This window comes from Dryobates pubescens, chromosome 6, assembly GCF_014839835.1.
Source record: "Dryobates pubescens isolate bDryPub1 chromosome 6, bDryPub1.pri, whole genome shotgun sequence".
NCBI classification, from domain to species: domain Eukaryota; kingdom Metazoa; phylum Chordata; class Aves; order Piciformes; family Picidae; genus Dryobates; species Dryobates pubescens.
Genome location: NC_071617.1, coordinates 19,247,155 through 19,319,243, shown reverse-complemented (window position 1 = coordinate 19,319,243; position 72,089 = coordinate 19,247,155). Strand labels below are relative to the sequence as shown.

The following is a 72,089-nucleotide window of genomic DNA, read 5'->3' as shown; positions in this document are numbered from 1 at the left end:
CAGTAATAGCCAGATGTCATACTGCCAGCCATGAATTTCCCATAATCTGAAAAACTATGTAGATAATTTTTATTATCTGTTTTCCTCATGTACTTCCTATAAGTGTAAATTACTGAGATGAAGACAGAGTTATTATGGCTATGTCAACAGCAAATGCTGCTTCTCACTGCTGCAGAGTACAAGAAGACAGTGTACAATTAGTACCATGTGGTATTGAATTAATTTACACAGTAATCTATAGTCTTTTCCAGCTTCTCATCAACTCAGTGGGATATTAGTCACACATTCGAACAGGAAGAAGAATATGCCCTGTGATTAAAGAAACATGCTGGAAGCTGTAATAGATCATAGATGAGAATCTTTTTTGCTTCGGTGGTATAGAAGAGAAGAGTAACTCTCTGAGGTCCTAGACCACCGTGATGCCAAGTACCCTGAGAGAACTGTAATTCCACCCACAGCTGCTTAAGTGACTTAAGTCAAGAGTGATTCCTTAATTGCTTTGCTATTAATTTTGACACATAGCATAAACAAAGGGGACTCAGGTTCTCCATGAGCCTTCACAGGAGGAAGGAAATGTCCTATTTCATTAGAGTAAATTATTACCCTTCTTAAAAAAAAATTAAAGCCAGGAAATAAGTTCTCTGTGAAACAAAGAGATTTCTGTCTTTCTCAAAATAGCCTCTTAATTGTGTTTTGAAAGAAAAGAAAAAGCTGTGGCTGAAGCGTCTGCTTAGGAAACACTGTATACAGTACTGAAAGCTCTGCTTACTTCAGCTCAGCTCAGTTGTACGTCAGGAAAATTCTTCTGGTAAGTAGAATGGAATTTGGGGTGAAATTGAATGGAATTTGGGGTAAAATTTCAATTGTAGAAAGAATTGATACCACCAAAAGAATAAATACTCTCCCACTTGTGCACAGAAAAGGGAAAGTGGAGGCTTTGGAAAGAGGTCATAACATATGAAGCAGAGAGAGTCTGTTTAGAGAAATGAACAGAAAATTATCATGTGCTTGGAACTGGCAGAAGAGAAGCAAGTTTTTATATAAAACAGTTTATTTTTTGTACGGGGACATGGAGCTATGAATGCAATGTGAAAGAAGGCCTACAGCATTTCTTGAAGAAGCATAGGCCAGGGAACTTAGAAACCAAGAAATACATAAAATTAATTCTTTTGTTTCCTGTCCACAGCTGTGTGAAATTCTCTGCATTTGGATGGCACTGTATGTGTGAATATGTTCCACCTCGTTGATAAGAGCTATAACTAAGGCCACAGTAGCCTTAAACAGTCATGTTGATTCTGAGTTTATATTACTCACCAGCACAAGTCAGTGAATATCGGGGGACAGAACTGAGGGAGAGAGGTTGGGCAGGAAGAGAACAGAAGCTGAATTGCTTGAGCAGCATAATGAGGGGGTCACCCTCAGCACCTGCATTACGGAAAGGCAGGTGTCCCTGTTTTCATACTGTTTCTGATAGAAATTTACCAGCCTCCACTAGTGGGTAAATGACTAGCAAACAGCACCCCTTCTTCCCCCATGATCAAGGAAATAGATAGAACATTATGTCTATCTTTATGTTATCTTTTTAAAAAACAATTAAATTGATATGAATGTGGTCAAAATTTGACCAAAAATAATTTAGCCTGAAATCCAGGGGCAAATCCTATCTCCTTGAGGAAGCAGAGGTGGCCGTAAAGGAGGGCAGACATCTCTGCTCTGCTAGAAGCTACCACTTGGCACTTCTGCACAGAAAACATCCCCTCACACTTTATTTCTCTTGAAAAAGCTGGTTTGATCCCACTGTATTTTTCCTGGAATTTTATTTTGGTAATGGCTTCCATGAAAAATAATGTTAAACACTTCCTGATTTATTTTTTACTATTTCCTTATAAAAATAAGTTAAATTATACCAACTTTTTGTGGCTTTAGTAGAAAGAAATTAGAAAATGTTGTAAGCACTATTGTTTATGTTATGTAATTGTTAGCAAGCTAATGACTCATGAGCTAATAAGCTAACAGTCATGAAATACTGCTCTGTTTCATTTTTATTTACAGTAATTTTTCAAATCATCAGAGCTTTTTATTCAACACTGTTGATAACCATTTATAAATTGTCTAGATCAAAAGGTGGCTTATTTACAAAAATCTCAAACAGCATGATGTAAGGCCATCATAGTCTAGCTTACTATCCTTGTTTCCAGCCATAGCCAGCAGCCAGTGTTAAGTAAAAGAGTGGAAATAATAGTGGCATCACTGTGTGAGAGTCCTTCTAAGAGTCTGCTAGCCAGCAGAGAGACTTTCTAAGCTGCAGTTTGCATCACCATTTATTCAGTGGTTTCTTGTGGACATTTGTACTGTGCAGTGGTCCCAAAAAAATCAGAATCAAAAATAAGGTTGGAAATAAAACATCACAAATATTACCACTTCTAAACAAAGCTAAGGAAACAAATGTTCCCTACAGCAGCATTTCCAGAATTCTGAAACAATTCTAAAGATTCTAAGCTGCTTACTTTTAAGCTTAGGTGTTCCAAGATGGAAGTTACAGAGATACTGATTTACAGGCATATTTTTTAAATTGTTTATTATGATTCCAAGTAAAAAGACATTTTGTCAGTCCTTGATGATCCTCTTCAAAATACAAATATACTCACGTGTTTTGAAAATGCAAACCCAGCTGTTTTTGGAGTGACTGTGGTTAGGCTGATCTCAACCTTCAATCTATAACCTTCTATGTCTTGTTTGATTTATAGCATGAAGTTTGGGTTTATGGTATTATAAGTGGGAGTGCAATCATTATCTTTCAAAGCCCCTGCTCTGTTCTGGAAGTTGGCCATTAATGTTGTTCAGTAGCAAGGTGTTCTACAGCTTAGCCCAGCTGTGTAGAGAAGCATTCTTTTCATCCATTTAATGTTAAACACTTCTAAAATTTGTTTATGTTGCCCTTTTAATTTGCATGATAAAAAAAAGGTAGAGATGACAGACGATAGCTAATCAAATAACTGCGAACATGAAATAGCATATTTTTTGCACCTTTTTCTTGAGAAGTGTTCAATTATCAGCTATAAGATCTTCTGTCTCAGATCAGGAGTAAAACTTCAAAACAAAAAAATGTGTAAAATGGAGCATCTCCTCCTTGTGTTGTATGGAGCAATCCCAGCTGAGAGATGTGTTTCCCCTAAGGGGAAACAGGGAGCAGAAGTTAATTTCCTCTTGTACAGTGCTAACCTCCAGCCCTGACATGTGCTGCCTCTATAGAAAAACCATCCAAGAAACAATTACCTAAATCCTTCTCATAAGATGATCATCTCAGTACCTCCCTCAGAGCTCCCATTTTGGACACAACCCTTGTCATGTGGAGTATACATACTACTGGCTTAATTTCATTTGTGGTGTGGAAGAGAGTAAAGTGAAAAAAGAACTCTGCAGTAGGAAAACAAAGTATTGGGGGAAAGAGATAGCAGCTGAAGCAGCTACAGTCCAGTAGTTATCTGGTCCATATTCAGCACATACATTCAAACTCTTAGAATATGGACATCCCCATGCCAGTGTGTGAGAAGGGAGGAGAAGGCTGCTTCAGCATAATGTATATGAAGGCCTTCCTGTGCTCCTGACAAAGGATGTCAAGTAACTATACCTAGTGCTTTCAGATCTAGTACATTCTCTTATTATGTCATGTGTAGACACCTGAAGTAATGCTGACATTTGTATGATTTTTCATCTCTCTAATTAAACCACTATCAATGGTCACAGTGTTGACTAGGTAGAGCCATGCTGGGAGTCAGAAGGCTTTAACAGGAGGAAACAACCACTGCCTCTGCCTTTCTTAATTGCACTGAAAACTTTCTTCCTTCACTTTTTGTTCATCTTTTACCTCCAAAGTCAGGATCAGCACAGGAAATGAATGTGCTGCAAATTGCACAATCTCATTTTAGCTAAGTGTGAACATTTTCTGCTGCAGTGTTGCGCCTGCTGGAGAGGATTTTTCAATTTGTTGTTTGTTGTTTTCCCTGAGGGCTTATTCTTTTTAAGTAGCATGCTTGTATATGATCTCTTCACAAGAACATAAATCAAAATGATGAGTAGATTGTTAACCACAGTATGGCACCTCCAATCTTAGTGGTCTGACTGCCTAATAACATGTAAGAGTTCTGCACAAATTTATTGGGCTTGTAGTCAGAGCTTGAATTTAATGGCTTAAGGCATAAGCATTCTGAAGTACTCACAAATAGACAAATCAAAGACTACATCTTCAAGCTGATTAAGTCATATGCTTCCCAGACAGGTAGGTTAGGCTCATCCAGACTATATATGACCTCAAAACTTTAATAGGTTTTGTGTCTGCCATAGCACATCACAACTGGGGCTAAGGTACAATACAGGTCTTTCACTCTATGGAGACCCACTCACACAAAGAAGAAAAAAAAGAGTATGATAGGTTGTCTGTAAGTTGTCTGTTATTTCAGACCCTTTAGCTCAGAGGTACTTTCCAGAACATGGCTAGCTGAGAGACTTCATTTTTGTGTCAAACATACTAATTGGATTGGCAGACAGAAGACATTTTTGAGGGTTTTACCAGACAGTTCTGAATATGACATGACCTTTAGTCAAAGTTTTAAGGGCTCAGTGAAAATTGAAAGTACCTAACAACTCAGGACAGCACACAAAAAACACCCTCTTCCGTACTGTTGTTGAGTTGCATATGCATGATGCACTGGAAGAGCCATGGAAATAAATGTTCATTTAAATTGGCTCACTAGGCATACTTCATGGTTTAATCTTTCCACCCAATGGAGACCTCTACTAATCCAACATATGCATATAATGATTCTTCATTTGTTTAACAAGTCATTTGTGCAAGAAGAACATGAATTCAAAATACTAACTTAATCTCCAGCCTCAACAAGAGTTAAGTCAGATTGTCTGTATGCCAGACCTAATTGCTGGCTGTTGTTTCTTTCAGCAGCCAAACCATTTGCATGAATGACTTCTTTCTGCAGTGAATCTCCTGTAATTATTTTTTTTCCATATATTTTTCATTGAACTTAAACATAAATCAATTGAAACAGTCTTTGTCTCCAAATCAGCATTCTGCAGACAAAAGCTTGCATGTCTTTTTATGCTGAAAGTTGTTATTACCAATCATTGTCCAGCCCATTTCCTAAGTGCAAAAGACTGTTTTGCTTTTCTCCTCATTGTTGTTACTCAGGTAGGAGCAGTTTTCAAATTCACTTGTAATGGTATGTATTACTATATACTCCTTGGTCTAAATGTGGCTTGCCTCTGTGGTTTCTTTGCACTGGCCTAGTGGTACAAAGGTGCTATAAAAGTCATCTGGTACAGAAAGTCTGAAGGTTCTGGAGGAGGTTATATTTGAACAATCCTCATGGATGTAAAACAGCTTGTCCAAGAAGCAACAGGAACAAGATCAGCTGCATAGCAGCTGTGTCTATTCAGCTTAGATCAAGTGCGATGCAAACAAAAAAATGGGGTTGTTTTGGTGTTTTTTAAAGAAAATATATAGTCTTAATATTATTTGTTCTTTACTTTTGAGCCATAGAGACTTAAAAGAATCTTAAATTTTTGTTGTCTTGCCCACCTCTCTCTTGTTGCATGGCTGAAGTAAAAGGCAAGATGATCATGACTCTTGCTCAATATGCTGTTATGCTTTGTGCAGTAAAGCTGAGGGTCTCTATAGGTTAGTTTGGTCAACTTTTTATTTGATTTGCAAACAAGTAGCCCATGGGCTGCTAGTTGAAGAGACATTTCAAGGCTTTCTATTTATTCTTGAATGCTAGGAAATTGGTGGCTATGAGAGTAGGATTCTTGTGGTTTTCTGTATTATTTTTCTCATTCTAAGTTTCTCAGTCCTAGTTGAGTGGATGTACAACTTGGATCTTGAAACTCAAGTATATTTTAAATCTTTGCCAGATAGAAGACAAGGCAAGGCTGAGTTTTATCTACAGGATTAGACAGACACTAGTGTTGTAATTCTAATCTATCATCTACTACTACCAACTTAAAAAATGCTTCATAAATATTAGATTAATATTTTATATCTGTGTTTATAGTGGAGGAGATAGAAAGGGCATAGGTAGTGAGGTATCAAGGCTATCAGGAAGGGTATTGAGATAAATATCAACACATTGGATCATGTAGCTCTAAATAATCTTTCATTGCAGAGATGTAAATATAATGTTGCTTGAAGCCAGCTTCTGTCTTCACTCTCAACCATGCACAGTCATGCAAAATTTGATAGTTAATGGTTTAGATGCTAAAATTTCAATGCAATATATCAGCATTCAGGTTTTCAAGAGATGCATGTACAGTTCTTTCTTTATGTGTCTGTTCATGTTTAGATTCTTTAGTGGCCTTGAATGAAAGTGTGAAAATGGTATTTGTTGAAAGATAATATTACTTTTGGTACTAGAAGTCATACAGTTATCCTATGATTTAATTACATATAAAAGCCTGTCCCTCTAAAGGTACAGAAATCTCATCACCTACACATCTGTCTGGATGGTGGAAATACTTGTGCTGCTTGTTGATACAGGCAGGCTGATACCTTAGCAAAAGATTCAATAACAGCTAAGATCAAGGCTTTGAAGAGCTCCATTTTGAGGGACTGTTATTTTTCATGTTGTTCAAATTGCTGCTAATCAATTGCTTCAGTATTTATTTCTTTGTACCAAAAAAAATACAATTCTGGAGACAGTGATAATCTACTTATTTAGAAAAATACATGTTTAGCAAAATGTACCTTTTGGAAATAAGCCCTTTGTAAAACCTTGACATAATACAGAGAAACATCCAAATCCCATGTAATTTTCTGAAAAGAATATTGTGAATTTCAGTAGGCTTTTGTTGATTGGGCAATTGTGGGGGTAAATACATTCTATCACCACAAAAGCTCTGCTTCCCTTCATTGTAAAACCAGCATGATTAGAAATGTAAGGATTACAGAGCACACCAAGCAAAATCCTTCATCAATAGCCTACAAGAGTCCATTAAACTATAAGTCCAAGAACTTTTAAGCTTAAACTGGAAACAAAATCAAGACAGAAAAACTGAAAAAAGTGTGCCATTTAAGTGGGATAAAGCCCATGCTGGTTCCAGTGGAGAAACTTTATTCCATTAATTCAGAGCTTTTCCTTACCCATGCGCTAGCATGCTAACCTGACAGTCAGTCACTTACTGGCTGGTGTATTTATAACCTATGATGGCAGCAGCACACCTAAACATGCTTTCTTGTCTGTCCGTAAGGATAGGGCAGTCACCTCAGGGCTGACTAGGCATCAGCAGCCTGGGGTGAAGCATACAGGATTCTCATCACCTTTTCTTGTCTGTGCAGAATTGAGAGCCACTTCCACTTTAGAATAGAATAGCATAGCACAGAATAGCAGCATAGCATAGCATAGCACAGCATAGAGTAGAATAGAATAGAATAGAATAGAGTAGAATAGAATAGAATAGACCAGCTTGGAAGAGACCTTCAAGATCACCGTGTCCAAGCTATTTACTGCTGTTGCTGCCTGAGTGGATCAGAGTGGAGAGTTGAGTGAAGGGGAAACTAATGTAGTTCAAGGGCCACTGTAACTCTATGCACCAGTACAGGTTAGGGGTTAACCTGCTGGAAAGCAGCTCTGTGGAGAAGAATCTGGGAGTCCCAATGAGCAAAAAATGAGCCAGCAGTGTGCTCTGGCCGAGAAGGTCAATGGTATCCTGGAGTGATTAGGAAGACTTTGAACAGCAGGTTGAGGGAGATTCACCTCTCATTCTGCCCTAGTGAGGCCCCATCTGGAGTATCATCTCCAGTTATGGACTCCCCAGTTCAAGACAGACAGACTGGATATTGTCCAATGAAGGACTACAAAGAAGATTTAGGGGACTGGAGCATCTGTCTTATGAGGAGAGGCTGAAAGACTTGGTGCTCTTCAGGCTAGAAAAAAACTGAGAGGAGATCTTACAAATGCTTATAAATATCTAGATGGTAGATGTCAAGAGGATGAGCCCAAGCTCTTGTCAGTGGTGCCCAGAGATAGGACAACAGGCAATGGGCACAGACTAGAACACAGGAGGTGTAAGGGTGATGAAGCACTGGAGCAGGCCTTCCAGTCAGGTTGTGTAGCCTCTTCCTGAAGACTTTCAAAACTCATTTGGACATGTTCCTGGGCAGCCTGCTCTAAGTGAACCCTCATTAGCGGGAAGGTTGGACTAGATCTCCAGAGGTCCCTTCCAACCCCTACCATTATGTGATTCTGTGACTGGAGCAAAATGTTTATGTCTACTCACAACATGTTCAAACCTCCACGTTAGCTCTCCAGGCATAACCTTAGCCAGGCCTTGGCTACACCTATGGAATAGACATTTATTTTTGATAAACAACGGGGGACATGGCAAAAAGAGGGCTTGGTATAACATTTTCGTTCTGCGTAATAGTAAGGTCAATATAAAAATATTGCTGTTTTCATTCTCTGCAAGATTCTCCAGTAAATTGCCCAGAAAACATTTTCTCCTGTTTTTACAGTTGGAGCTTATTGTGCATCTCTCCCACACTGCAAATGGGTACATTTTTTTCTAAATAATGGATGCTTGCTGCTTCTACCCCTTTCTAGCTGTTACAGTCTTGCTGGATAAATAGAGTGTTTCTGTAAGAAAAGTTTTTAGAGTACCTTCAGTATGTAGGTTTTACTTAAAACTTGGAAGTGTCATACTCAGGTCATACTTTCTTAAGACAGAAGTCAATGGATCTATTTGAAAATCTTTTTTAAATTACCTTTAGTTGAAATTTGAATTTTAATGGCTCCTTGGTGCTAGAAAATGAGAGAACAAAGCGCTAGATAGTTCTTCAGATGTTCGTTATAAAAGTTATCTAGATTCATTCAGCACTTTCTCAGACCCTAGGAAAAAAGTTCCATATGTATTTTTCCTACATAGCTCTGTTATCAGGTTGTTGGTATTTTTGCACTTGACTCATGGTCTAAAAAAATAAGTCAGAGAGAAAAAAAAATTCATGTATTTTACACTTTGTTGTCCCCAGCAGGTTTCCAGACAGATCTTTTCAAGTGAGCTATTCCTCTTGCAAATCACTTACTAAATTATAAAATGTTTAATCAAACACTGTTCTTGTTACTTTGCAGAAAGAGAAGGAGGTTTTATCAAAAGAACAAGCCACCAAAAGGCAGGCAGCCACAGTGCGCAGCAACCTCAGCAGCCATCAGGACAGCAAGATCAGGAATATTACATGGATTGAAACATCCGTTGTAGCATTGCAAAAGTATAGCATCCTCATAAAAATTGGATCTTAAGTGCTACTCAGCTGACACAGTAGACTTGAAACAGTGAAGAGCTCTTCAGAAGTTTGATGAAACCAAGGAGGATTTTCTAATCTTCCTTTAGCAATGCAAATACAAATTAAAATATAAAAAGCTCCCCCTGCTCAGCTGTGATTAAAGTGTGACATATTCAAAATTCAAGAAGTGTTAGCAGCACAAAGTTAGTAAGAAGAGGGTATAATGGAGGTTGAAGACTGCTCTGCCAAAATGAGCACAGTTGATCAGAGCAACCATTCCTACCTCAAGAAACAGGGCTGCAGCATCCACCTGAAGTGCCGGTTCGATTTATGCATTCCATGTGTATGGCTGATAGCATCTCTCTTCTCATTTAATTGAAAGAACATCTGTCCAGCTTATATTGGACACTAAGATTAGTGGTACAATGTAGTAACCATTGTTACAAATTCAATTTAGAGTTCCTGTAATTACAAACAAATAAGAAAGTCTAAAAGCCTGAATTTTTTAGACAATGGATTTGATAATTATATTCCTTTAGGTACTTAATCCCTGGGGAATTATGTCATTACTACTCCACAACCTGCAAATGAGTTCTCTGTTTCTAGAAACCATGTATCTGATACTTGACAGGAGCAGATACAGAAAATCTGTCCATTTGGTAGAATGTCTGATATGTACAAAATGTGATTATTTTTTTTCAGCTTCTCAATTCTTTAGCATCTATAATATTTCTTCTACATATATCCTTCTCTCTGCACAATTAATCTTTTGTATACCCTTTAGCTAATGTAAAAACTGTAGATAAACCATAGCAAAGTCATATGATTAAAAGCAGAAAATAGGATCTTTGGCAGTATCTAGCATATTGTTTCACAGAAGTTTCTTATAGATGGTGCACTAGCCTCAATTTTGTTTGACGTTGCCAGCTGTGGTCATTCACATGCTTTCCTGATTTTTTTCCTAGGTACACGAAAATGAAGACTGCCACCAATATCTATATTTTCAATCTTGCATTGGCAGATGCCCTAGCAACAAGTACTCTGCCATTCCAGAGTGTGAATTACTTGATGGGAACATGGCCATTTGGTACCATCCTGTGTAAGATTGTTATATCCATAGACTACTACAATATGTTCACCAGTATCTTTACGCTCTGCACCATGAGTGTGGATCGCTATGTAGCTGTGTGCCACCCAGTTAAAGCCCTTGATTTCCGTACCCCCAGAAATGCCAAAATTGTCAATGTCTGCAACTGGATTCTTTCTTCTGCCATTGGCCTGCCAGTTATGTTCATGGCAACTACTAAATACAGGCATGGTAAGTCTGTCTTCCATTGCTAAATCAACTATTTCAATGTTTAAACTGCTTTCTGCATTGTTTCACTTTATTGTAGAGGCATTAAATTATCATCTGACCTCCTGTCTGTATGAATAAGGTATCAGTGCAAATGGACCACTCCAACAATTTTGCATCTGGCTGTACTTGACTGGACACAGCACTGCACATAATCTGTCTTTTACAACAGGCAGCTTCAGCTACTTCAGTGCATTTGTGCAAGTCTCACTGCTCCACGCAGCTACTGTAGTGTTTGGAAAACTATCTGTGTGGCTGACTGTCTTCTGCTGTGAGGTGTTTATGCTCTGTCATACAGCACAGAAAGCTGTGCTTTACCCAGAATATTCCAAGTGAAGTTGGCAGTCACAGATAGTCTACACCTAGTCTGACAAGATGTGGTACAGAGCAGAAAGCATATTCTGGATCACTGGTGCTCAAAGACCTTCCATAAAGTGACAGCATCTCAATATAAATCCAAACCCTCCACTGCAGTTACCGAGTGTCATGTCACTGTCTTTCTCACTACAATGAAATGCTCAGACTCTCAGCAGGTACATCAGTTAAGCTGTCCTTCTTTTCACCATATTTTATGAGGAAAGTGAAAGTGAGTCAAAGTTTAAGCACTTACGACAATTCAGCTCTATTTGTCACCCAATGTATATGCAAATCCAAGCAATAAGAAGCAGAAAAGAACACCCTACTTCGTTCTTATTTTTCTAACTCATGCTTCATCCATGTTTTGCAGAACTGTGTACTATCAGTGTTTGTGCTGATGACAGGTTGCAGATGGCTTCCTTTTACCTGTTTACTTTGTAAATCTTCATATATTTTCCTATGATATTTAGCAAAAAAGAAAGGTTTAGAGAAAATCAAATTAAAAACTGACCTGCTTGCTCTTCTTTGCTTTTTTCCTTTTTCTCCAGGCTCTATTGACTGCACACTTACATTCTCCCACCCTGCATGGTACTGGGAGAACCTCCTGAAAATCTGTGTGTTCATCTTTGCCTTCATCATGCCAGTCCTGATCATTACTGTGTGCTATGGGCTGATGATTTTACGCCTGAAGAGTGTTCGCATGTTATCTGGCTCCAAAGAGAAGGACAGGAACCTGCGGAGAATCACTAGGATGGTTCTTGTAGTGGTGGCAGTGTTTATTGTCTGCTGGACTCCCATCCACATTTATGTGATTGTTAAAGCCCTGGTCAACATCCCTGAAACTACTTTCCAGACCGTCTCATGGCACTTCTGTATTGCTCTAGGGTACACAAATAGCTGTCTTAATCCAGTCCTTTATGCGTTTCTAGATGAGAATTTCAAAAGGTGTTTCAGAGAGTTCTGCATCCCCACTTCCTCAACCATTGAGCAGCAAAACTCCACTCGAGTCCGACAAAACACTCGTGACCATGCTTCCACTGCCAACACTGTGGACAGGACTAACCACCAGGTATGACTAGCAGTGGAGATGTCATCTCTGGATCCAGGCCTCCCGCTTGGAGATGACATGTATTCTGAAGTTACAGTGTATACTGATTTGTAGCGATTCGAAGGTCTAAACATGTTCAGGGTTATATTTGAAACTGGTATGTGCATACACAGAGCCCCCAGTCCTGCATGGTGCTAGTTCTCTCCTTGATGCTCAGAAGCTGAGGGCTTTGAAGGGTACTTTGCATGACTGGGTCCAACATGTATGCATTTACAAAGCATACAAAACTGTTTCATTAGCAGCATGTTTATAATAGGTGACTGCTTTAGAACTAGTTGGAGGTTAATCACAAATTTCTCTACTCATACTCTTTGTCCACTGATGGGAACATGAGTGGGACAGAATATAGATGTCTCCTTCTCTCATTGCAACAGTTAATAAAAAAAGAGAAGAAACTGCTCATACACTTCTGATTGATGTACAAAGATGGGATACCTAGCGTTGTTTGTCTTCAAAGATAGGCAAGAAGTAGACAAAGGCTTGTCTACGTGCAGTTCTTGTATCAAATAATTATCTGTGTTGGCTAAGGTGGGTCTTGAGATGTATATATTTCTATATATATAAAAATATATATATACATACATGTTAAGGATCACTGTGCCATTTTGCCATTTAAGGTATACCTTGCCCATACAGAAAAAAGCCTTTGATAAGTAGGGATTTTATGGCACAGCAAATACCAAGAGAATCAGATCTTTTTTTTTTTTAATGCGGTCTATTTTTGCTTAGTTTGTGCAAAAAAAGCTCTTTTTTTTCATGTTCAGCATCAGTGCTTCTGTGATTCCCTAGAATTCCCTATCTTCTTCTCTCAGTGATCAAGCAAAACAAGAAAGCAACTCGTAACATTCATGACAGTAACTCAACACTTCACAAGCACTAGAAAAAGCTTAAGTCATCTCTGCAATTCATTAAAAAGAGGAATATACGAATCTAGTTCATTCTTTACCGTATCACATTTTAGCAGTGTACTTAGGTTGCTTCTGCATCAGTTTCTCGCTGCTGCCACTCGAGCCACAAGCTAGCTGCCTCCTTCCTTGAGGCGCAGAAGTCAGTGACTTCTTGTGAAAGCAGTTGTACATATGCCACTCAGATGCTGCCAGAAATCCCAAATCTGAACATTACAATCCCCAAACAGGCAAAATAGAAACTGCACCAGAAAAGAGAGAGCAGGCTAAATGAAGAAGGGCTAAAGGGAGAGGCATTATTAAGCATCTGCAGTTAGTGGTGTCATTCACCGGCATCAGATTCACAGATGCCAAACTTGGACTGCAAAATCAGTTAGCACCTGCTCAGTCCTGTGCACACTTTGGTGGTGAAGTAGAACTGCCAAACCTGGCATAGGCATGCACCTATACATACATATGAATGTATATACATGTAGTATCTACTAGATGTAGTGAAAATTTATTAGACAGATTCAGCTGTTAATAATATATTTGTAAGCCTTGGTGGAGTCAGTTTTGTGCATGTGTCTGACAACAGCATTGTATCCGTATCTAGTACAATTCCCACTGTTTACAATGCGGTGTGCATGCACATATTTTCTACATTTCATTATGAATCTTTGTATTATTTTTAAGGAGACCTATAGCTTTTTTAACTTCTATCCTTTGCAAAGATTCAAGTCAAACTGCCCAGAGTCTGTGTGAAATTGAGTCTATTTCCCTGAGCATGGAGCAAACACAGAGCAGAATATGATCCTTCCCTAAAAGATCTTTCAACTTACACTGACAAGGGAGAGAGCCAGCTGAGGCAGGAATGAATCAAGCAAGTGAGCATTTTAATGGCAGTAAGGAGGATGCTAGTCTCATGGCTATGTTCATTCATGTTGGTGGTTGGTTGTTGGGGTTTTTTCTGGTTGGTTTGTTGGTTGGTTGATTTGGTTTGGTTTTTTTCCCATTTAGGGAATAGTGATGAAATTATTAGTTAAGAAGAAAGAAAGCACATGTAAAGAAGTGGAAGGAAAGAGATGTGAGGGGAAGACTCTAGAGGTGTAAGGTGAACATCAGGAATGAGGTCCAAGTGAGGCAGTAAGGAAGGACACCAAAGCAAAGAGGCAATATGCATGGAACAAAAAAGGTCCATGTAGATCTATAAGTCGTTTGACTACCCAGCTTTGACTACTTTGGTATTTTTTTTCTAGGAACTAGCCATTGGTTCTCCTCTTCATAGATGTGTGGATAGTTCCTTTTTCATGGTCTGGAAAGAACTTGGAAGTGGCTGTAAATGGGCTACATTTCACTTACCTCACCATCATCCCTACGGTCCTTGCTTTGGCAGCTGCTGCCACTGGTTCATTCCTGCCATCTGTTCTTGCTGGATGCAGATCTGAGCCTTCTCACTGCTGCAGTCCCTGGAGTACAGCACATCAGCTATTGGGTGCTGTATTTCTCACTTTCCACATTCACAACAAGCCATGTTCAAACCTCAATATTAAACTTGATTGATTTTTTTTTTCTTCCAGCAAACGTTTCTGTAAGAAACAATATTTTTGTTGTCTGCTACTATCAGAATGACAGACAAGGTTGTGGGATTAATCTATACTAAAAAGATTCTCTGGAACAATACTTGCAAGTGTAACATCTAATCATTTTTTTTAATTACTACTATTATATTTTACATAGAGAAAACCTTAGGGTAAATCTAGCTTTTGTCCTGAGAGAAAAAAATGTATATATTATCCCTCAAACCAACCACTGTTTGCTTACAGTAAGATCTTGTGAATTCTGTTGGCAGGGCATTCTTTTCACAGGCAAGTGTGTTCTGTACAAGAAAGTTGAGCTGGTGTTGATATAAGTATACTAACAAGCCCTTGTTTAGACAAAGCCTTGGAGAGCATTTGATACAAATCCTAATTGCAAGGCTGTGTAGTCCTCATGCACACGCCACATCATTTGCAAAGTTGCTTTTTTGCCAAGTGAGAATTCTTCAATCCTGCTAAAGTTTATGAGAAATGCAAGCGCTCGATCCCTCAACATCTTAGGGTCGCACACACTTAAGGCACTTGAAAATAAGCATTTAGTGGTAGAAGGAACAGCTGTGTTTTCTATCACTGCAAAAGCAGTAACAGGAAGCAGCATAAATATTTGTATTGTTCTGCATTGATACTGGACATTGGCCTACTCTAAAAGGCTTTTTGACATTACTAAAAAGATCTAGATTAAGAGTTTGATTTTTTGTTTTATTTGCGTGGGTTATGTTTGTTCTAAAGTGAGTTTAAAGGATTTTCTCACTTTAATTTTCAGAGTTGTATGCAATCTTTTAAATGTGTACTACTCTGTCCCATTGAGGCCACATCTGGAATATTGTGTGCATTTCTGGGCCCCTCAGTTCCAGGACAGGGAACTGCTTGGAAGAGTTCAGCACAGATGATTAAGGGAATGGAACATCTTCCTTAAGAGGAGAGACTGAGGGAGCTGGGGCTCTTTAGTTTGGAGAAAAGGAGACTAAGGGGTGAACACTTCAATGTTTATAAATGTGTAAAGGGTGAGTGCCAAGAGAATGGAAGCAGGCTCTTCTCGGTGATGCCCAATGACAGGACAAGGGGCAATAGGTAAAAGTTGAGGCATAGGAAATTCCATGTAAACATGAAAAAAAAAATTTAATGTGAGGGTGATGGAACACTGGAACAGGCTGCCCAGGAGATTTGTGGAGTCTCCCTCTCTGGAGATACTCAAACCCCACCTAGATGCATTCCTGTGTGATCTAGTGTAGGTGATCCTGCTCTGGCAGGGGAGTTGGACTAGATGGACTTTCAAGGTGCCTTCCAGCCCCTAACATTCTGTGACTCTGATTCTGTGATTTGCCTGAAGAGTTTAAAGGAGAGTAGGAGTGATGGAATCCTGGGGAAATTGCTTGCAAAGCAAAACTGCTTCAAAGTTGCTTTGAACTTTTTTCTGTATGACCCTGTATTGGTAGACAACAGTAATGACCAAATACCAGCAGAGGGGTTTTTTTCAATACATTTGAGAAATTTAGTTTGATTCAGTCAGTTTCTTAGTGACCCAGTTCATTTTTTATAGTAGCCTCACCTAACTGTACCCAAGCAACTAAGCAAATTATATATAGACATATTTTCAGGACTATTTAGCCATTCTATGTAAATGTTTTCCAAATTTTTAGCTTTTGGTGTTTTCTCCTTAACCACTGAAGTGCATAAATGCCATAACAGAAGCTGCAAATCCTCCTTGTATGTTGAAAATGAGGTCTCAGATATTTTCAGGAACCACAAGCTCTGGTATTTGTGCTCAGCCCTGAAAGCTTTGCCCTTCTTTCCTGGTCTGGCCACCACATACAGAAATAAAAAGGATATTAGATTAAAGAAGAACTTTTTTAAGTTGAAACATGGAAAAATTGAAAGCCAGTTTCACTTCAATTAAATAAATTAAGATAGTATTTTCTTATATTTTAATTTTCCCATTCCTGTATGACAGATTGCAAACATGGGGAATGGTGGCGAGTCCTATGCAGAAACATGACAAAGGCTGGGCAGATTCCAAACCTTGGAAGATTCACATCTACCTGTACTGAGAATGGCCTTTCCATGTAATATTAGAAAATGGGCATATCTTCTCTGTAAATAATAGCATATTTCAGTAATAAAGTTTTGATTTCAGGAAAAGTTCATTAGTAAAAAAAAAAAATAACAAATGCTTCTCTTTTATCTAATTCATAAAGGTAAGTGAATATGGACTTCCAAATTAATTTCTGAATCTAGACTTCTCCAAAGGACAGGGATTTTTCACATTTAGGATCAGGTCAGTTTCTGGCTGAAAGGAGATGAGAAATATTCCCGATACAGAACAAAGGTGGTCCCTAAGTACATCGTGTTTAATTAGAGAAACATTTGAGTTGTTTTCTGGCCTTGGAAAAATTTGTCTCCAAATCAGAAGTCCTGACAGCCTCCACTCTTGCTGTACATACTTGGAAATCAAGCCAGTTAGAAAATACACTTGTCTTCTCCCTGCCCCAAAATCCTCATCTATTTGTTACTGCTTTGAGAAGAGCAAGTTCCCTCTCTTGTCTTGATCAGGTTTCATCTGATCAGGCATTCTATTTTCCATATGGTAAATCCTTTATTTGCGGTGTCACCTACCCTGTTTACAACAGGTTCTAACACTGCAGGACAGTATTTGCAGGGCAGTAAAAAGGGCTGCAAGACTTTCAGGACACACTGGAGTAAGCAGATTTTCTTTGAAAGTCAGACGTGAAGCTTTCCTATGATCATTTCCTCTGCCTTTGTGGCTTCATGTGAAAGGTGCAGCCTTACCTTGCTCTGGGCTGCACATTTAATTCTATCCTATCCTGTTCTGGTCTGTATGGAGGACAGTAGCTGCAAATGAGAAGTGAAGTCCCCATTTAAAAAAAATAACCACCACATATGCAAACATATATACAAATTTGTGGGTGGGAAGAAATCAAATAATTGTTCATTGTGTTTGCAATTTCTTTCCTTTCAGTTGGAACTTCAGGAAGCTGAAACCACTCCACTGCCGTGACAGGGTCTCCTGCTGCATAGCTCTCAAAGCAACTGTGCACCAGTGCCACAGTGCGTCTGGGCAGTGTGCTATGGGAATGTGTAGGATACATTTTCCCTCCAAAATACACAGAGGAAAGTGCCTACTTTTCCAGTCCGTAAAAATTGCTTCTGCAGCACTTCTCCATTGCATACAACAGAAGCATGAAACTTAACAGCAAGCAGAGCCAAAAGATATGGGCACTTACTAAGCTCCAGTGTTCAAAACAGTCATGTTTCAGTAAGGAATATGTGCACTAATCTTAAACATAGCTGCTGTTCCTGTAACAATCTGACATGATCTTGACAAGTTACAGTGGTGTTGAAACAGGTTGAAACAAAAATTGAAAGACTAGACAACTATAGTTTGAAAAATAGAGGTGAGCTTTTAATGATGGGAAATCAAGTTGTAATACTGTTGAGTACTCTTAAAATTTATTTGTAGATGTTTTCTGTGCAGGCTGGTGTTGTGTTAAGTTTCACAAGATGATCTGGAGCAAGACCCTTGCAGTTCAAGAGGTCTTCTCTTACAAGAACTGTCTGTTCCACAGTTTCAAAGGGAAAACTTAACAGAGAAAACCCTCCAACCTTCACTTTCTGCTATTGTTTCTTAACATTAAAAAGAGACTTTAAAAGCAAAACAATGAGATCACTTCTTCTAAAAGAGGTGAGTATATGAAAGTGTTCCATGTGGTTACTGGTTATCAAATGATTCCCCAGAACAGTACAGACTGTATTCAACGTAAATTCCCATGTATGTAAACATGTAGCTATAAGCCCGTCAAAGCTGGCGTGGGCTGATGATGGCTTCTCTTTCAAGTAGTTTCTTAAGTTTCATCTGCCCTGTCAGCAAAATTTTGAATTTGTAAGTCACAGACAATCCCTGTGCGAAGTTCTTGGAGTAGTTAATCCAGTAGACCGTTAAAAAAAAAAAGTCACCTTTTGCTAGACATTTTTTCTAATTTCTTTCACCCAATAAGGTTAACAGGAACCTAGAACATGTTTGTTTTTCTAACTAATACAATACTGTCTTCATCTCCCTTTTTGTATTAACTGCTAAAACACATGAAGGGTTCTGAAAGAACCATTGTACTGAAGTAAATGCCATCTTAGCTGTTTTCTAGTGTGGAAAGATAGAAATACCTGTGTAGATAATCTGTGGTGCAATTGTATTTTCTAGCCCTTATTTGTTACTTGCTTTGTAAATAAATCATCGATAGTTAACCAGGAGAAAATGTACTTTGATGAATTTAAGTGTATTCTATAATAGAACTATATAGAGAAGGTTTGTTTGGGGTTTTCTTCTTTTTATTTCTGCAGGCAAAATACATTTTTATTTTCAGTGTTTGAATCGATGTAACAATGTGCTTTTAATGTGAAATTGTTTGTCTCTGCCATGGACTGCATAATAAAGACTGAAGGCCAAATATTTGCAAGTTGTAAATTAAAGTAATATTTGAGTTTCATCGCTTATGTTGCAGCTTAATATATGTTTATGTATGTATTTTTTTATATACATATTTTATATATATTTCTATAGTAAAATATATATATATTATTTTTTTCCATTTTCTGTTGAAAATTCCATTTTTCTGTCATAAGGATTTCACATTTAATTTTGGTTTAGTTAGCAGGATCTCCTCATGGGTTGGACGCGATGATCTTGAAGGTCTCTTCCAACCTGGTTTATTCTATGTATGTATTCTATGTATAAGTCATCACCATTCTAAGAGGTTTTACATCTCACTTTTAAGTGGCATAAGATAGGCACTCAGGAAAATCTGGCACATTATTTTGCACTACACAGGTGTGTTATTTGGAGAACCAGAAGAATATAGAACACACCAGAAAGGCACATGAATAATCATGCAACATTATTAAGATGCAGTAGTCTGCCATGCTCACATACAGCAACCTCACAAAACTGAAGTACATGGAGTGGCTATTTGAAAAGTCTTAACTGAAGAAATATTTCATTAAAGTCATAGTTTCATGATTAGTCAGAAGTTGATCAGCTTAAACAGAAATTACAAAATTAATGCAAACCTTCGTTTCTTTTGTATTTAGAATGGAATGAAGCTCACAGCCAAAATTACTATGATTTATCAACAGTCTAATAATGTTAGAGATTTTTTGGTTTCTACAGTCCAATAATTAATTGAGTGACATAACAGTAAATCTTTTAAACAGTACTAATGTCGTTAAAGTCTTGATGGCCTAAGGATATGAGCAACCAAATTTTATTACCAGAACATTAGTAAAAATAAGTCAAGTTCCTTGTTTTCCCAGAAGGCTTGAATGTTCATTGATAGTGCTTTGCAGCAAGTGGCATGTTATTACACAACTCCTCTATCTGCATTGTAAGCCTTTAATAAAAATGTTTGTTTCTTGTATATTTGCCACATACTGTTGATCAACATGCTATGCCATAAATTAATAGCTTAGCTTTGAAAAGTGCCATGCAGTCCACTGATGCCAACACAACCGGCTCAAAGGCTCTCGGATTAATTACCTGACTGCTTTATAGACTGTTTTATATCTTTTGTTTTTAAAAAATGGAAAAATACCAATAGTTCTTTATTTTTAAAAGTTAATTGATTTTGATTCAAACCACACACATCTCTCCTGTGCTGAGAGCTCTCTGTAGGGGAGCCTACAGTGAGCTACAGCCTAGAGTCTGGTTCCAGCAACAGAAAGACACGGTGAGCAGAGGGAAATTCTCCTTTTCCAACTTTTGGCCAATAAAGGCTTCCCAGGCTCTTTCCTATTAAATTAATCAGCCTGGGCACATGCCTAGACACTGGAATAAGCTTGCTTGTACTGCTAAACCCAGAGGCAGGGTATCATAGAATCATCACAGAATGGCCTAGGCTGGAAAAGACCTTTAGAGATCATCTAATCCAACTTCCCTGCCATGGGCAGAGATGCCTCTCACCTAGACCAGGTAGCTCAAGGCCCCATTCAATCTGGCCTTGAACATCGCCAGGGAAGGGGAATCCAAAACCTGTCTGGACAATCCATTCTAGAGTCTCACCACCTTTGTAGTGAAGAATTTCTTCCTAACATCCAGTTATTGTAAATAACTCTTTTTATAATTGTGTTACTTTATGCCCCTCTTACATTAAATGTGTGACAGAACAGCAACTTTCTGGGGCATGACTGGAAGCCTCCCGTTTATTATTTATGCCTACTGTTTCTTGACTTTCATTTGGTTGTTAATTCATGAAGGATTTTTCCCTCTATATCATTATACTTTGGTTTCTTTAAGAGCTTTTGGTGTAAGGAACAGCACCCAACAGGTTTTTCAGAACAGATGCACACTGCTGGATTACTTTTTTCACCATGCTTCTCAGCTCCTCCAATGAATTCTGAAATGGTGGGTCAGGTCCTCATTCTGTTACCTTGCCCTCTATATCCATCCTGATCTTCCATCTGCCTGGCTTACTGAAAAATTAGAATTGCTCACCAGTCATTCCCCTTTCCTCAGGCTCTTGTTTAAAAAAAACAATTATGAGATTCCCAAGTGTCATGTATTATTTTATTTCTAAAGTAATTTTTAATGTGCATAAGACAACACAACAGCTCAGTTCTTTTAGAACCCTTGAGTGAGTAACATCTGGCTCTTACTATTTGATCTAATTAGAAAAACTGACTTATTCTAAGCCACTTCAACAGGCACTTCATTTTGAGAAACCACTTCAGGCTTCTCTATGGAGGATGCAACATGGAGACTCTCCTAACTTCCTCTGTAATAACTCTCATGTGAAGGATTGACACTTTCATTTTCCATCCTGTCTTTTATTTCCCACATATTTATTGGACCCTTGGCAGCCTACATTTACTCTAGGTCTGAATATTGTTTTATATTACCAACATATAATGGGAGTAACCAAAAAAGCTAAATCTATTGCAAAAAAAGCTAACTGATCTACGATCACTGCATCATTTAGAGAAATAGCACAAGTAGAGAAGTAACAATATACCCAGAGTTCCCTTCAAAACACCATTTCTCTGATTCTGTGATTGCATAATACAGCACAAAGGCCTCTCTGAAGCTTTGGATATAGAAGTAAGCAAATGTGCTAGCTTAATGGCCTAGCTTTATGTCCATTCTGCACCCACATTTCTCTGTGAATAGACGTGAGGTGCCCCAAATCTGCTCTCAGCCATTCCCAGCCTGCATAAGCCCCTAGAGAAGCATAAGCCTCCAGAGAAGCATAACAACACAAAGCAAGGTAATGCAAAACCACATAGATCACAAAGTTTGTTTGTTTCATAAACACCATCTAACCAGAAAATAAGTGAGCATAGAGACATAGCAAACCATGTGTTTGTGTCAAGAAAGGATGAGGAGGTAACATGAGAAAAATCACAGTAGGTTCAGTTTCCAAACAGTTTTATATGTAGTTGGCAGCTGCAACAGGTCAGCCCTCTGGGCTTCAGCAGTGGAGCATGGTCTGAACCATGATGCCACTTTGGTCAGCACTGACAATTCATACTCTCCAGCCTGAAATCTTCCAATTTTGTTGCTTTGGAAGAGTTGAAACCCTGCATAGGAGTTTACATCTTCACATACCCACTATGTGAGTTTACATCTTGCCTGAGGCATTGTCTACCACCAGGACAGGAGGCAGTGATAAAGTCTTTTTATGAACCAAGAGAAGTTACACAGACACTGTGCAGCTCCCAGGACAACACAGTTGACCTCTGGGATGTAAAGCTATCTGCAGTCTCCTGAAGTCCCACATTAAAGTGACTCATCAGGTTAAGGACAGGATATAGTGTTTTCTTCAGATGAGGATCTTCACAACCATTTCATGCTCCTGCTCTCTCAAAATTTGCCAGAAGGATCAGCACAATAGCTACACACAAACCTGTACTCAGTTTTTAATGTTGCATCAAATTCATTCCATTGCACCAAACTTACCTTTAGTGTTAGCTGAAGAAAGAAGATTTTTTTAACTCATTGGACAATTCAGCAAAAGCTTTGGAGGGATTTTGTAATACCAGGCTAAATCTGTAAGTGAAGTATTAGTGAGGAATATAAAAGTAGTACAGCTAGTGATGAATGACAGATATTTATTGTATATTACTCCCACTAGTCACTTCTAATTCAATAGCCATTTCTGGGGTACATATAAATTTGTGCATACCCACGGATTCACAGCTTAATGTACTCAGAATTTTTTTGCTTCATAACACCTTTTAGATAGCATTTTATTTCACTGTTCTTTTCATCATAAACTTAGAGGAAAAAAGTCATGCTTCTCTTTCATTGTTATCTCTGTGAAAAGCCCAGCAACAGGCATCAAATACATTAATAGAAACTATGCATTTGAAATGAACAATCCTTTCTAGAAAGAAATAGGACTGGAAAGAAAAGCGTTACACAATAAGAAGATTGCTGCTGTGCTGGGGAAGAAGCAGCAGCAGGTTCACTGAGCTTATACCAGTTAGGAGGTAATACAGCAATGCAGAGGCGGTCAAGTTAAAGGGGAAGGGGTGAGGGAGCGGCATGAGGAAGTCTTAGTAAAATAGGCTGTGGAGATAACACACCTGTGTGACATTTAAAACTTACTCCAGTATAGGTAATCCTGATTTCACTCCATTTTCTTGCATAATAGATTTACGTATACTGCTCTGTCTGGTTTGTTTTTCTCACTCCTAGACTGTATTTTATTGTGGATATATGGTTGTCAGAGATTCGTTGAAGTTCTGCTGTGGTTACATAAAATCTGCTGCTACTAGTGACTGGCATTAGTAATTTAAAACCAAAACACTAAATTTTCTTTCAGATGGTGTTTTGCTTATGCCTTGCAGACAAATTCACCAATCCAGATCTTTGAAGGCCAAAATCAAATACCGTAACCTTTTATACAGACTCTGCAGAAAACCATTCTGCTAGTCTTTTGCCAAGTCTGAATAACCCCACAGCATGATGTGCTATCATTAGGAGCTTCATCTGAACAGAGATGAGGTTCAGCCTCATTAGGTACTGCTGCAAAATCTTTCTACTTCTCTGGATATATTAAATAAAGCACTTTGTACTTCCCCCCTATAAGACATGGTCTTCAAATTTCCATTCATTGTGTATCACTGCCAACTAGCCTGCTAATAGCTGTGTGTCTGTGCTGGTGTAGAAATGAGATCAGTGCCTAATGTTTCAAATGCATGACAATTCAGAAATGTATTCATACAATTGTCCCTATCCTTCCTGCAAAAATACATATTTATGCAGGAGCATATTCATATAAAGGTTATAAACTCCACGGGCCTTATTCACTTTATTCAGGATCATACCAAGAGCGCTTACTCATTTAACTCTTTGCTTTTATCTACAAATGTGTCATATTTACTTTATTTCAGCAGTATTTTTGTTCCCAGATATGTGATTTTGTATCTGCCTTTATTAAGACATGCAAGGTGCAAATGATTCTCCCTTAGCAAAACTCAGCCATCAAAAGTCAATAAAATAATGAGCAAATGTACATTTGAACATGAAACTGAAGAAAACCCTGCAATCTCCCAAAAAAGAACTTGAGAAAATGAAGTAGTGATTTTATTTTTTTTTTGTCATCTCTATTATCTATTCACATTCAAATATTACATTTCTGTCTGGGGCATTTCTGTCTGGGGAAGGGTCTAGAACACAAGTCTTATGAAGGCTTAGGAAGAGGGAAGTGGGGTTGTTTATTCTGGAGAAATAGAGGTCCAGGGGAGACCTTATCACTTTCTACAACTACCTGAAATGAGACAGTAACAAAGTGGGTGTCAATCTCTTCTCCCAAGTAACAAGTGATATGGTAAGAGGAAGCAGCCTCAAATTTCATCAGAGTAATTTTAGGTTGGAGGAGTTTTAGGTTGGATGTTAGGAAAAATTTCTGCACCAAAAGGATTATCAAGCATTGGAACAGGCTGTGCAAGGAAGCAGTGGAGTTACCATCCCAGGCGATATTAAAATGTAGCTAGCAGTTTGAAGGAACTGATTCTCCCCCTTTATTCTGCTCTGGTGAGACTCCACCTGGTGTACAATGTCCAGCTCTGGAGCCCTATGTCCAGCTCTGGAGTCCTCAGACCCTCATCACAGGAAAGACATGGATCTCCTGGAGCAGATCCAGAGAAGAGACACAGAAGTGATCAGTGGGCTGGAGTACCTCCCCTGAGAAGAAAGGCTAACAGATTTGGGATGATTCTGCCTGGAGAAGAAAAGGCTCTAGGGAGACCTTATTGCAATCTTTAAACACTTTAAGGTGACCTATAAGAAAGATTGGGTCAATCTTTTTTATCAAAGGTGGTTGCAACAGGACAAGAGTTAATCGTTTTAAACCAAAAGAAGATAGATTTAGCATAGCTACAAGGAAGAGGGTGGTAAAACACTGCAACAGGTTGCCCAGAGAGATGGAGGATGCCCCTTCACTTCAAGGTCCTGTTGGATAGGGCTCTTAGCAACCTTATGTATCTGAAGATGTCCCTGCCATGGCAGGGACATTGGACTAAATGACCCTTAAAGGTCCCTTCCAATTCAGATTACATTTAAGGCTATTACAGACAAAAGAGACAATTAGGGCACAGATTGTGCAGGTCTATGGTAGATAGAGACTAAGAAGTATATGCCAGCACATGGCCTAACCCTAGCCCAAACATTCATTGCCATTCTAATGTGAGAATGTCACCTAACCCCAAATCAAAATTGAAAAAAATGCAACAGGCTTTTCTAACTCTAAAATATCCTCTAAGCTTTTTCTGCTGCCTGAAAAATAATTAGTACCTTCAGCTTTCACCATATTAAACTGAATGTAATTCTGAAGACAAGTTTCTGTCTACACCTGCATCTCCCATCTTACATCAATCACATTTGTTCATGATGGACTTCGTAATAAAGATTATACACTATTTCTGTCCTGAACCTTGACACAATCTAAAACTAAATTAAATCATGAGCATACCTTTGGCACACATCAGAGCCACAGTTAGAAACAAAGCAAAGATAAGTGCATGATGAGGTGCTCACTTACTTCTGTGACCTCTTCTGCACCTAATATTAACTCCTTCTCTGGCACAACAGCTAATCTTTAATCTTTAACAGCAAGAGCAATTGGACAAACCCTACATGAATAGGAAACCCTGGCCAGCCCTACACAGAGCTGCAGTCCAAGGGCTTTCACAGGACAAAGCTAATAAACCAACCACTTAGCCACTGCTGTCCTGCACCCTAATGAAGATGTTCTTGGGTATAAATAAAATGCAGAACTAACCAAGGTGATCTCATTTCTAAGCTGGGCATAGATCCACAAACCAGCATTGTGTCAGAGAACAGCTAGCATGGGTGCTAACATCTAGAGGAAAGTTCTGACCACGTCATCCCTTGTTCCTCCAGCCCAAGATATGGGCCTGCCTGTGGTGTGGCCTGCAATCACTCAGAGCAGCCACGATACGAAGCCAGCCAGCACTTTCCTCCTGCATGTGGACTTTGTTCCCAGCTGTCACTTCACACCTGGATTTTTGTGTGAAGAGTGCCTTCATCCTTCCTCATTTCTTAGGGAACTGGTCTCTTTCCTTTGTTTAATGAGTGAGATTCCCACACCCCTTTTTCAATACAGATACTTCTTTTTGTCACTGTATCCAAAGTGCTGAGCTTTGTCTGTTGCCAGCATCAGAACCGTAATTCATTCTTCTTTGTGTGTTAGAAAACACAGCTCAGAAACAGCACATAAGACACAGCCACCCAAATTGCCTCAAAGCAGGAAGATGAGCAGAATAAATTATTTTACAGAAAATAAATGATGCTTATGATGAAATATCACATCAAGCTGGAAAGGTGATACGTGTGTTTACAGTGGTATGAAACCTTCTTTGGTCCACCTCCTGGCGCTTGTAGAGCAAAATTTTAGAATAGAATAGAATAGAATAGAATAAACCAGGTTGGAAGAGACCTTCAAGATCATCGCATCCAACCCATCATCCAACACCATCTAATCAACTAAACCATGGCACACAGTAAAGGACACCACCACAGTCATCTTCATCACTGCTATAATTTATTAACTTAGGCACTAGCCAAGGTGAGCTGAATTTTCTGTCTGTAATAAAGATAAGATTTAAGAAAATACTACTTAGAAACACACCTTCTACTTGAGCAACAGGACCACAGGAGCATAGATTAGAAAATAGATTACCAGACATACTGCTACTGTAACGACTGAGGGAATTGTAAATACCTCTGAATTTTCATCTGTCTTTCTTGTGCCACACTGTATCAATGGATTTTGGGTTTTACCAGACTTCTGCAGACATTTCATGATAGTCAGAAACATGCCACAGTCTTTAACACCAGCATAAAATCATTTTCCCAAAACAGCCTCCTGCTTCTCAACCTTGGTCTTTTAAAATGGTCTGCAAAACAGCTTTAACACATTACTGGCTGAGATTTATGGTATTAAATAACCAGATACTAAAAATTATCCCCTTCAAATTGTCCATTGTGGGTTTCCACTGATCTCATGCTCCTCATTTCCCTGCAGGCAATAATTACCCACTTCCCCCCAGCCCTAGATTTACCACTTCTGCTTTCCTAGCACCTGCCTCGGCCCTTCAGGCATTAACTTGCTCTCCCTTACACAGCCTCTTTATCTTCACACTGTATTTGGTTTCAGTTTACTGTTTCTGTTTCAGGTCTGGAGAAAACCGATGTGCCAGACAGCATCTCCATTCTTCCACCTGTGGCCAGTTCTGTCACTGCAATGTAAAACCTGATCAGATATAATCTGAGAGCATAGCACCTACAGCAGCAGTAAGACTATTCCTTCTCTTCTTATGCACAAGCCTGCGATTTTCTCCCTTGCCTGCTCTCCCGCTGACAGCCAGCAGGCTGTGCTAAGGGAATAGTTTTCACCATCAGAAAAGGCTGAGATCCGTTTGCAGGAAGCTGTGTTTTCCGGCTGGCAATGCAAGGAGAACTTTGTGTCTGCCCTAGACTGACCGAGAAGCAGAAAGAGGAAAAATACATGTTTCACCATCAAACTAACAGAGCAATTTATCACCATGCACAGTATCCCATGTACTACCCTGACTTCTTTCAGACAATTTTGAATATCCCCAAGTGACAACTCAATCATTTCTTCAGCCTAGGATGATAACTCAGGAACTTTCCTCCTTACATTAGATACTTTCTTCCAGCAATAAGAAACATCCTATGGTAATACCAGAAGAATAATGACTGAGCCCTTTCAGAAAGTGATGAAATATGATCACATGGTAGGAATGGTGCCTTTGCCCTCAGTGTTTCCAGTGAACATACTGATGCCATTCTCATGAGGACTGCCTGAAAGCTGGGTGAAATCCAACTCTTTCTTTTAATTTATTTTTAAAATTTATTTATTTTTTTATTTATCCCCCAACCTCCCATGCAAGAAAAGACAAATGTTCAAATCATGATGATGAGCAACTCATTTCTGTTCTTACAAACCTTTGGAACCTGTTTTATTTTGTAGTGAGACAGGTGGATGCAAATCAAAAGCTGGAGGATGACAGCCCTAACATACCTCCCTGATGACTGTGTCATAACTCTGCAGCAAGCATGCCAAGAAGGATCCTAAGGAAACATAACATTGCTTTGTATAGAGTGTGGCTTTCAGGTTCAGAAACAAAGTGTTTGGCCATGCATAGGGCACAGAAAGCAAGAGCACAGTCTGAAATGACAGTCGTCCCCACCTGAAAACTATTTCCTCAGGTTGTCTTCACAGTCATGTATTGCAGGGGGTTAAAAAAGGCAATCATCACTTGGTGAAAGTGAAGCTACAGCTTTTCAGGAAGCTGAGCCAAGCTAATGCTCCCTCCTGCTTATGTAGCTCTTGCTCCTTCTGCTTCTGCCTACACAACCCATCTGCCTCCTTGTGAAGGTTCTGCCAGGCAGTAAACTTCTCCATAAGCCAATTTTATTCACTGTCATAGTAGACAACTATCCAGCTTGCTGTGTCTGTTCCTTGCTACCTGACAGAGGTGCCAAATGGTGAGCATCTGCTCAAGGCAAGCAGCGGGAGCATGTAGGAGACTGGGTAACAGAGAGTGACAAGGACATTCTTTCTTTAGGGCAGCTGAGCACTGAGACGAGGACTTAGGGAAAACACCTTCACTGTGCTTCTATCTGGCTGACCTGGCTGGTAAACTGAAACACTTCTGACAAATATCCCAGTCCTCTTTTAATTGAAACAGGCTGCTCTGTGAGCTAAAAACTTCCACACCTGTGAGAAGAGACCATCCTTTCTTAAGGGTGGCTGCAGCAACCAATTAAAGAGAATTCACTAATTTAACAGCAGTTTCAACACTGCCAACTAGTCCTCAGTCAAGCTATTCATTGACTCTTCCTGATTCCAGTTTATTCAATATTAGTCCCAAAGGGAAACTGCTTGTTTAAAGAACAGGCAAATCTTTCTTTTATTATATAGCAGTAAACTACAAAATCCACAGTATTAAAAAAAAAAGAGCAAAATATTCTCTCATTTCAGTGTTTAATTGACAAGTGCAAACATAAGGCTCACATTCTGCAAGATGTGTGTTAACATTCCATTAAAATCAAGTCACATATGTGGGCAACAAGCAGAAAAAGGCAGAGCTGAGTGCAAACATTGTGGTTTGAGTTTGAAACCAGTGGGGATAAGAGGGAAAAAAAGAAAAGAAAAACAACTTAGCAGATAAATTGCCAAATTGTGATTTCCATATACCTTCATGGTGCTGCAAGCTCTGCCCCTGCCTACACATATCACAGTATCACTAAAATCATCGGGTCCAACCTGTCATCACAGACCTCATGACTAGACCATGGCACCAAGTGCCATGTCCAATCCCCTCTTGAACACCTCCAGGGATGGTGACTCCACCACCTCCCTGGGCATCCCATTCCAATGACCAATGACCAATGACTCTCTCCGTGAAGAACTTTCTCCTCACCTCGAGTCTAAACCTCCCCTGGCACAGCTTGAGACTGTGTCCCCTTGTTCTGGTGCTGGTTGCTAGAGAGAAGAGACCAACCCCTTCCTGGCCACAACTACCTTTCAGGTAATTGTAGAGAGCAATGAGGTCACCCCTGATCCTCTTCTCCAGGCTAAACAATCCCAGTTCCCTCAGCCTCTCCTCATAGGGCTTGTGCTGAAGGCCTCTCACCAGCCTTGTTGCCCTTCTCTGGACACGTTCAAGAGTCTCAATGTCCTTCCTAAACTGAGGGGCCCAGAACTGGACACAATACTCAAGGTGTGGCCTAACCAATGCAGAGTACAGGGGCACAATGACTTCCCTGCTCCTGCTGGCCACTCTATTCTTAATGCAGGCCAGGATGTTGTTGGCCTTCTTGGCCACCTGTGCACACTGCTGGCTCATGTTTAGGCAGCTGTCAATCAGCACCCCCAGGTCCCTCTCTGTTTGGCAGCTCTCCAGCCACTCTGACCCTAGCCTGTAGCTCTGCATGGGGTTGCCATGGCCAAAGTGCGGCACCTGGCACTTGGACTTGTTGAATGCCATCCCACTGGACTCCACCCATCTGTCCAGTCTGTAGAGGTCCCTCTGCAGAGCCCTTCTGTCCTCTAACTGACCAACATCTGCTCCCAACTTGGTGTCATCTGCAAATTTGCTGATGACTGTCTCAATCCCCTCATCCAGATCATCAATGAAGATATTAAAGATATCCTTGTAAATATTCCCGTGTGCGTGGCTTTCCCTGAGAATATAATGGAACAGACATCGCTATTCCTCCTTTTGGCCAGTCCTCAGCATTGATAGCTTTGCACCAGAGCACTACTCTCAGTTTGTACCCATGACATTTTGACTGGTGAGTTGTATTGCTGAACATTCATAAAGTGACTTACCTGAATCTTTCAGAGACTAGTGCTAGTTTTTCTTTACGCGGGAGTGTGAGAGCCTGACCTTAGCTCAGAGCTTTTCTGTTCTGTTTTTCATTTTCCTTTTTCGTTTCAGTTAATAATGAAGGCAGTTCTCAAAAATACAAGGATAAGGCATCTTCAGCAGACCAAAATGGGTTGTATCTTCAAGCCATCAAGGAAATATTGACTGACATCTTAAAATGTCTGTTGCTTTGAATGCCCCACATAAACCAGGAAATACCGCTGTGGCTCTACAACAAGAAAAACACTTACCAGAAAAACACATGTCATAAATGAAGTAAGCACAGGTCCCCATTGCAGTTGGTCACTTTTGTACCACCAAATGAGCAAAACAACAAAAAAGCCCAAAGTCCAAACTTCAACCACAGTGCATGGAATTTCCCACATAGAAGTATGCATACATGGACTCCCTTGCTGCTTTAAAAGTTAAAAAAGACAAGTTTTTACTATTAAATTTGTAATAGACATGTAATCTTGCAGGCTCACACAGTAGATGCAGCATGTCCATAATTTGCCTTGGTTAGAAATTATGTTAAATTCTGAAATTCTACATAGTTTTAAATCAAATACCACATTTTTTTTCTCTTCATTCTCTCCTTGGCTGTACCAAAACTGCCTTTTCTCTCATCATGAATGTTTGCTCTACAAATAAAATTATTGTCAAACAAAGAGGTGGCGTAAAACTTTTTGTTTCTGTTTATTTCTCTTTCAGGTGAAATCTAGTACTGAGCAAATCATCCAAACTAGATGCAGAAATCATTCACTGTCCCTCCAGGTAACCTCTCCTGTGTTAGGGAAATAAATGTGATCCCACTTCATTCTGGTAGCTTGTTAGATTGACACCACCAAAACAGAGACATTTTATTTCTAGAAAAGCTACCCAAGACAGCCTTCAGAAACAGCTGAAATTAGATATTGTCAGGTATTTTCATCAGTTATTTCAAAATCTGCATAGCTGGACTTACAGCACGCGATACTAAAAGGTGTCACTGACAAAGGAATAAACGGAGTAATTGTGCATGTGCACATACCTACAGACACAATTTCTTCTGGAAAAGTACATAAAATAAGACAAATAAGGCAGATTGTTGAAGACTTTTGGACATTCACTAGAGATGCAGTTTTCCTACACTATGAGTCAATCATTCTGGCCTTGTAAATTCAAACCAGCAGATACTGTTTACCCCAAGTATCACTGAGCAAAGCACAGACTTGCCCAATTTTCTCCTGCAGAGTTATCTCCACACTTCATCCATGAGTTGCAGCTGTTGTCTTGAGCACACTTCTTTCTCCAGTTATGAATTACATGTTCCAATGTAGCCCCCTGGGATGAATCCAGTACCAGGTGAAATCTATCACATTAATTAGCAATACTGAAAAATTAATCTTGTTTTACTACACTTTTCACTTCAGATTTTCCACACCTTCCATTTGTTTCAGGTCTAAATAGTAGCTGAAGAGAATGGAGACAGAGTCCCAACATTGCACTTGTGTAAAATCCATATATTTGTTTTCTTGAACACACAGAAATTTGTTAAAATAATAATTGCATTTAATTAACCCCATTCAAGAATTTTCTCTTCTTTCATAAGAAGTTGATAACCCCCATTCTCACCAGGTTTCCAAAACCTCAGTAGTTCAACAACAAGTATTTACCGATCACCTGAATGAGTCATTGAAAAGCAATTTTAGGCTACATAATTTGTCAAAACCAACAGCAAAGTTTGGACAGTCCAAGGACATTTGTTTATCTCTTTATTTGGGAAACCTCTTTGTAGGGGCTTATACAAATACAGTGTAAAAAGGGCCAACACAGCATGTGCAGGCCACATAGTGCTTTTCTTCATATAACGCAAATCTCCTTCAGCAAAAGGAGCTGACTAGGACTTTGCTCAGAGCTGCAAGGCACTGACTTGTCTGGCCCAGTTCAATAGGCCACTTGAGCATTTGTTTGTTTGTAAGAACTAAATGAAATTGCTCTTGAATAAAAATGGTGTTTATATGCTTTTATTTCATGACAGAGCTGCACTTGCAAACCAAACAAAAAATGTATCTGCAATGTGACCACCATTATTTGTCAATTATTTAGCATCAGATGGTTAAAATTGAGATCAGAGAATTGTCAGGGTTGGAAAGGACCTCAAGGATCATCTAGTTCCAACCCCCCCTGCCATGGGCAGGGGCATTTTCTACTAGACCAGATTGCCCAGAGCCACATCCAGCTTGGCCTTAAAACCTTCCAGGGATGTGGCTTCCACCAACCCCCTGGGCAACCTGTTCCATTGTCTCACCATTCTTATGGTGAAGAACTTCTTTCTAATGTCTAATCTAAATCTACCCTCCTCTAGCTTGGAGCCAAGCAGATTAATCCTTACACTCCTAATTTCCACTGTCCTCTCTGATGTTATTAGATACATGTCAAATCCAGGGGCACTCTCTCCTACCTAAGCATTTGAAGAAAATCAATTAGAAGCAAAATACTCAGAGGTGTTCGCTGTCCAGAAGGTCTTCTAGGAAAGGTCAAAGATTTTAAAAAAACCAAAACAACAACAAAAAAAATCCAATCAACAAGAAACCATCAATCTTAAAATGGGCTCAATTTTTAAGATGCAATTACTCTAACTGAAATTGCACCAAGTATTGAGATTGCTTAATTTCTCTCATCTTTCAGTTAGAAGGAGTGAACTGATGAAATCATGGCTCATGTAATGATTTCATGAAAGCAATAGCTTTTTGACCAGCCTGGGGTTTGTGTCTGCTTCCCCATTTAGTCATTGTCACCTGCTTACAAGTCTCAAGTATCATTTGTTTCCCACCAGCAAACTAGCCCCAGTGAAGTCCTAAATTAATATCAGTCCTTACCCTCATACTCTTAAACCCTTTTATACCCAAGGCAGTGATGTTGCCCCAAGCACAGTCCTGCTTCTGCATTCAAACAGCCCTCAATTCCCCTAACTGCCTCCCATTAAAACTTGCATCAAAGGAGCCTACAGTCTTCCATCTGTTTCTCCTTTCTTACAGGTCAGTATCTCTTCCTCAGTTCTTGTACTCAGTACAGCCTTAACTTGCATTTTTTAATGCTTTGGGATTTAATTCCTTGCCTCTATTTTAAAAGGAAAGCTGCCAAGTGTTAAAAACGCAGTATCACAGTCAGACTTACCCCTACACAGGTGTAAATGACTTCACGTATGCCCACTGACACTATTAACTTTTGGTTTCTTCGTGAAGCTATGATAAAATATATAATGTATAAAGACAGGTGAATATGACTGCCTCTATATAATGTATTTTGCTTTAAAAGATAAACTGTGTTGAAAACCAACGAGAAAATAGCTAACAGAAATGCAGGTTACTACAATCCCTGTAGTTATTAATTTATCCCTGTAGGCATTAATTTTACACATACAGAAGGTGGGAAGGCAAAAAAACCAAACCTTATACTGAGGACAATTAAGCCAAACAGTTATGATTTTCTTCATCTAAAACTCAAAGCTAGAAAGGCAGAAGTAAAAGTAACAGTTGATGTCTCAGGGTAGTTTCAGTTGTAGAGCCATTTCTGTGATTCATAATGGAACACAAAGAGGCATTTCAAGTCAACCTGTAAGCACTCTCCTCTGGGTGGGTCTGGTCCATGTGTGCCTTTCTATATTAGGAAATTCAGCATATATAAATATATAAATAAAACATATATATACAGTACAGAGTCACATTCATATAAACCATAAAATGACGTATATTTACAAAAATATTTGCAGCTATTTTTACACTTTCAAGTCCATATGAGGAATTTAATTATTTAGCTTTTGTCTTGTGAATGTGATCACTTTCCTACATAGGAATCTGACATGAGCTTGTACCTTGTATATTCACAACTGCCAAAAATAACAAAGAAAATGATCTTCCAAGAAATGCTGCCAAGTTCATAAGAAAAGTTGAAACCAGTGGAAGCATCAGCTGCCCCACTGGAGAGTAAATGACATATTAGCAAACAAACACTGAGAGAACTTCTCTTCTTCATGTAAAATCACAATACCTCAATCTGGTCCATAAATAAATTTGAAACTCAAAAAAATCAGGCAGAGCACAAAGCAGGTGCCTGACAGCAATCTGTAGTATAAACCATGCATATTCACTATTGTATTTGACTCCATTTAAACTGGTAGAGTGGTGAAATTGAACAAATGTAAAGATGAAAATGCATACATAAAGGTTATCTTACAGGGTAAAAAGGCAGAGAGTAGACTACATTCTGTCTGCACTGGTTTAGCTTCCTTTAACAGTAAGTTATGTGATTAACCCCGAGGATCTCACATTTATACAGTACATACCATAGAGTTCTGTGACTTCCAAAAGTTGAACATATGTAAGTTACTTCTCCAAAGATAGAAAAACATTTCTTCACTGCTTCATAAAATAGACTTCTTAGGTATGTAACCCAGGTTCAGGCATGTTTGTTTGTTTGTTTTCAATTTGGGCTATTTGCCCTTTTGACAAGAGTTTTGCAAGAGGAATTAAAGCTTTGGAGAAGACGTTGTTTTCCTTTTGAAGAATGCTTAGAAATGAACAAACCTCAAAATGCAGCATTTTAAAGTGCCTGTACAAGTAGAACAGTGGGGGGAAATGAACTGTGGCCTCAGATAGCACTTTCAGTGATAGGCTGTGGAGTCATCTCTTGCTCCTCACTGTTTTCTGTGGATGCATCCTGGACCTCCTGATGCTGATAAATATCTTGGACCAGCATGATGTTTGTGTTTCTCCACTCTCTGTATTTTATTGCCGTCAACTTTGGGTCTTCTAGCAACTGGTTAATTGTGGCCAGGTCGTGTTCTTTACACTAGGAAGAAAACAAGTGGTTATTTCCCACAGAAACTGTCAAGCTCATTGTTAATAACAAAAACACTCCGGGAACATTAGAAAGCCATGTCACAAGGGGATAGCAAATTTTCCATCCTCCTTGCAGCTTGTTCCCATTTTTAGAACATAATCATTAAAGGTTAAGTCCACAGCAGAAATTTGTTCCAGTTGAAAGTTAAATTATGACTTTGAGTGGTTTTTTTTTTTATTTTATAGGATTCTTAGCAAAACTTCATGAGAGAGGGTTAATGTGAAACCTAGACATAGTTATGTTGTCTCACAACAAGTTAGTATTTGCGTGAAGCTACGTGCAACAGCATTCATTTCTGTATTTCACACCATTTCCAACTTTCTCAAAAAACACTTGTTCCCAGGCACATTCCCTAATGAGGGTCTCTGTCTCTTCTCAGAGCTAGACAAAATAATTTGGGGCATAATTCATACACTGACAGTAGAGTGGCTAGAACACACATGACTACTGATAGATCTACTGGCAGCTGCTACTAATAAACCTGGTCTTTACTTTTAGACAAGAACAGCTCATACTGCTGCAGGCACCCTAATTCAATTGTAAGATGTGAACAGTTGCTTATATCACAAGATCACAGGATGTTAGGGTTTGGAAGGGACCTCTGAAGATCTTTGAGTCCAACCCCTCTGCCAGAAAAGGACCATAGAATCTAGAGCAGGTCACACAGGAATGCATCCAGACAGGTCTTGAAAGGCTCCAGAGAAGGAGACTCTGCAACCCCTCTGCAGAGCCTGTTCCAGTGCTCCAACACACTTACAGTAAAGAAGTTCTTCCTCATGTTGAGGTGGACCTTACTGTGCTGTAGGTTACATCCATTGCCCCTTATCCTATCACAGGGTGCAACTGAGAAGAGGCTGTCCCTTCCTTCCTGACACTCAGCCCTCGTATATTTATATACATTTATTAGATTCCCTCTCAGTCATCTCCTCTCCAGACTAAACAGCTCCAGGTCTCTCAGCCTTTCCTCATAAAGCAGTGCTCCAGTCCTTTAATCATCCTTGCAGCCCTCTGTCAGACTCTCAAGTAGATCCCTATCCCTCTTGAACTGGGGATCCCACAACTGAATACAATATTCCAGATGGGGCCTCACTATCAACTACTTCAATCCCTGTGATGCCTAAACCACTTTTTAAACACAAAATCTTGTTCAGCTGCTGGTTTACACAGGTCCTACCCTCAAGATATAGTGCCAGCCCTTGTGAGAAGGCTTATGGCATTGATGCAGAGATAAGTACACTTAGCCTAAGAGAAGAGGATGAGATGGGGAGACAGAAAGGAAAGAAGAGTATTTCTAACGGACAATCTTGGTGGCAAAAAGCCGTGCCATGGATTTTTTCCTCTACCACTAAATTATTTCCCATATTCATTAAGCCTCTGATACATTTGCATATCTCTTCCAAACTATTCAAAGAATGTTTTGTTAATGATATATGGTGGCAGCACCATTAATCTGTTATTAAAATGTGGAGTCAAAAGTCCAAAATTAAAATTGCACTGAATCTTATATAAATAACTTTCCAAACTAGTAAGACTTTCATTAAAGCAGAGTAAATATGGATCAGAGGCAACATATTCCCAATTTTAAGATTTCCAATAGATCACCTGAAATTATCTTGTATCTTGTGTTGAGCATTAAGACAATTTACTGTTAAAGTACATAATCTCACCAATGCAAGGGATACAGCACTTGCCCACTGCAGGCATTTGTCTTACAGGCTAATTTAAACACTGTTCTATATAGAGCTTCGTTTTTGTCTGTGAGAAAATTCTCTGTGCTGTATTTGTCTTGCCAATTCTTCAATTTCTTAGTTTGAAGAAAGTAAAACAAAACAAAACACACACAATAAAAATCAACACGTTTTAAACATTGTGAATGCTCTAAAAATTATTTTTTCTATATTAGATATGTGTTAGACAAGCCTAAGGTTAAAAACATCGCTAATCACAGCTTACACAAGACTCCCATGGTAAATCAATGCAAGCTCTCCTTGCTGGTGCCTTGCTTCCATTCAGCTCCACAAGATACAACTCCATTTTGTGCTGACTGCTTCTTGGATTCATTAGGGAGGCTCCTATTACAGAAAACTTTATAGTATGCTTTTCTGTATTTCCTGTCCCATAAACCAGGCATTTTTAAACTAAAGTTCTGTTGTACTACAGCCTCGCTTTGTTGAATACTGTTACAGTCAGTATCATGTCACTGAATATTCTTTGATACTGAGGAAAGACTTAACCAGGTCTCACACAGAGGCAAGAGGAGTGCATATATTTATAGTTTTCAACTGTATCTTCAGGATTTTTAACACAAGCCAAAGTGCCTAAGCCATGCTTCCAATTACAACTAAAAATCAAGTCAACAACTGTGCTAATAGAATTTTCTTGCTTACATTTCTCCGTGTTGCAATGCCAAATACACACACTTGAAACATGATACTGAATTCTTGCTTCTAGTGCATGCAAAAAGAAACAAACATCTTTCTTCTCCTAGCAATTTCAGTGGTATGGTTAAGCTTTCTGTTTTCAGTACCATTCAGAAGCAGGATCTGAAATTCCATGACACTTTATGATAGCAAGTAAGTGGCCTCATAAATCCCTGTATTCCAGACAGATTCATTTGCCCTTTCATGGGATGTCCCTGAACCTCTCCATCCCCTCTAAGTTCACGATACATTTCCAACATAAGAGCAGGATGCTTTTGTTATTAAAAATATTTTAGTTACAGGAGGTCTTTACAATAGCTTTGGCACATCCTGTGCATTCTCCAATAATCACATACGGAAAACTTATTTTGGTTCAGGGTCATTTTCACGTCCTTTATCAACGTACTTTGCCTACTCTTTCTTTTTCAAGTCTCCCCTGGTTAGTGCATTCAGCTGAGCTTGCAAGTTTCCCAGATAACTGAGTGAAGCTGTCTTTATTAAATTTTCCAAGTGGGCTGGAAGTTCTGCAAGAAGAGTCCCTTCTGAACTATTGTCTCTGCTTCCAGTTCAAACTGAGTAACAGAACACAGACCACTATTTAGGTTGAAGCAGAAGACAATTTCAACAACTTAACCAAATGCCCTGGAGTTTTAAGTAAATACATAACTAGAAGTCTAGGGCTAATTCTTTTTTTAGCCAAATTGCCTGTCTCTCTCAAGCTTTTTCTTGGCTAGCTCTGTGACCTCACCTTTAATGTGCTGTTCAGCATTCGGATTTTGTGCAGTTTCTCATTAATGGAGGGGTTTTTGCTGCGTTTGATAAATGATTTCCTAAGCTCCTTCTTTGTTGACAGCCGGCGGTCGCCAATGGGAGACAGGCTTGCTTGTTCTAATGACTTGTAAAGTCGCTCCATCTCATCATCATCACATTTTTCCTGATCTGCAAATACAAGAATAAATTCAGTATGAGAATGTGAATGTGGCAGTAGATAGCAGAAACGTTAAGTGTAGCTATCAGGAAGTCTCTTAGACTTAAAACCAAGGGCAATTTTTGCCCTTTGCCATAACAATGGTAATGTATAGGGTAATGATGCATATGAGAAAGACATGCTACCCAACTCAAATGTTTTAAAGATTCAGGCTGTGATCCAGATACGAGCACGTATTTCCACTGATAGAGCGCTGCTTTAGCTCTCTAAATATATCACAGAATCACAGAGCAGTAGGGGTTGGAAGGGTCCTCCAAATATCATCTAGTCCAGTCCCCTGCTAAAGCAGGCTTTGAACAACTGTCAGTAACACTACATTTGAAAGAAAACAAATTTAATAGCATCTACACTCATACACCTTTCCCTTCATGCTGCACACATTGAACTACATTCCTACTTGGCAACTCACAGGTCAAATTCTGTTTAATATACTAATTCATCACCACATTTTACTGATTATTGAAGCCAGAGGGTTTTTTAAAAAAATGAAACATAGGAACATTTCAAGGGCCTCACGAGAAAGTCCCTGGAAAACACATTAAAGCAGGAACCATTAGGGCATCCGACGACTGAGCTTCACAGACTGCAGCACAGAATTTGCTTGTGAGGCATTCAAAACAAATCCTTGATTATCAGTGGTTCCCAGGCTTAAGTACCCTGTTCCACGACAGAAAGGACATGAAATGAAAAGCTAGTAAATACCTGAGAATGAAAGAGCATAAAATAAGGTAAAAATTGCAGCAAAGATATTTTGCAGAATAAGACAACTGAAAAATAAGCAGTCAGAAACTAAAAATGTACCAGGCATATATAGAGGTGTTTTGGCAGAAGGCCATTTTCAGTGACAGACTCTGCAACTTGCTTCTTGTACCTCAGTCCACACTACAAACTTTTCTACATTAAAGTCTGCTAAAGAAAAATATCTTTTCAGGGTGCTATTGAGTCTCTCAAGATCCACTGGCATGGCATCTGGTTTCATTTGGCTGGGAACTGTGATGGTGATACTTCTCAACTGTGGTCCTCTATGTGCCAGTCCAGCTGGCTGGGTTATTTTGGTTTTTTTTTTCCTTTTAATGAAGAATTAAATATTGACTTTCCTTAATCATTTTCAGAACAAAAGGAAGAAATCCTTTTACTCAACCATGCCAAAGCTAAAAGGCTTCTCTGACACAGCACACTTAGGAGACTGCTACTTATCTTTTCTGTGGTTTAAAAGGTACAGCATCCTCCTACACCCCTGTTCTATCTAAATATTTAGGTTACAAGAAAGGTTTATGATGTGCTACAAATATTTGCCCTCACTGTGTTGCTGGCCCCATTTTTCACGGCTTTGCGATTATAAAAAGCCTACTGTAACCTATCAAGAACTATATATAACTTCCAACATTGGTAGAGTGCTGGGGGAGGAAAAGGAGGACTGTTGTATATTTACAAGCTGCAGGAAATAGGGGGGAAAAATGCAAGTGCAAGGCATAATACACGGCAGTAGTATTTCCTGACAACTGTTGGCTCATGCCATGAGACTTGTAATTGTATCTAACTTCCTGCCTACTTTCTTGGGATAATACAGCTGTTTGTTTCATTAGCCTGCTTCTGCACAGGACAGGATCAGTTCTACTGCAGATATCACCCATCTGGACTGTGCACAGTATGACTTAGAGATATAAACTGACATCCATCAGGTATCCAAGAAAAAGTATGTAGGAAGGGGGGAAAAAACCACAAACAAATTAACAAAACATTGATCCTGTTCAGCAACTTTAAAAAATAGTCAAGCTAGGAGGGGCATAAAGGTCCTTGCTCATGAAGCTAACTCATTATACTTATCATAGTATCAGTCAGGGTTGGAAGGGACCACAAGGGTCATCTAGTTCCAACCCCCCTGCCATGGGCAGGGACACCCCACACTAGATCAGGCTGGCCAGAGCCTCATCCAGCCTGGGCTTAAACACCTCCAGGGACGGCACCTCAACCATCTCCCAGGACAACCCATTCCAGGGCTTCACCACTCTCATGGTGAAGAACTTCCTCCTCACGTCCAGCCTGAATCTCCCCACCTCCAGCTTCATTCCATTCCCCCTACTCCTATCACTACCTGATATCCTGAGAAGTCCCTCCCCAGCCTTCTTTTAGGCCCCCTTCAGATACTGGAAGGCCACAATTAGGTCACCTCGGAGCCTTCTCTTCTCCAGACTGAACAGCCCCAACTCCTTCAGTCTGTCCTCATAGGAGAGGTGCTCCAGCCCTCTGATCATCCTCGTGGCCCTTCACTGGACACGTTTCAGCACGTCCATATCCCTCTTGTAATAGGGGCTCCAGAACTGGAGGCAGTACTCCAGGTGGGGTCTCACCGGAGCTGAGTAGAGGGGGAGAATCACCTCCCTTGACCTGCTGGCCACACTTCTCTTGATGCAGCCCAGGATCTGATTGGCTTTCCGGGCTGCAAGTGCACATTGAGAGCTCATGTTGAGCTTCTCATCCACCAGCACCCCCAAGTCTCTCTTCTCACGGCTGCTTTCCAGACAGTCACTGCCCAGCCTGTATTTGTGCCTGGGGTCGCCTCCACCCAGATGCAGGACCCTGCACTTAGTCTTGTTGAACCTCGTGAGTGGGCTTGTGCCCACTTCTCAGTGTCAAAAAGGGTTAACAAAGCAGCAAGCATGAGAACATACCCTCATTGAGTACTTTTCTTCAGTGTAAGTACTCTTATATCTTCCCTGTATTTGTGGGTGAAGGTAGGTAGGACAGCAATACTCAGCACAGAAAAAGACGGAGCAAAGTCAGAAAAGCCCAGCTCCCAAACAACGCACTTGATCAGCAATGGGCACACAGCTCCTGCATTCTTTCAAGATTTTAACTTTAATTTAATCTCCTATTGTTTATTTTTCTACCATTCCCACCACAAAGGATTGAGCAGGGTCAAGTAATTTCAGAGGAAATATGTAGATTCTTCAAATTAGATGGATAAAGGGAGTGACAGTGAAGCAGCTCAATGGGATTTCAGGAAACAGTTGAAAAACAATCATGAGGGGAGCCTACAGATTATGTAGAGCCCCGTATAATTTATACAGTAATTTGGTCTTCATCTTTGTTTACACTGATAAGCAGCAAACTTCTTCTAAAATGCTGCATTTTTATAGAAGCAGATACTGTTGCTATTGACAAAAGGTATATCTGCCAATAAGTCTCTATGAATTGAGGACAGACTGCCTTATACTTATCTGGACTTTTACCTTCAGTGTCAGGATGAGCCGAGCTCAGAGAGCAAAAGCCAGCATTTTGCAGGCTTGAAGCTGCCTCTGAGCATACTAGATTGATGCTGCAAATCTGAAAGAGGGAGTGGTAGTGGAGTAAAGGGAGAAGCATTGCATCTAGCAATCAATGAACAAGCTTCTGACAAAAATTATCTATAATAAGAGAATATATTTCTCTTCACTCATGCAATAGTGCATTATAATATTTCACAGGTCTTTTAATGCCATGAAGTAAATTAACAAAGCACTATATGTGGTATGTTGCTTGTTTTCTTCACAAAACACCCAAGAGAAGAGAAGAGATAAAGCAATGGGATGCAAGGCTTAAGCACAAACTGGACTTTTTCTTCAAATTCAAAAATTCATAGCACATTTTCCCAGAACACACTATTACTTAATTCCCTTGCACCTGAAGTCAGAGCACTGAGCTGCAGATGAATAAGTCTCCAACAGAAGCACAGGCATTCACCAGCTCTGAATTTTTAAACCTCAATGATTTGAATTCCTCCTATGAAACCTGGGATGTCTAGACCATGCTACTGAATTTTAACAAAATATTTGGTTTCTATCACAAAGTGAAAATTTATGCAGAAAGCACACAGTATTCCAACACAGGCCCTGGTGTGACAACAAACAGATTGTCTGTGTCAGCAATCCAAAAATAAGTGTACCACCCCTACTCTGAGTTTTGTTTATAGTGATGGATATATTCCACTGGCAAAAATTCTTAATAACACAGAAAGGTTGGGCCCCACTAGCACTGCTCTGGAGTGAGTCTTTCCAGCCAGGTCACATTGTAACATCAGGAACATTCAAAATCAAAAGATAATATTGCAAGTTCTCTCTTCCACCAGTACTCTTCAAGCTAAGCACTTTCTATCTCGGGCATGCAAGTTAGGAAACTGATATGCTACTACAGCATTTCTTTGTCTCGTCCTATTTTAAAGATAAAATAAATGCATTTTTCTCTCTGGACCCACTGAAGAATTAGATGTAAGGAACAAAGGGCAACAGTGGAAGGATATTACATATTGTATGCATATGAGTGTGTACCTGCACACAGGGGAACATGTTCATTGTGTACTTTTTTCTTCCCTTGGTGGTATTAACTATAAGCAATTCTGTTGAGGGATGCTACTGGAAGATCAGCCTTCCTGGGATTCCGCACCATGCCCTTCACTCACAAGCCTAGCAACCTCTTAAAGCTTCATTGTATTTCTGGGAAATTTCTTTACTATTGTATAACTCTTTTAGTCAGCCTCCACAGTGGGGAAAGTGGAAGAGAACCAGTGGTAACCTGAGGAAATGGGAAGTTCTGTCCTAAGATATTTTAACCTTCAGAAGAAAGAGACCTTCTAGGTTGGGGTAAAGGAAAATAAAGGAATATTTCAGGCAAGTCAGAACTTCTGACAAATTCTGTTTCAGGAGAAGTAAAACAGAATTTTGTGGCTTGATGCCAGTTTATCTCTAATTTTCTTCTATCAGGAGATATTACAGACAAGAGCAAGCTGCCAGAGTTTTAACACACCAATTCTTCACCTCCTCAGTTTTCAACCTCCACCATCCTGTTGGCTGAATTGCCACAGGTGGGAGACATTAAAGTATTGAGACTTCCCATCTTGCAGCAGCTCTACAGGAGCCTGTCTGAAATCTTAAGTTTAATGCCCTTTAAGCCTATAAAAGTGAAATTATCCAGAACTATTCAAAAAGCAGCTGTAAAAATTCAAGTTGATTGTTTCCCAGGGGTAAAGATAGAGGAATTGGCAATGTATGGTAGAAAGAGCATTTTGCATTGTAAACCATCTCAAACAAAATGTGTCTTACTAAATTTAAACTGAAATGTAAATACTTGTTCTCCCAGTCTCTCACTGAGACCTCACAGATCTCCAACTATGTATTAATCTCAGGGTCAAAAAAAACTCTGCTTCCTCCTCTTGTCTTTGGTACTCTTACAAGCTTCTTGTAACTGTATGAGAAGCTCCCTTTCTGATTCCACGAAAACTTTTGGTGCCAGTTGGTCAAAATATACACCCAGGCTGGGGAGAGCAGAGCCCTTATCTACCTACTCACCCTCTTACCCTCCCATTCCTTTTCCATAGTGGCACAGAGGAGACGCAGGGGTGACCTTATTACTCTCTACAACTACCTGAAGGGAGGTTGTAGACAGACGGATGTTGGTCTCTTCTCCCAGGCGGCCAGTACCAGGACAAGAGGACACAGTCTCAGGCTGCGCCAGGGGAGGTTCAGGCTAGATGTCAGGAAAAAGTTCTATACAGAAAGAGTGATTGCCCATTGGAATGGGCTACCTGGGGAGGTGGTGGAGTTGCCATCATTGGAGGTTTTCAGGAGAAGACTTGATGGGGTGCTTGGTGCCGTGGGTTAGATGTTTGGGTGGTGTTTGATTGGTTGATGGGTTGAACGCGATGATCTTGAAGGTCTCTTCCAACCTGGTTTATTCTATGTATTCTATTCTATGTATTCTATGATATGTGTTGCTAGGCTCTCTATGCTTGCTTCTTAATGGATATTTGTTTGACAGAAACAGTTTTTTCTAGGATCCTTGTTGGAATTCACAGGGAACCACAAAGACACACATTCTTTATGGGAAAAAGAAAATAATAATAATAATAGACTTCTCAGTTGGAATATGGTGACACCTCATGGAAATCACATTTCCCACGTAACTACAGAAGAGGAAGGTCAGAAAATAGTTGACTTAGGTGGACATAGCTTAGGAAAAGCCCTCACTGGCAAATGCAGAACTAAAGGCAGGATGAAGTGGGAGAAAACAGGAAAAATATGTTACTACCAACAGGGAGATGCTCTTGATGATAATGGCATCATGGACTCAGCAGTGAGGTGATATTTTAACAAATTCTGACTGCCCTGGAAGCAACACATGTAAGTGTCTCTTTCAGAGACTCGAGAAAACTGTAACCTCTTAGTTTTTGCTATGATTTCTAAAGCCTTTTTGATGAGAAACAAAATAATCATTCAAACATTTGTTCCTTTACACAGTTGTTCTCTCGCCCTACTTCTTGGCCAGCGTCAGCCACAATCTAGCCATTTCTGTAAGCTTTGCAGAAAGAACAAAGAGGCCAGAGCACACCAGAGGATAGCTCTGGCTATTACTGGCACAGACTCCAAAGGGGAGATGTCATTTCTGAGAAAAGAATAATTGAATGCATCCTATTTAAGCCATTTCTTCCGGTAAAACCAACCCAGATAAAATTCAGGTGGTATTTGAAAAACTTTCCATGTTTTCCAAAATATTAGCACACACCAGATCTTCTATCAGCTACTGTGAGTTAAGGTAAAAGAAATAAACCAGAAATGGCACTGTAAGAATTCCTTGCAGAGATGTGTTGCCTTCATGTGATTAGAAAACCCTCAGAGAATGCATGGATGAAGGACGTTACTGCTACAGTAGAAGATCCCTAGATAAATAAAAGCACATTGCTGTTCTTTTGCAATAACCTCTTGGTTTCTGCAGCTTTTGTTATCATAGTTTTTTATGATGGTGGTGGTGTGTTACAGTCAGATACTTTTTCTTCCAGTGGCTGCCCCAAGAAATACAAGGGATGGATTTTGACTGAAGAGCATATCTAGCCATCACAGACAGGGCAAGGACAGCTTCTGGATTCAGAGCATGTAGTCAATCGCTTGTTTATATTCTCAGCAGTTTCTTGTTTACTTTTTAGTGTGCCTGTGTTACAGACAACTTTGAATCCTCTGCCATTGTGCATGCAGCAAGCTGCAACACAGAAGTATTAACTATTCCCACAAAGTAAATGGAAGAATAAATGGTGATCCCTTTTCAAAAGGGAAGAGTGTTAAATCATCCCTTTTTGTACCTTTGTATAACTCTTTGGTATGTAACCTTTCCCAATAACTGGCACTGAAAATTAAGGCTGAGAATGGTTGCAACACCCCTAAAGAATGGCTGGAAAGGTGATTTAAAATATCAGTTGGTACAGATCCTTGCACCGAACATGATTGCTTAGCAGATTTACTTGCATAATTTTCATTGGAAAAGTAATCCATAATCATTCAGCTGAATCTGTAGTTTCTCTTACAGAGATTCATCCATTTATCTCTGAGAATTTTTTCTTTCATTGTTTAACTCACCCTTGAGTTTTCTTCACTATTTTTGTGTTTTCATGATAAGCTCCTCCCACAAAGCCACAGCTAGTCTTCCTTCTAGCTAACAACTTTTTTGTCAACAAAAGCAATTCTTCGGTTCTTGAAAACTTTCACCTCAGCTCTAGGTTACTATCTGCTTACAACCAAAAATTCCTCATGAGGTTTTACTAAGTGGAATGTGGCTCCAAAGCAAAGTGTGTAACAGGTTTTTCCTATCCTCACAAGCATAGGGAGAAAGCACAGACACTCACAGAGGCTCTGTGGGAAATGGGTTCAAAGACCACATAGTAGTTCTGATAATAGCAGAGACAGCTTTATTCACATGGGACACATGCTTTCAGGGCAGGGGCTGCTGCAAGATAAACCTGTTTCCTCCTGGATGCAGTCTCATTACTATGAAGCATGATGAGCTGCCAGAAAAGCATTGCAAAGCAAATAATACAGACGGCACTGAGGTGTGTTCTTGTTTTGCATCAGATAACAAGGGCACTCTAAGTAGTTATTGTAAACCATGGGGGTTTGCAGCTAGCACTTACTCTACGATTTGAATTCATTCACAGCATTTGTGCACATCCTTATCAACTAGCTGGAGGGCAAATTCTGAGGACATAAGTCACAGAACCAGAACTGATAAGTTTAATTTGGAACTGAATTGCTGTTTTGCATTAATCCTTTTTTTCTACCTCATTCTCAAATCAAAATAGCTTTACTAAGCTCCTTGCAAATTTAATTTATGTTTTCAGTGGCTATTGCATGGAGAGCCCCCCATGCCAACACTTCCATATTATGCAGGCTGACAAAGGAAAGAAAAAAGTGTGCACGGTGTATTTCATACTTGCTCAGTGATGGGTTGACATGCAGACAGTAACTAGTGAGATTATACAGTTTCCATAGTGACTGTCTCATTGAAATGATCTATTTCTGGAATTCCACCAGAGCTCACAAGTGTGGTTAGGATGGAAGTACTCTGTGATCAGGACTGGCCATCAGCTAAGCAGTGAGCAACAGAAGAAGATGTTTGAGAATATTAAACCACCTCACAAATGACAGGAATATATCAAAATGTGCCATGATTTATGTTTTGATCCTGCTTTTACTAGTTAGTATTATTAAGCCTATCAAACTATGTTTTAAATCATTATGAATGTCTCATGCAATTCTGTGACCAGTCAATAAAAGTGCTTGTCACTCTTAGAAGTTACGATGGAAAGCATTAACCTGTGCATTATTGAAGGATTGCTGACAAAACCGAAGTAACATATTCCAAGCAAAAGTTTAGTTTTCTGAAAGGCAACCACTGAAACCTGCTCAAAAAGATCTGCAAGCTACCCTACCATACATGACCCACACTTCAACAACCCACCTGAGTGTAAGTAATAATGCTTCCCAAAGGCATTAAATAGTCAGATTTAACCCAGAAGGTGAAAACACAGAAAACAATTGATGTCATCAATGTTTGTGACATTTACATTAGGGATCCCATTTCTACCAGCTCCAGCCTTTTCACTACTTGCAAAGCCAGATCTTGTAAAAATGAGCTTCTACAGTAACTCTCCCCAAAACACCCTCTCTTTTCACCACAGAAATAGCACATATATCAGAGCAGCCTAGAAGACAAATATTGAAGCCGAGTGCAAAATATTGAGTTACTTTTCACTAATGCTAAAATCTATACTTCATTTCCTCGAAATCAGAAAAGCACATGACATGTATTTACCTACAAAGAGATATCTTAAATTCACAGCGAGTCCTGTGCTGTTTCTTTTTCTTTGCATTACCTTTAACCACAGCTTTTGGATGCCCCCTTGTTTTGCGTTGTACTGAGAGCACACTGCTCTTTCTGCAGCTCAGTTCACATCTTTACAAGGATTTGGAGTCATAGACAGAGCTGATGCACAACAACATCATTGCTTCCCTATGTATCATCTCTCTAGGCAGAATGCTGAATACCTTCTCATTTCAACATAGTGTATGCCAGAAATACCACATATACTTCAACTACTTTTAATGCAGGAAGATGAAGCTTTGTTCAAAAGGCAAGAAATGTTGCCTTGCTATGGCAGAAGACTTATTAGCAGCAACAATGACCAAATTCTGAAACTATGCCACTTTTTTTTTTTTTTTATTTAGCAGTATATTTTGGTGTGAGGATGCCTATGGAGACATCCATTTGCTTGAAAAATAAATTAAATAAATAAATAAAGTCTTCATAGATTTTCTGATTCAGGGCTGCACTTGTTTCCCCTTGATTACAATAAAGCTCGATGAAATAAATAGGGAATGCACACTGGATGTAAACATAACTGCTTGTATTTTTACATTTGTATTGACCTAACCCCATGTTCACCACTTCCTACTTAAGCCATTTTGCTTAGTGTGTTAGTTCTGTGACAAGCTTCCTCAAAATTTTGATTCAACACTAATTAATATAAGAGAAAGCTAATAAAAATACATTAGGAGTTTATACAGAGGCAACGATCTTAACATACAGTAAAATTTCCTACTAAGTTATATGATTAATACACAACAAGCCAAAGAAATGATATGCCACTGGAAGACTCTTCAGTGAAGAACATAAAGGAAGAGCAGGAAAAAGAAGCTGAGGAAAATCCCTGAACACCCACATTGTATGGTTCTGCAGACAAAATTCTCCTGTGTCATTAGCTCACCTTTGGCTGGTGGTCTCTGTTCTGTTGCATCTGACACAGCTAGACAACGTGCATCCGGATCTACAAAAGAGGTTGGCGATCCACCAGTGGGTCTAGAAAGCTGGACCTCCTGGCTTTCTGCTGCTTCTCCACAGTCTGCTTCTTGTAGCTCATCAGAGTGAATCTTTACGCAGAAAGTTAAAGGCTGATCACCCTCTTCTGTGGCAGAGCTGTTAACTAGGTCAAGCCAGGACTGCCTCTTGGAATGAACTACACTGGACAAGGAAGAAGATGATTCTTGGGAATTGAAAGTGCTTTCTGGGGAGGAGAGGGAGCAAGATGCTTCACTTGACAGAGTCGAGGTGAAAGAAGACTTCTGCTGATCCTCCTTTCAAGAAACAAATGGGGGAGAGGATAGGAAAAGAGAAATTATTTCCAAGTTATTCTCATCCCTAGGTTCTACATCTGAAACACTAAGCAGAAATTGATGTAATCTGACTAACTATTCACCCCATACAAGTCTGAGGTATTGAAGCCAATCTCCTACAGAGCAGTAACTTTAGAAAACTAAGCCACAAGGGAGCCAGAAGTAAAACTGATTAAAACCTAAGGCCCTCCATACTGCTCTTGTCACACTGCCTCAATGAGAGCACACACAACCAGAGCAGTCTCAGAGACATCCAACTGTCATTATTGGGAGCTAGGAGTGGAATGAGAGAGGGTACAACAGATGTGCCATTCCATATAAAAAAAAGGCTAAAAGAAAAACCAAAGTTTTGAAAGGTATTTAGCATCCTAGACAAGCAAATAGGTTCCAGTTCTTTATCTGCAGTAGGCATTTACATTGATTGAGTCATACTATTATCTGGTCACACAAGAAGAGCTAGCATTAGTCTGCTTCTTAGCCACCAAGCACCACTGAACAGATAAGCCAAGAAAGCCAAACACACAAGTAACACATACACAGATGAATGTACATACAAATACCCAGAAGAGGATTAACCAATGGCAATAATAATGGAAGACCAAGCCTTATAGTGAAGCTCTTAGCAACTATCAGAAATTTTTATTAGATCATTATATGAAATCCAGATTGAATTTGTCTGCTACTGCAGAAATGTACTCCTCCTGCAAATCACATACGTCTGGCCAGTGCCAGAATCACAATAATAGACTTGAGGGACCACAATTCCAGCAATATTTTCTTCTCAGTATACCCATAGGACAGACTTGTGTAAGGGTTAAAACAGAAGATAACTTGACTGGAGTACTGAAATTACTAAGTTGAAGCTTGAGAAGCTGGACAAGGGAAATCTGGGCAAGCTGCAAATACAATGAAAGGGCTAGCCTGGAATACTTATTTGTAACCTGGTAAATACGATGTTTTCATATGAACCAAACCAAGAGTGAAAAGTTTTTGGATTATGATATACAAACTTGTGCAATTCAGTGTTATTGTAATATATGCTACTTCCTTTTTACATTAAAAGGGAGATTTGCCTTCCTGTGCTTCTAATCTAGCTATATTGTTTAGCTACTAATCAGTTCAGAACACAAGGATCAGTATCAGATTGTGAGTCACCATTTGTTAGTAGAACTTCCTTCACTTTTGTAAACTTTCAAAGCCATCACTCCAAGACTGTCCCAAATGCTTCTCCTGGTAGGAGAAATACAACATTATGTTTCAGGTGGGGGTGTTTGGGTGGGTTTTTTTGTTGTTGTTGTGGCTGGTTGGGGTTTTTTGTGGTTCTGTTTTGTTGTTTCTTCTTTTTTAAAAAAAAAAAATGGGTACAAATGCACCCTAAAACAGAGGGCAAGGAGATTCTGTCATGTACTATGTGTATGAGTGATAGAATGCCCAAGAGAACACAGGTGACCTGAAGCATTTAATCTAAGAGCTCCTATCACAAAGACAAGTTGTTGAAGGATTTGAAGAACCAAGCAGAACAACCAGGCAGATAAAGCTCCCACTCACTTTGTTTAAATGGTCTGAATTCAGTTGTTCAAAGACAGGAGACAAAGATGTTAGATCTCACCTTTATTCTTATGACATTTGTCCATGCAAAAGAAAAAAGCCATTGAAATGAAAACTACGCTTCACTGACTGAAGTATATTTTTGTTTTCATTTTCATTGTGTCTCAAACAAAAAAATGTGGGTGAGAATAAAGATGACTACCAGAATGTGTTTCTTTTCCTCTACATATGTGCTGTGGGTTTTTTAGCTTTGGCATGACAAATGTTTGCCTAACTTACTGGAGTGGTTCCTTCGGAAGTTTTGCAATTATCCATATAATAAATTTTCCAACTAGGGACGTTTTTACAAGCACATGCTTGAGTCAGCAGATCATAACAATTCCACTGGAGATCAATGAGTCTCTAGGCATTTTTATTATTTTTTTTTAAGAGAAAAATTATAACCATGAAACACCTTAACTGCTCTTTTGAGACTGCTGAAATCTATTGTCTCAGCATAGCTCCTAGTTTTTGAACTGTAAATCCACTCATGTATAAAGAAACTGACCATCTGCATTAGTTTAACTTTCCTCCTACATATGTTAAAATTTACTTGTTCTTCACTCATTTTTTTTCTCCCACAGCACCCAAAAGCATACATAAACACAGAAAAAAGGGAGTGAGAGTGAGCTTTCTTTTTTGAGTTTCAAAATGGTTTGGGTTAGCAAGGAAGAGAATAGCAAATTTAAAGTTTGTGCTAGAAGTACAGCTGCTCTAACAGATAGAGCCTGAACCTGGGTAGCTATTAGCTTCCAGACTAAGTTTTCAGTCTGGAGCTGACCTCAAGAAATTTGGAGGCCTTTCTTATTAAGACAGCATGGTTTTCATTTTCCTAGATGTCTATAAATCCTAATTCTGATTTTACAAAATCCCTTTGACACTCAGGAGGAAGAAGTGCAACTTGGTGCTGGGCTGGGTTTTGGGGATGAGTATCTCTTGCAGCAGCAATCTGAAATGATTTGATAAGGCTATCCAAAAGTGCTCTATCCACAGAGAATCAAACATAATCCATCCCATGTTGGATGAATTGTTTCCACAACTTGGTTCCAAAACTCAGCACTGGACAAACAGGCAGCAAGCACTGTTTAACTGACCTGAGACAACCAAGAGCTCTGCTCCTAGAATAGACTTTCCAGTAGAAGCTATGGTTTCCCAATCCTTTCAGTGGTTTTCTTGCTCAAGTAATTGTCCACAAGGGAAAAGGCCATTAAACCAGGTACTTGACTGACTTGCAGTCAAGCACAGTTGTGTTGGTACCTTACAGTTTCCACCCACCAAGTAAGCAAGCTGAGCACAGGGCAGATCCGTGGCTGCTGGAGCGTGTTCCAGTGGCCATTTCTAGGGGGAAAAAATGAACAACTTTGCACAGTAGACACTAACCTTTGTCCATGGGGCAAGGGATTTTAAATAGTGCATAAGGAGAAGCGAAATCATCTAGGAGAGGGGAATGACAGAGGGAAGATAATCTTCAAGAGAAAGGCTGAGGAACTAAGACCCCCCTTGGCACCTGCACCATAGCCTGCCTCCCACATATCCCCTGATAAAATGTGGAGGCCAGCACTCAAGACGAGCATATGTGAAGGAGATAACTGGAGATTGCCTCTGCAGCAACAGATTGACAAGCAGCAGGAAGCCAGAAAAACAGAAAACTAACCCAGCATCTGTTTAAAACTCATCATCTGGAAAAATGCAGGCATGCACTCAGAGGTGAGCAGATGGAAAAGTCATCTACAACCTCTTAAAGGCAAGTTAAGCCAGTGAGGTATAAAATTCAAGATGCCTCATTATCAGGCCTCAGCCCAGAATAACTCTTGTAGACATCTTGCTAAGGTTTCCAATTTTTTCAGTATTTATAGCCAGTCAATCATGTTTATCTTCTAGTTAATACAGGCAATAAAGAATCATGTTTTACACAGCAGTGAAAACCATTCACCTGACTGCCAGGTGCGTTGTTCTTACAGTGATTATCTCTACACAACTGTTTCAGGAAAGGAAGCTGAAACAGAAGGGGACAAGTGGGTGACAATGTGACTTACATGCTCAGCTTTATGCAAGATAATTAGAGATTGACAGACAGGCAGCTTTGTGCATGACATTTATTTTTGTTTATTGTCTGTGACAGCACAAGCTCACCTGTATAGCTAAAATCTGCTCCTGCCTCACTGCCTCTGTGCCCACCCTAGCTACTCGGTGTCACTTCAGTATTCCATACAGGAACCTGTACCACTCTAATGGAGCAGTGGACACTCACTTCCATGAGGTACAATGAAAAGGTTTAGTACTAAGCATATCACTGCATTAGCCCTTGGTGTTAACTTTCATCTGGGGAAGGGAAAGGCTTGAACTCAAGTATTCCCCATTTCAGCTACATTACCATTCCAAACTGGAGTACTCATTTCTGAACATAGAATTAAGTAAAACTAGTGTCTTAAAATGCATATAATGGCATATGAGAGCATTGGGGAAAGCAACAATATAGAAACAACATTAATAGAGTGATAAGTGGCTAATAATTAGGTTAGTCAATTTGATTAGACAATGATACATAGTGCTTATTCTAATTCATGAAATGCAGTGAAGCAGGAAGGAATATTTTGGGCAAATACACTATAGCAAGAGAGAATACGTAGCATAGGTTTTGAGAGGATGCCTATTTTCTTTCTTTGTTATAGACTGTTTTTCAGAAGAGGAAAAGAACTGATTTTAGCCCTGTAAGAAGAGGCCTCTTCCCCTTCACTGTCACAAAAGCAGCCTCAAATTCAGCAATCTTAAGAACGACTCAAGTAAATACAAATCTGTTGGATGATGCTACTGGCATCACAAAAAGAAAGATTTGGGACTCATTAAAAAAAAAAAAAGAAAGAAAAGAAAATAAAGAAAAAACTAAGTTATGACAGTGTGTTAAAAGCCTTGTGAAGGAAAGACGTAGCATGTGTATGACTTAGAGTGACTCCATCTGAAGGAGCTGTTCTTTTACAGTATGAGCCTCCCAGCAGTGCAGGCTGCAAGAACTGCATGCTCTGCCACAGGATAGGGGCAGTGAGTGTATCTTCATTTCACAGGCACTCAGGGTAAACACTTCTAGCCACTGTTTTAAATTATTCCTCAAAGGTCCACCACCTCAAGAAAATTTTGTTTCAACTGGTCAGCAACAAGAAACAAGCAATTGCTGTAACACTTACTGAAGGAGGAGGTGGTAGCTCGACTGTGTAGGGAGGTGGTGGTGTGTCTGTTATTTCTGGATCATCATGTTCACTTTCACTGTAGCATTCTGAAGCAGACATGGAAAATAAGAAAAGGCAGTGTTAGACCAACACTCATTTATTTCTTGCAGTGCTACATTAACCAAAGATCACCAAGTAGAATGCTCTGGTCTGAATACCACACTGCAACAAGTCAGTGTCTCCTACAATGAAAATTAACCATTTTGGGGTAATGGTATACTACTTCATGGATACATTTTTCCTTTAAGTGAAAAAAAAATGTTAATTTCCTTTGTCAGGAAAGGTTAGATGGCACTGCTCTAGATAGCTTCACAAATAGATTTTAGGGCACACTCTTTTCCCTTCTTTACAGCCTTTACAAGAAAGGCTGCATCATTTATTGTTGACATTAGGGAGACCTGTTGCAAGTAGCAGCTGCTGTCCCTTAATCTCTGCAAGTTTTCCTGGAGCTATCAATAGGGCATTGGCATTTTGGCTGCAATGTTTGGGGAAAGATTGCTCACATAGTGTTTTGGAAACCATAGAGCAGCCTCATGAGTCTTCTGTCACCACATGATAACTTGTATAGGCATGCCATGCAGTATAGCAACTCATGTGCAGAGCTAGTTTGAAAAGTAAACTCAGAATTCTATGACTATACTTTTTTTTTTTTTTATAAAAAGCAAGCTGATAGAGCCTGAGTATCCCTTCATATGTGACAAAGAGCCAGTCATGTTCTTGTGTCTTTCAGCTACGTATATAGCAGGTGAAAGCATTTTCTCAGATGCTTTTAAAAAGTGGATTAAATGATGTGATAATCATTGATAAAACGAGACACATGAAAAGGAAAGTTTGTTGCTGCTTCCTGTTCCCAGGGCCTGGCTGTAACCACTGACCAAGATCACTTCCCTCTGTTAAACCTCCTAGGACATGCCAGTTTTTCACATGCAGCCTTTGTAAGAGCAAGTGCTTGCATCCTGCTCTTGCGCCATGTATGAAGAGCAACTGTACTCAACCCCAGATGACTGAGCTGAAGCCATGAAAGTTTGCAAAGACATAGTTGGAGCTTAACGAGTGTAACATACGTGAGAGCCTGTGTCACCAGAGTAGAGGCTGCCACCATGGTCTCCAGAGGGGCCAACACTTTGCAGTGCCTGTCCATCCACTGGTCTCAAGCAGGAGCTTGTACTGTTCAAGAGCAGCTGGATCTCACCAGTGGAAGCAATACTGCAGCTCTTTTCCCAAGTGGGCCAAGGCTATTTGTGTTTTGAGAGTACTTTGTAAGAGCTATACTTCATGGGTTCATAATCACCTCTGAGTGTCTTATCATTTAACTAAATTAATACACTTTTGGTGTATGTCATTTGGGGTGAGTAACCACAGTGTGAAGGGAGCGAAGTTTTAAGAGAATTTTGTACATGAGAGAGAGGTTTCCAAGACGTTAACGAAGTCAAACTTTAGAAGTTTCATTACTTTTTCTCCCTGTACTCTTTTGCAGAATTATAGGCTTTTTAATAGCATGCCTGCTACTCTGTTTACTGGAAATATGTGCTGGCACATCTCAGCGTAAAGGACTAAGACTGGCTGCAGTAAGGCCTATATCAAATTCTAAGGCTTATTCAATGACTTCTTGAATAACTCTTATTAAAGAGCTTATTGTTTCTACAGCTTTCCTTTAAGGCACACAGGAAAGCTGAAAAAGAATCAACTGTTTCTGATACTCTGAATAGGCAAATGGGGTTGGGGGGTATGTGTTAAAATGCATATAAAGTGCATGACTGCACAAGAAAAAAGTAACAAATGCCAACACCCTCCTGAAGAGTTATGGCTTGTGAGACAAAGGGGAGAACTAGGTCAGCAGGAACAGAAGTGACTGTGGGTAATGACAGCATTTTTTCTGAAATGCAGCAATGCCTCTGCAAGGGCTCATCCACCCAGGCACATCACCAGGGTGCCGAATCCATGCTCAAGGCAGTACTGGAGCACACGCCAAAAAAACCACACGTGGAATGATGAGAGCTGTTTGACACATGAATCAAAGTGCCTTTTTCTGAAGAGGAAATGGGCCAGCAGCTTCATGAAAAATTCTTGGCTATGCTTGTTTTTATTTTATTTTTATGTTTATTGCAGGGTAATTGGATTAGCTAATATAGCCTGCAGCACAGGTTATTGATCAGATTATTTTGTATCTTTCTGTAATTTTTCTTAATTAAGATTAGTGGGCTGTCTCATTCTGAATTGCTTTATAATTTTCAACTGAATCACAGCAACCAATACTACCTTCTTTTGAGGCTTTTTAAAAATTAATTGCTCTCATATATAGGATTTTGATCATTCTCATCTTCCATCAACCTCCACCTTATGAAAAGATGGCCAACGTGTTTGGATACTTCCTCCCTGAGTATGATTACCATGTGTTGCTTGATGAATAGCCCTTTATACTAACTATGCCTGGAGATACTAAAGGTGGGGTTTGACAGGGCTCTGGGCAACTTGGTCCACTTGAGAATGCCCCTGCTTATTGCAGAGGGGGTTGGATTAGATGACCTTTGGAGGTCCCTTCCAACCCAGACTATTCTATGATTCTATTTCAGGCTGTTTGATACCAAATTGTTTTCAAAGAGGACACAGGCATTTTGGAGGAATTCGGTGGTGTGGGAATTAACCATTTTCCCAACAAGAAATAAAAAAGGAACCATAAACTAAAGAGAAAAAAAATATATATGAGACCTGCTGAATCTCTGGAAATTTATGGTATCTGTTTACAAGCCCCAAAGCTGCTTGTTGTTGTAGAATATAAATGGAACCAAAGCAAAAATGAAACCATATCAGACTAATCAATAATGACATTACATATCCAAAGCCCTGATATAAACCACAACACCTAATTTTTTGTACAAATATTAATTTATTCTTCATAATGCCAGCTCCTTTACAATCTGAGCAGTTCTAAAAAAGGCACCGGGTAACCAATACTCTAAAAATAATAGAGTCAAAGCCCAGAAGAAGATACATATTTTCCAGGTCAGAGTCAACCCTGGTTTATTAACATAAATACTATTCACAGTGTTTCTTGTTCTAAACTGTCTCACATAGGTCCTCACCAGCAGCCTTTTCAATTGCTCTGACAAGTGACCTGCTTTGTCTTCTACCCAGATTTGTGATTCAAGTGCAGGTATCCTTCCACCAAAAAGTTCTATAAGGTCAGTGTGCAAATTAAACAATGAATAAATTGCTAGGAAACTTTTAAAAGTACTGATTCCACAATGAATTCTTGGGCTTGGCTGCGAAGGAAATTGTAGGCTTCAGTACATCCACTACTAACTCCTCTAACACAGCTGCTGTTGGATACCTCGAGGATGGATGAGACACTCGGGGCACGTTTACATTGCACAAGACTTTCCCCAGCTAGCATGTTCCCAGAACGTATCATGACTGCTGTAATATACCTTACCAGCTCAAAATCTAGAGTAACACAGCTGTTTCTCTTCACACTTACTGGGCTTAGCAAGCTAGCAAAACTTTCAAGAACTAGGTACACATCTCTCCTCTCACAAGGTCACTGAGCGTCTCTCAGTGGCACTGCTTCTCGACATTGTTTTTCTGTGATTATCTGTGCTGTTTCAGCTTGGTTTCTCTGAGCTTAGTCAGTAGACAGGTTGGCAATTTAAAAGAAATAAAAGATCTGAGAAAAATTTGGCCAAGCAAAAACTGTGAAGAACCTCATGCAGCCACATATTGAAACCGCCTTTAGGAGCATACCTTCCTCATGCTTTCCGTTGGATGCTTGAGGGTCTACAGCCATCCCCAGCTTACTTAGCCATCTGTGTTTGAAACAGAAGAAATACATGGTTAGGGTTACTTCCATGCTGTTCAGACAGAGTTTTGCCCCTTTCAGATGTCTTCTACATCACCACATCTATTTTCTATTTTGTCAAAGTTTCTTTCTATTTCTTAGGTCATCTTCTAGAAAGCCACCAGTTTCCTGAATATTAACATTCCCTGTGGTGAGTAGGACTAGGTGCCTGGGATATCTATCCCTGATCCTGAAAAAAGCACTGTTGATGACCAAGAACTTGCATTTGTGGAAGCTAAATGAAAAGTATGTCTGCTATAACACAATGTTGGTGGCTTAGTCCTGCTATTGATGTGTCATCTTTTAGCTGAGAAAAAGCAAAAAAAAAAGCATAGGAACCATAAAAGATGGTATCAGCTGTCCTGGCCAAAGCTATTGCCACAAAGTCTAAGAGTCTTTCTGACCAACAGTCTGATCAGTTGTTTTATTCAAGTCCCTATCTACTTTTGACTTCAGTAAGTCTCACTCCCAGTTTTGCTTTAAGCTATTAACAGAGATTTTCTTCATTTATCTTCCTAGGTGGCTGGAGAAAAGAAATCTGAGGGGAAACCTTTTCACTCTCTAGAACTACCTGAAAGGATGTTGTAGTAAGGTGGGTGTCGGTCCCTTCTCTCTAGTAACAAGTGATGGGACAGGATAAAATCGCCTCAAAGCTGTGCTAGATTGGATGTTACAGGAAACTTGTTCACCAAAAGGGTTATCAAATAATTGAATAACCTCCACAGTAGAGCTAGATAATTATTGGACCCAATGATCTTGAAGGTCTTTTCCAACTGAAGTGATTCTATATTTTTAATAGTGCTAGAAACAATTCCTAGACATATATTCATGCATCTTGTGATTGCTTCTAGGTCTTTCAGATATATACATATTTTAGGAAACAAAAAGTAATAAAGCTCAACCCTTTCAGATTAAAACTCAAGGCCTCAATAAGGAACATATGAAGTGCAGGAATTAAGATTTATAACTCTGAAAGACACATTTGTCTGATCCTGATTCTACTAAGGCAACAGGAAATTTGCTAGTAAAGCCAGTGTCAAAATAACTGGATTCTTAGACTGCATTATTAACAGCACAACAACTCAGAAAAACAAAGTGTCATTTCTGTCAGAGAGGATTATTGACTTTCTTCTAGCTGTTATGATATAGCAGAATGATTTCTTTTAAGTAAAGAAGCCTTGCCAAAAGAAAATATTTGCTAAAAAAAACCCAGGACTTCATTAATGACAAGGTCAAATGCATCACTAGTAACTGTACACAACTGGCCAGGTAAACATGGAAAACTACTCAGCACACATGTACTTTTCCTGTGTGCATGACAATAGCAAATGCATGCTAAATTAATGAAGCAAATGACTGTATTAATAAATTCAGTGTTCAGTCATAGATATACGTGCATAGAGAGTTGCAAAAGGTCACGATCCATTGAGCATTTATGCACATCAGTAACTTGACACACTAATGCCTCAGTGAGGTTCAGTGGAACCACTCACATGCAGATGTATTTGCAGGACTGGAGCCAAGAGAACAGATGTCTTTTAATCTCTTTTGACATATGCGTGAGTATGTGTGTACTTTATGCATTGAATGCCTGCATTCTATACCTTGCCAAGGAAAACTCCAGCAATTACAACTGTGAGGAATTAGTATTAGTGCAGTATATAGTTCAAGCTGCTCTAATGCTAGGCTACCCAGCTTTAAGCCAAAACAGAATTTACTTGAGAAGTGGAGTTTGAAGGAAATCGTTCTGGGGGCATAAGAGCTCAGGCACCTGCATAGATTTCAATCATTTATTCATATGAGACTAAGCATTTCAAAGGTGTCATTAAAACACTGAAAATTCCCAGCTGGGCTCCAAACTGGCTGTTAGCATACACTGATGTCCTCCATTATCTCTGATTTTCCTTTTCCTTGTTCTTATACCCTTTCTTCATTTCTCTCTCAATCGCTGTTACTCTCTCTACAGAAATATTCCTGTCCAGCATTCTGGGGGGAAAAAAAAAAATATTCACAGAGCACTGGAACAGGCTGCCCGGGGAGGTTGTGGAGTCTCCCCCTCTGGAGATATTCAAAACTCGCCTGGATGTGTCCCTGTGTAATCTGGTGTAGGTGATCCTGCTCTGGCAGGGGGGTTGGGCTAGATGATCTTTTGAGGTCCCTTCCAGCCCCTGAAGCTCCGTGATTCTGTGATTCATTCTCAGTCATCCTCAGCCCATCTGCCTCAAGAACTTCTCACTCTATTCAGGAGCTCCAGTAGAAAATGCAATGATACAGAAGCGGCTGGTTATCTCCCTACTGGTATATTCTGTGCTGCTCCAAACTACAAAGGGCAATACGTTCTTTCTGCCTATATTTACTTGTATACATAGCTAAAGCAGATATATTAATAGATATTTATGTGCATACACTACTGTAGTTTCATACATTTCTGTTGCCCTTTCAGAAGGTCACATAAATTCTCTCAACTTCTGTCCATCTCTATTGCAAAAAATATATAAAGTCTTCTGTTTATAGAAGGAAAGAACAGTCGATGTCCTAAGACTGTCACAAGGAGCACCAACAGAGCCATGATTAAAATCCTGAGGTGACTATCATAGGACCTCTATTCCCCATTAAACTGAACTGCTTTGTACCCAATATCTGGCCATTTGATGCAATAGTATTGTGAACAAACTGCAATCTGAAGCAAACCAAAGAAAAAAAAGGGGGGGGGAAAGGGCAAACAAACAAAGACAAAGAAATTATGTATCTAAATCAGCCAAAACCGGATTGGTAGCAAACGGGATTTATTTCTGATAGCTCTGTGGTTTCTAAAATGACAGTGTTCATATCCATTTTTACTTTTTGTATTAATGAATGCATGAATGAATTGTTGTTCCTACCAACATTCGTGGGAAGAAAATTTCTGATAGGGCATGAGGACCATTTAGCTGCAATATAGCTTGGCAATGAAGAAAATGGTTACTTCATGACAGAAATAGCCCTTTGTATCCCCATTTAGCCCTCCTTACTGCCTGATATGTCTCATCTGAGACAAAACTACATTAAGCTTTTCTCTTTCTTTTCTTCCTTTGCTTCTCCCAGGGTGATGAAATTGCTATCAAATCTTTGCACTTCTCTAACAGAAAGGGATTTATACCAGCAGATGTTGGGAAGATTCATATCAAAATGAGGCTAACAACGTTATTCTGATGTCAGTTGTCACTAGTGAACAAATAGCAGTATTTTTCTTCTATACAATTGTGGTGGGTTGAAGTTTCCCCCCAACATTAACTTTGCCAGACCAACTCAGTGAGAAGCAAATGAAGCTGCATTTGCAAGCAAAATCTACACTCTACAATGGAATGCAATGAATATGAATATGTACAAAATACACAGTATTTATAATATTATATAGATATTCACAATTAATAAACAGCACAAGGACCCCCCTGGCCAAAGACCTGGGGAAGCAGCTATCTTATCCCTGCCTCCCCGCCTCCCCCTTTCCCCCCTGTACAAAAGGGACAAGAGAAAGGAGCAGAGAAGTTAGACTTAGCCAAGGCCAGCCAAAAGCACGTTATCTCTCCTGAGCAAATCAAAAACAGCCAGAGGTCAGAAGAGAAGAGAAAAAAAGGAAGAATTGTTATGGTACAGCTTGTCTTATTCTAGATATTTACCCAATTAATTTGCTTCAAATAATCTTTTGTTTTTCTTTTTACACCCAATAGTGATATATTTCTAATTTTATACTTTCCTGCTCAAAATCTGCAACTAAATTTTTAAAGGCAGAGCCTAAAACCACCACAACAATGATCAGAAACCAAAGCAGTAATTCTCCAAACAACTTTGTCAGCAACCACCTGAGAGTGAGTGAAATTTCAAAGGGTTGTCTCAAGCGTGAGACAGGATAAAAAGTGGCCAGTTCCTCCTACTTACGTGTTCATTTCCAGAACATTTTCTGCCGCAAAATAAAATGTCTTGATCTGTGGGTGGCTGATTTTAATAGCACTTTAAGAAAAGAAAAATAGGAGAGATATGAAAGAAAACTACTTTACATAAGGAGAGAAAAAAATAGCTGAACAAATTATTTAAAAATATTGATTCACTATATTAATCCAGGTCACTTTACCCATCCGTGTAACTCTTTCCTTAAAAACTCGAGCCTATTTTTACCTCATTTCCTAGGCCACACATTACTCAGAGGATTTGAAACTACAGGAAATAAAAAGGAAGGAATGAAGAATAAAACAAACACCTTCATTATGCCATTACATAATTCAGTTGTGTACCCACATCTTGAACACTGTGTGTGGCTTTTCTTCCCCCAGGCCAAAAAAGTCAAGGGACAACAAAATCACAAGTGGCATTCAGGTGAATAGAGACCGATTCTTCACTGCTTTCCTAAGTTTTAGAAGGCACCAAAGAGGCAACTAGATGGTAGGCTTGAAACAAACAAAATGGAAGTGGCCCCTTCCCCCTCACCACTTATCTGTGACTCTCAGCCCCAAACTGTGTTTTAGTTAAATATCCACCAGTAAAACTTCTCAGAATCTTCGTGTGTGTGTGCGCGTGTGTGTGTCCCTAAAACATAGTCTCTGACACAGAGACTTGTGGCTGTCCTCTTTCGTGCCTTGTTAGGTGACTACACTGTTTGACCTGGCAGCCCCAGTCACCCCTCTCAGTTTTTCTAACTTACTCCATCCCAAATAAGTGATGAACCAGTCATTTCCGCCCAGTCACTGACAGCAAATATCTACAAAAACACAACATTTTCTAGTGGTACTGCACTGTGTGGCTCAGCCTTTCCTTTGAGAAAACAAAATGGAGCTCCCCATATTTGAAATAGCTGTTCTCTCTCTTTTGAGGAGTCAAGCCAACATTTAGACTGAAGAGCATCTACAGCTGATGTCAGCATGAAACCTGAACAAAAGAATGAAAGCTTGCTCTTAAGGTACAGAATAAAAGCCATGCTGAACCTTACAACTTTGAACGTCAGCAACACCCCTCCAGACCATTGAAACGTACTCAGAAGCAGCTGGAGGTCAATGCTGCATATTGAATTTGGAGAGAGTATTTCAAAGAGTGCATACTGCTAAACAAAGTTTTTATTCCCTGCACAGAGGCTTCAAAATACAGCTCAAACTCAGTTGTACCATGGCAGCCTAAAGAATTGTTATGACTTGAAATGAAGCAGCATGACTATTGACCTCTCTGCCTAAAAGAAGGTATCTAAGATGGGGTGCAACTTCCTCAATCTGTGAACAAAGGAAAAAGCACACTGATCTGCTTTTTCATTTGTCATTTTAGCAGCACATAGCAGAGAATTTTCAAAAGTATTTTTGCAATATGACTTTCTTTCTGCAGCTCAATTAATATCTCATTATTTATACAACACAGAAGAGCTCCCCACAGCTTCATTGTCAGGCAGTAGTGAGATTCAATTCTTTGTAATGCTGTAAAAATCATGCAAAACTGGGACAAGAGATGAACTTACTGCTTTTTTTTGCATTCAATTGCTCGGTCCACACTGAAGTCTGGAAGTCTGATGAATCCTTCTGCTTTTTCAGCCTGCAATTAAAAAAAAAAGGGGGGAAAAAATCAATATTTAAAATCACCACATCAGCCAGTTTATGAACTACCAGACTCCAATGCTCAAAGACATTTAAGATGCAAGTGATTGTTTCTGAAATCTTTCCATAGTGTGCAAATATATGCTTATCACCATGGGGACAGAATAGCACCCAATGTTTTGGCTGATATTTTGGAACAAGAAATTTTTCTACACCAGTTACTACTTCTGCAAGTACTATTCTATTCTACTGGATGCTAGAAAACCATTGCTCCTGTCTGTGTAAGTGGCAGTGGGTATACAATTTGTTGTACAATTCCATACAGCAAAGCATCGGAAAGAGGAAGGATCCTCAGCTCCTACAGCAGTGCTGAGACAGATTCCCCACTTCTTTTTCATCTCAAAGCTCTTGTATCAGTGCACCCTTATCTAAGATTCAGGATTAAATCATAAGTATAATCTGAAGTCCAAAATTGTCAGGGATAAAATTTAGCTTTGGATCAAATCAGAAGTAAAACCAGGAAGGAGGTGGAGGAACTGGTCATCTTGCAGCCATCAGTGATCACAGTATTTCTTTCAGTGAAGAACCAGCCACACATAGTTCATGGATCATGAAAAATGAATCTACTGACCCTCAACTCTAAAAACAGAAGCCCCTCGAAAGAGACAAATGACATAAGAGGATGAACAAAGCCACCTGGCTATCAATCCTCTGACAAATTTTCAGGCATATTTCAGGAGTTTGCAAAAGCCAGGCAGACTTTTAAAATAAGTTGTTTAGATGTAGCCCACCCTTTCCAGACAGGAGAGAGTTTACTGAGCATTGGCACCTCTGTTATAGGTCAGCTGGACTCTGCATCAGAGAATGGCTCCTTGATGCCATTAGCCAGATTAGAATAGAATAGAATAGAATAGAATAGAATAGAATAGAATAGAATAGAATAGAATAAACCAGGTTGGAAGAGACCTTCAAGGTCATCGTGTCCAACCTATCATCCAACACCACCCAATCAACTAAACCATGGAACCAAGCATCCTGTCAAGCCTCACCCTGAACACCCCCAGCAACGGCGACCTCACCACCTCCTCAGGCAGCCCATTCCAATGGGCAATCACTCTCTCTGTGTAAAATTTCCTCCTAACCTCCAGCCTAAGCCTCCCCTGACGCAGCCTGAGACTGTGTCCTCTTGTTCTGGTACTGGTTGCCTGGGAGAAGAGACCAACCTCTGCCTCACTACAACCCCACTTCAGGTAGCTGTAGAGAGCAATAAGGTCACCCCTGAGTCTCCTCCTCTCCAGGCTCAGCAACCCCAGCTCCCTCAGTCTCTCCTCATAGGGCTCCAGCAAAACTGCAGTTACCAGTCAGCCTAAAATCCCTGTTCTTGCTGCCTGCAGCTGCAACAAGACTAGGGCTTCTCCTAAGAGGAGCAGTAATGTAGGCAAACGTCTGTCGCACACAATGTCAGGGAAAAACTGTGCTTTCATAATACTGAAAGTGGTCATTTTTGAAGCACTCTTCTGCTGCTCTCAGCATTTATCCTTGGGCACATTATAATTCTGAAAACATACACGGAGTTAAAGCAGGTAAAATATGCACAATTACTAAGGATAAATGAAGAGAACTGACAGCATCTCAAGTCGCATTATGCATGAATATGAAGAGACTATAAAAAGATGTTCATCGAGACATCTCTGTCTCTGAGATTTCATGCTTCATGAGTCTCTGAGAACAGAAGTATGGATACAGAATGGATATTTCAGTGGGTGGCTTCCCTGCACCTCTGCATAACTGTTCTTTGGTATACGATAAATCATGGCTTAGCTATAATTCCGGAAGGTTACAGGTGTTAAATGTTCACATGGTAGGTTTATATTTTGCATCTTCACTAGCAAATGGTTTTGCCTGCTCCAAGACAAAGCAGAAACAAAACAAACAAACAAAAACAACAACGAAGCAAAAAAAAAGATCCCCAAACTAACACAGCAGTGTTACAGGAAAAAAAAAAGATCAATGTTTATCAGCAGCTGAACTGAAAAAAATGATTTTGCAACATGGCTTCATTTGTACCAAAAAGTGCTTATTTGCTATTGTGTATTTTTCACCCACTCTGATTGTATTTGTATCTGTCAAACTTGTTTAGAGCCTGGTTTGAGAAGCTTTTGTGATTTTTTCACTCAAAAAGCAATTCAAACATGTTTATGAAACATAATGCATCAATCCAATTTATGAAACATTAATGCATGAATCCAATGAAGGAGGCTAATGTCCATTCTAGCTTGTCTCAAAACATTAGCTGAATGTTGTGGCCTTAGGAGATTCATTTAAAGTGAATGCAATGGTAAAGTGAAAATAGTTATTGTGGAAGAACCTCAGTCTGTAATTTGGGGTATTCCTCATGGCTTCGTCACAGAGTTTCAGTGCTGCCCCCAGAAGATCCCATAGATGTTGAATCATAGAATCATAGAATTGTTAGGGTTGGAAGGGACCTCAAGGATCATCTGTTCCAACCCCCCTGCCATGGGCAGGGATACCTCACACTAGATCAAGTTGCTCAGAGTCAGATGCAGCCTGGCCTTAAAAACCTCCAGGGGTGAGGCTTCCACCACCTCCCTGGGCAACCTGTTGAACCTCATGAAGGAATGGTGAAGTCCTCAAGCCTTTCATATGTGGGGATTGGTTTGTTGTTGTTTTTTAACCCTCTGCCAAGTACATCTCTAGAACTGTGAATAATTTGTTCAAGATACTGGACCAGAGCCCTCATGCAATCAGCTGACATAAATGGCTTTTTATCATTCACGTAAGCAGCAACTATAACTCAAAGGTGAAAGGTTTCTGTTTCAGAAGACTGCAATTATACAGCTTCTGGCAAAGCTGTTGGAGTGAGGACTAATTTAAATGCAGAGAATTGGAAAAAAAAAACAACACAACAAAGTAAAATAGTGACAGTAGATCACAGCCTGTAACCCTTTGATTTAATATTTATTTTGGGTTGAATCCCTATGACAACCATCCTTGACACTTCCTGCAAAACTGTATTTCAACTCTACTTGGAACACTAGTCAAGCTACCCTAAAGGCCCATAAGACAGGGGCATTTAGTTCCTTTCCAGTCAACACTATCCAATAAAACAAGCAACAACAACAGGGAGCCAGGAGTCTGGGATTACAAGTGATAATCTTCCTCCTCCACCCCTTCTTAAGCAGGAGTACTGATTCCCCCCAGGGTTTCAGTAGGAGAACTAAAACTGCTCAAGGGGAAAGCAGGATCACATATAGTCCTCTCTAAACACTCATTTTCAAGCTAGCAGCCTACAGAGAACAGTACTCAAAAGAGGGAACCAAATGCTACTGAAGAGCAGGAGTTCAAGGAGTCTGGTGTTCTTGAATGCATCCAGAAAGTCTGACTGTTCATATTGTCTGCCAATTTCTGTGTTTCTACTGCAAAACCAATCCCTCTGTGTTTCTTTCTAGCCCAAACAGCTTCTCCTTCCGAGGCAGGGGCTGCATCTGTGCCACAAACAAAAGTGTAGCTGAGTTTATCTCATGTGTTATCCATGTTTTATAGGAATAGGAAGCATAGTTGGGAAGAGATTTCAGGGTAAACTACCCAAGAATGCCGAGATTGCTGGGACTTCCCTGATTTCCTCACTTCTAGTACCACAGCTAATAAATCAAAAACTAATTTGGATTTGCCATTGTGCTCTGATTTGTCTTGACTCTGACAAGTGCCTGATCTGCTGTTGCTGACCCTTCTTAGCATTTTGGTTTTCTTTTTCTCTTTTGAGCTGTGGCTTTCACAACATGCTATATGTTAAGTTGAAGCAGCTACCACATGCAAATGTCACAGGGGTCCTATATTGCCTCCCATTCTGCCTCATGTGAAAGACCCAGAACCAGGTTGGCTTGAAGGCAAATTAAATTAGAGCCACAGAAACATCCAGAGCTTCAGAGGTACCCAAAAAAACTTCACCAAGAACACAATGTCAGCTGAGGTTACCAGCCTCAGGATAATGCACATTCCTGTACAAGTTCCACCCACTCCCTATTTTCTCCATCTCCATTAGAAAATTAAGGTTAAGTCCAGCACCCTGTTGCTATGCTACAGTTGTGTCTGGTAAATTGCAGTTTCCACACAGCCACAAACAAAACACACTCATTTCTCACAAGAATGAAACTGGTCAGGAAAAGATACAGGCAGCCAGCATGCATTCCTTTGACCTCAGCACCACTCATCCACCACCACCATTTGCTTCAGCCTCAATAAGAGGACCTGCCATGGGAAGCTTCAAACACATGAGGAGCAGGACTCCTCCTCTTTCAACACAGCTATGAACACTGGAACAGGTTGCCCAGGGAGGTGGTTGAAGCCCTTCCCTGGAGATAGTCAAGGTGAGGCTCAAAAAGGCCCTGGGCAACCTGGTCTAGTTGAGGATGTCCCTGCTGACTGCGGGGAGATCAGACTAGATGACCTTTGGAGGTCCCTTCCCACCTGAACCATTCTATGACTCTATAAGAAGATTGACATCCTGGGTGCCCCATTGGGACCAAGAATTAAGTCCACTGAAGGCAGTGGAAGTGCAAGCAGTATTACACAGGTCAAACAGTAAAAACAAATACCAAGTAAGCAAGTGGATATGTCACTGATAATTTCATTGCATCAGTCTAGAGGTGAAACTATCTGGGAAAATGCAATGTTCATCTCAAATATGACTCTGAGGATGGCTCCAGACTCATCAATTTGAATAAGATGATCTCAGCAAAGGACACAGCCTTTCCTTCCCACACCCTGTAGTTAACTGCCATGTTGCAAGCATTGCCTGAATCTACAGTTATGCAGAGGCTGCACTTCAAGTTGTCCAAAGAAACCTCTGGTTTTTAACATAAAATAGGGTGTGAGAGTTAGCACAAGATGAAAGCAAAGAGACGCTACCAGATAGTGTGTTTACTAAAACTGTGATAGGTGAGAACTCAGGGCTGACATAAGCCAACAGCATCTTGAAGCCATTTGAGCTCTTTAAAACACATCAAATAAATTGAAATGAGGCTGTCACTCATTCTCCAGCCTTGTTCATTTTGGGGCAGTCAGTGAAAGCCAGAAAGGAAGAAAGGAGTTGTCCAGGAGTATTGGGATCAGCATGACAGTGGCATCTTTGGATCCCAAGAGGCTCTGCACCCCTCCATCACCACCTTTCTCTTCCAGGAGGAAAACTTCGCCTAGTCTTGCCTTGTATTATTTCCTCACAGCTTGATTTGTGTTCAGAATAGTTCCTTTCTGACACTTCCCATGTCTAAAAGGAACATCCACCAGCGAGTTCACCTTTCTTAAGACTGCTTGACCAGAAGTACAGCCGCACACAGTGATTTAGGTTTTGAAGGGTATTAATGCTGCTGTTGAGTATATCTCTTTCAAGAAGAGATATTGTAAGCATTGGAAAAACAAAGCCTTTTATTTAGTTATTTTTACTTTTTCTATTTCCTTTCTTTCTCTTTTCTCTTTCTCTCACGCATGTGTTTGACTTGTTCTTGAAAGGAAGCTAAATCAGACTGCCACAATACCACAAAAAAAAACACACCTAAATAAAACAAAACCAAAAGAAACCCAGCTCCAAACAGCCTGAGACAAGCAGAGCTGTTTTCACTTTTGCCCCAAAAAAAGAATAGCTAATATCATCTTTAAATGCCAGTCAAAAAAAAATTTATCCTGTGTAAACAAAGCCAACACTGTATTCACAACTTAAGAGAGAATTTGAAATGCTCTTTACATGAGTAAAATTTTGTTTAGCATTTGGGGATTTTTTTTTATGGTTAATAGTATTCCATTCGTACCATGAAACAGTTTGTAACATTTCAGTGAGGATAACTGCAATAGAAATAAGTGGAAACAATCCAGACTGCATTTAAATTATTAAAATGTTATTTAACTTTCCTTTTTTTTCTGGGCCTGGAACATGCTGATTTTCGTCCTCTTGCATTTAGGAAACCTGATGCCCAATCCACAACTCTACACTGAAGCTGCTGGCTTTCAACCTGTGTTGAACCTCTGCACTGTAGGTTTGGCCTCTGTCAGTCCATCACTTGAATGCCACAGGAACTTTTTTTAGAAGGAACAGCACAAGACAGCAAAGTTAAGGGAATAATTATGTCTGAACATCCCTAGGATGGGCAAGATACCCTCTCTGCCCAAGAAAGTTGAGCTGTAGCAAACCTACTGGAGTAAAGCCAGACTGCTTCTTTGCACCCAGCCATAACCTTTCATCAAAAGAGTTACTTTGGAATTCTTACTATGCCTCCTACACTTTTTCAGTTTTTATTTCCTATTTATTCAGTTGATTATGTCAGTTCAGAGTCTGAGGTTCTTCTTTGTCTCAGACTATTTCCTACTCACACTTGTGATGGATTGTGCTAGAAGAGAAACACTATCTATACTGGTTGTCCAAAGGAAAGCTCATTCTCTGAACAGAAAGCTGAACCCTGAATTCAAAAACACTGCATTGTCCTGCAAATGTGACTGTTAGCATCAACTTGTCAGAGCAGGAACTTAAAATCAGCAGAACACGAAAACCTGTAATTACAATGTTCTGGGTGAGGCATCAGCAAATCAAGAGTAAAAAAAAAAATAAATCACCATCTGACAGTGCTCATACGGTAACTCTATCACTGCAGATGAGGATGGCAGGGGGGAAGAGAGGGGGAACAAAAGAAAGAAACAAACAAAAAAGGAAAGCAAACAAATAAACAGATTAATCTCAGTGAGGAAAAAGATGGAGAGAGAAGCCAGAGAGAGAAGCTCGAGAGAGACTTCTCAAAATTAAACTAATTAGAAGTGAAGAAGTGTTCCTATTTTGGATCTTGATAGGGAGTGTCTCAAAACCTTTCCCAAATTCAAATGTCACCAGTGCCTGGAAAGAGCAGCTCTTTAAAGGGCAGAACAGACAGCCAGTTAACATTTCACAAATACTTACTGAATGAGAAAACACAGCATCTTCTGCATGTTTCCCATTCACATAGACACCCAGATTACAAGAAATGTCAGGGCTGAGAAATAAACCCAGTCATTTGTACATCTCCAGAGTGCATTTAAATTGTGACCTTATCTCCCTTTCTTTCAGTCCCAGCAGATGCTTTTCGTCTGGCACCCAGAGCTGGATGGACGTTGTACTCACCAGCTGACTGCTGTACCAATACAGAGATGACTCCTTGAGCACACACCAGAACTTTTTCCATTTGTTGCCAATGAAAGCTCCTTTTTCCTTCTTTTTATACAGCCATCCTTGGCAATCAGCTTGTCCCAGCTCTTTACATGATATCCTCCGTCGGCTCATTATAAAGAACCCTGTGCCATTAAAAATAACAGTGTTCTGCCTGTGTAAAAGTGCATTACCAGAAAAGATATTACTACCAGTTAAAGATATCAACCTATTTAGGAATCTCAGCAAGTCATCCAAGCATATCTTAAAATTCACTTAGAAGTCATTCAGTTTTATAATGGCTGTGACAGCCACATGCATACATTTGATGTGCAGAAACAAAACAGCAAGCTATAGATAATGCAGATGATAATTAATGTTAAGATAACCATGCACATTTTTTTGTAAATTAAAGATATATCCTTTGATCCTTTTAAGACAAGCATGCATATATTTCCCTTCACACAGCTGCACTGAAAAGCATGCATCTATTTAAGTCAGCTAGAGAAAACTATTATGCCAAGTACATGAAAATCGCTAGTGTGTGTGTATGTGCAGGCAGCTGATTCTGCCTCAGTCATTTCCAGCTTTGATTCAGTTAACATACCACAAAGATTTAGTCCAAAGGAACAGCCCGTTGTCATTTTTCTCAGAATCAGTGGTGTTAAAAAGCAGCCTTCCACCAGCTGAACAGCAGTATAAAATTCTCACCCTCACAAGAATAAGACATACTAAGAAATTAACAAAAGAGGAACCCAGAAGAGAAGAGGAAAAAAACAATCTCTCATTACCTTGACTTTTCTTTTTTGTCTTCTGACGCAAGGGAACCTGTATGAAATGCAGGAAGGAAAGAAAGGAGGAAATTTCAGATTGTGTTGCAACATTTGTGTAGAAAGGGGAGGGGGAAGCTAGAGAAGGACGTGGTGGTGATGCTGGTGGTATATGCAGGATGGAAACACATAACCCACTCACTGCTGAAGGGATGTTAGTAGCTGAAGCATAAAACATGTTAATTAAAATTGATGTCTATCTAGTTGAGCAAGAGCAAACATAACTCTGTTGTACTATCTACTAGTGCTTCCTGTTTCATACCCACAGGCAGCTTCTACTCTGCTACACTTGCCTGAATTGTATTCTGAGTTAAGAAGTTAAAAAATAGAAGTTAGAACTCCAACATTTTAATACTTCATTACACTGCATAAGGGGGATTTACAAACCTGGGGAGATTAAAAACATATGGCAGGTGTCTGATTGTCCTTTAGCTCATTCTAAGAAATCGTGAAAAAGAAAAAAATAATGGATTCTCCACTCCTACTCATTTTTTCCTTAGTGCAGAGCATGCATTTCCCTCTACATAATATTAAAATAAAACTCACACAAATCTGTCAGATTGTCCAAACTGTAAAGAATAAATATGTCAGAATTTT

General features: G+C 39.7%; 2 protein-coding genes across 2 annotated transcripts in view; one reads left to right on the top strand and one right to left on the bottom strand.

Moving 5' to 3' along the window:
- The window catches only part of OPRM1 (opioid receptor mu 1), a 21,646-nt gene extending 3,267 nt beyond the window's left edge, over positions 1-18,379 (top strand). The window contains exons 2-4 of the mRNA XM_054162700.1: positions 10,252-10,604; positions 11,546-12,066; positions 17,565-18,379. Of these exons, the coding sequence (XP_054018675.1) occupies positions 10,252-10,604; positions 11,546-12,066; positions 17,565-17,603 (913 nt within the window). The 3' untranslated portion in view covers positions 17,604-18,379. The remainder of the gene's footprint in view (positions 1-10,251; positions 10,605-11,545; positions 12,067-17,564) is intronic.
- Positions 18,380-33,915: 15,536 nt separating this feature from the next.
- On the bottom strand, positions 33,916-71,670 carry IPCEF1 (interaction protein for cytohesin exchange factors 1). The gene is made up of 9 exons (XM_054162504.1): positions 71,454-71,670; positions 70,639-70,808; positions 63,401-63,474; positions 61,843-61,914; positions 57,831-57,892; positions 54,048-54,136; positions 48,873-49,239; positions 38,567-38,757; positions 33,916-35,347 (listed from the first exon to the last, which is right to left on the bottom strand). Exons 1-9 carry the CDS (start codon positions 71,668-71,670, stop codon positions 35,147-35,149), a joined length of 1,443 nt encoding a protein of 480 aa, XP_054018479.1. The 3' UTR covers positions 33,916-35,146.
- Between the last annotated feature and the right edge of the window lie 419 nt (positions 71,671-72,089).

Excerpts from the sequence above, each read along its gene's own strand:
- IPCEF1 (XM_054162504.1), bottom strand. The coding sequence starts at position 71,670 with ATGTTTTATGCTTCAGCTACTAACATCCCTTCAGCAGTGAGTGGGTTA. Across the intron at positions 63,475-70,638 it reads ATTGGTACAGCAGTCAGCTG|GCTGAAAAAGCAGAAGGATT; the intron begins GTGAGTACAACG and ends TTTTAATTGCAG. Across the intron at positions 38,758-48,872 it reads ACAGAGACCACCAGCCAAAG|ATCAGGAAAAATGTGATGAT; the intron begins GTGAGCTAATGA and ends TTGTATTTGCAG.